Source organism: Vicia villosa, unplaced genomic scaffold (assembly GCF_029867415.1).
Source record: "Vicia villosa cultivar HV-30 ecotype Madison, WI unplaced genomic scaffold, Vvil1.0 ctg.001884F_1_1, whole genome shotgun sequence".
In the NCBI taxonomy this organism is placed as follows: domain Eukaryota; kingdom Viridiplantae; phylum Streptophyta; class Magnoliopsida; order Fabales; family Fabaceae; genus Vicia; species Vicia villosa.
Window position 1 is genome coordinate 172,761 of NW_026705763.1, and position 72,089 is coordinate 244,849.

Here is a 72,089-nt window from a genome sequence, read left to right on the forward strand (position 1 = left end):
GAACAATTGGGAATTTTTCACCAAATTATGGATGCGGTCACTGAGTAGAAAGGAGGTGTGTTTTTTTGTATAGTTACGGTGGTACGGGAAAAACATTTATGTGGAACACACTTTCAGCCGCTTTACGTTCTAATCGTGATATTGTGTTGAATATTACATCAAGTGGAATAGCAAGTCTACTTCTACCAGGAGGAAGAACTGCACATTCAAGATTCAAAATTCCCGTTCCATGTATTGATACATCTATTTGTAACATTGAGAAAAAATCTGACCTTGCTGGATTGTTGCGAAATGACTCAGTTGATCATATGGGATGAGGCTCCAATGGCTAACAAGTGGTGTTTCGAGGCTCTTGACAAATCATTGAAAGATATAATGGGTACAGCCGAGAAACCGTGTGAAAAGATTTTTGGAGGGAAGGTTGTTGTCTTTGGTGGTGATTTTAGACAAATTCTACCAGTTGTACATAGAGGTACAAGGTCTGATATAATGCATTCAACAATAAATGCCTCATATATCTGGGAACATTGCAAGGTTCTAACACTCACCAAAAACATGTGCTTGATATCTGGGTCAAATTCAAACAATGTTGAAGAGATAGAGAGTTTCTCAAAATGGATTTTACAAGTTGGAGATGGTAAGGTATCTGAACCAAATGATGGATATGCTGAAATTACTATTCCAAATGACTTTCTTTTAGCAGATTTCTTCGACCCAATTGAGACTATTGTTAAAAGTACCTACCCAAACCTCATTGAAAATCTCACCAATCCTGAATTTCTCCAAAGTAGAGCTATTTTAGCGTCTACATTAGAGGTTGTGGACGAAATCAACGATTACATTACTAATCTACTTCCAGGTAAACAATTCTCTTTCATATTAACCAACTTAATGGTTTATCACTGCATTTACTTTTACATTTTATTCATTTTTCATATAATGTTCTTATTAGGTGATGAAAAGGAGTATTTAAGTAGTGATTCTATTGATAGATCTGAAGCTAATGACAATGAGGCTTTTGAGCATTTGACTCCATAATTCTTAAGCTGTTTGAAAACTTCAGGATTACCTAATCATTCCATGAAATTAAAGATTGGCACAACAGTAATGTTGATTCGGAATTTGGACCAATGTGAGGGACTATGCAATGGTACCAGATTAATTGTAACAAGGTTAGCAAACCATGTTATCGAGGCTAAGATTATTTCAGGTACACATGTTGGAAACACTATTTACATACCTAGAATGTCTTTGTCCCCTTCTCAATCACCTTGGCCATTCAAGCTAATAAGAAGACAATTCCCCATTATTGTTTCTTTTGCAATGACAATAAATAAATCACAAGGGCAATCATTAGACTATGTTGGATTATATTTGCCAAATGACGTTTTCAGCCATGGCCAACTATATGTTGCAATGTCAAGAGTCAAAAGTAAAGCAGGTTTGAAAATCCTAATTCACGACAAAGACAAAGTTGCATTACAGCATACCACTAATGTCGTTTTCAAAGAAGTTTTTCACAATGTTGTTTAGGTATTCTCCTTCTTATAGTTGCAATTAATTATTTCCGTTAATGAATAATTTAAATGTATCAATTTTTACCCTTCATAATGGGGTTTTTAATACGTACTTTTTATTTTATTTTTTGCAAGGAAAACAATTATAACATCAACGAAGATGTTCGGCAATCTCACTTCTAACAATTCAGCATGGCAATTATTCAGGTATTACACTTATACAACCATATATATTGTCATTGTTATTACCAATTGCATACATATTTTTGAATTTATCATTTTTGATTTACTGATAATTCTTTTATTTCTATTCTTTTCAGATTCTTTTAATTTGTTACACTACAATATCCACTTTCATCTATAGTCGAAGTACACATGTAGACAAATTTATTAATATTGCATATCTATCTATATTTTTTATTTAAACAATCATTCAGTATATTTATAAAACATTGTTTTGAGGTTATTTCAATTATAATATATATACTCTATGATATTGTGGATGAAACTATACATTTCTCTACCGTGCTTTTAAACTTTGTTTTACATTTTTCGTTCTTTTTACATCTTAAGTTTTGCGATACCCGTGCCGACGCACGGGTCTTCTACTAATTTAGTCAAAAGTATTATGATTATTCTCGAACAAAGAAACGAAGGTGGAATATTACAATCTGATAAAAAAAGCATTATTCTTCGAAATTTCCAACTCAGAGCTTCAATGTAAGATCAATGCCATCACTATCTGTACCAGTCAGCTCTTCTTCTTCCTTCACTGCTAAGAAGTTAAAGTAAGGTCTACCACCATGTCCATCAAAATGAACACTAGGAGACGAAGGCATCGGAGGTGGAGGAATTTCAGAAACAACATATTGTAGAAAGTTCGCATCACCGGAGACATCATATTCAGAATGGAACTGTTGGTTATTGAGCTCCAAATTGCTGCCCCATTGTGCATCACTGGATAATACATGAAGAGAATTTAGTATGAAAGAAAAAGTTAGTGATAAAAAAATTCAGTAATTTATAATTAAGACATTATTACCTGTAATACTCATCTGTATGATTATTGCTGCTAACACCATCATTTTCAATGAACTGTGGAATCAGAGATTTGTCCAAGGTGAAGTGTTAGTTTGCGTTATTTCAATTATTTTTATAAGATCGAGATGGGTAAAAAAATTGTAAAAAACAAGAGAATAACAAAAATCATAAAATACTACTAAAATGAAAAATAATACAAATTATTTGAAGTATTTTTACATAATAATTTGGTAGGAAAGTATGCTCGCAGGAAAATGATCCATTTTCATATTCCTTGAACACAAGTGATTAGTACCACGTATGATTCTATTTAATATCTGGACCGTTGGACAGTAAGATCGTGAAATCATAAGATTTTACGATCTAGATCAAGATCTTGATAATTTTACCCGCATCCGTTAAATATTTATAGAATACCATGTAACCATCATCAGTTAAATTTTGGGTTGTGTAAGACGAAAGATAAACTACCAACATATATTGCTTATGCTCAATAGAAACATCAAATAGGAGAAGCATGTGTACCTCCTGTGGCATGAAATTCCCTTGAAACTGATTAATCTGCATATATAAAATTACGTGGATTTACCATTAAAACTTCAGGTACACACACATTAATTAAAACCCTAGGTCAAAATAATAATAATAATGATATAGCAACACAAAATAAAATAAAAAATCCACAGTAAATTAAGTGTATAGATTTAATTTTTTAAATTTTCTAATGTAAAATATGTTTAACATCTAAAGTGTTAAAAACATTAAATTAACCGACAATTTTTATTTTTTAAATTTTCTAATTTAAAATATGTTAAAAACATCTAAAGTGTTAAAAACATGTAGCAAGCTCTTTAGTAAAACCTCACCATAGCAGTAGACAGATTCATAGAAGAACTTCCAGAATCATCAGCTTGGATTCCATTAGACTCCCATGCAGCATGATTCATAGGAAACAGTTCTCTTTCACTAGATTCTCCACCACCATACATAGATCCAACACCCAGGGACAACGATGGTACATGAGAATGCAAAACATTAGAATCCGGACACGGCCACGACAATGAAATCGAAAACCCTCCATTGCTTCCTCTTTGTGGTGGTGGTAAATCACTTGGCGTCTCTGTTTCTCTCAAGATCTTCTCAAGTTCAGCAACGCCGGGACCCCTTTTCAGAATCTTAGGTTGTTTTAGTTTTTGCTGTTTCTTCAAACCAGCACTCCCCATGGTAACACCATTACTGTTACCTTCACCACAGTCACAAACCCTAGAATCACCACATTTGCTACAAACATTCATATTTACTATTAGATTGTTTCTGATGATATTGATAAAATCCAATCTTCAAGCATATATATATATATACATGTATATGATTTTCGTAATTTAAGAAAGGACTGAAAATAAATGGAGAATCGTAGAATATAATCTAAAACAGGTATAAGAAAATACTCACTAAAAATAAAAGATTTTGTGGTACATACAAGGAAAATTGGTATAATATTATAGTATGTAGTATAATATAGTATATAGTATAATATAGTAGAAAATCATGAGAATATTACGTTGGTGTGTACTGAAGAAAAATATCTAAACTTTATCTATTTTCCTTTATTTTCACATATCCATTCGATGTTTGAAATATAACAAAATGAGAAAGAGTCTTTCAAAGGTAAGAAAATCCAGTCATTCATCAAAATGAGATTTTATTCAGACTCCATAGACACCCTAACTTGACATGGCACTGACACGCCACTTTGACCTGGCACCCTCACACGAGGGTTGCAATTACCGTTATGTTCTTTTTGAAAAAATTGGACCTTTGAAATGTTTATGACATTTCTTTATCTACTATATTGGGAAAGTACCGTATGTTATCATAACAATCCTTTATCAATGTAGGAAACGTTCTGTAATACGGTTGGTAAAACAATGAGGTTCAGGGCGAACCCTTTTGGATGGTGTCATACCCCAAAATTTGCCAATTATATTTATCCATATTTCAGTCCATCTGACTTTCAAATGCTCAAAGATACACAAGAAGGAAGCATGTAGTCTCTCTCCTAAACAACAGCCTCTAAATTAGGGTTTCGGATTTAATCAAGGAATTTGAACTTCTGATACCTCAAGTGGAATCCATAATCTCTCATATGATTCAAAGTACCCTCATGCCAAGTTTCAAACCCTGATTCAAAAGATTGCTCACTCAATGACCCAAACAATCAACAATCGACTGGTTGACCTAAAAGTCAAACTATGGTCAAATCACAGTCAAAGTTCCTGATTTTTTGTCAACATTCTCATTTTGAAGTTTCATTTATCATTTGATCAATGGTTGATCATAATTTATCAAGGAAAGCTCCAAAATCATCAAATGTCCAAGTTACTAATTTAGGGTTTTGAACTAAAAGTCAACCCGAATTTGATTGATCGTATCTCTCTCATACTTTATCAGAAATTCCTCAACCAAAGCTTATTCTCAAGGAAATTTGATTCTCTACAACTTTGATGTTGGGCCCAAGGTCAATAAATGCTTCCGCATAAGAGATATGAGCCAGTACATTACAGGTCCTTCTAAAGGATCGCAAAAAGTCATTTTTTCTCGCAGATCATAACATGAACATGGAAGACTCAATTGAGATGAAACAAATAGGAGGGTTTAAAGGACATCTTCGGCTTTCCAAAAAGTCCTAGAACATGGTCATATGACAAAAATTGAGGGAGATATGCACTCTTAAACTTGGCCAAAAATTGAAAAAATGCATGATAACCTAAGTGAGGGATTTTGGTATTTTTAAGTATTGGGCCATAACTATTGGGCTATCCACGAAATATTAAGCCCAAAGGGAGTCCATCGACCATATATTATTATTTTCATGATATTATTTTGTTTATATTTGATTTTAATCATTTAATTTCAAATAAAATTGAATAAGTCATCAAAAATAATATGAGTAATAAATCAATTTTTTCCTTGATTAAATTTGATCTAAAGGCCATGATTTAAGGAAGATATGTGCAAAATAATAGGAGAGTCAAAAATAGAAATGATTGGTGCAATATGGAATCAAATAATTTCTCAATATTTTTTCACCAATTAAGGGATCTTTCTATTCAAGTTCTAAACCTAATTCAAGGCCTATATATATTTTGAGTATTCTCACAGCCAAGGGGACGAAAAAATTGGAGAGAGGCACTAGGGTTCTCAAAAAACTTCCAAAATTCAAAGAAAGCTAGGGCAAGAGTAACAAACTAATTCCAGAAAGATTCAAGGCCAACCAATTATCTCAACCAACCTCTGAGGTATCACAAGGTAAGGTGGGATCATAAAATAAGCTTGGTCATGTTCCTAACATGAAGATCACATTCTTTATATGTATTCATGTGGTAACTTTCATATATCGCGTTTCATCATGTTTTTACGTGAACTAACAATCCTAACAAGTTTATGAGGTTAATTAGAGCAGGTACGACATATTATATTTGAGCTTTTAGCCCTAAACCGTAATCCACCATTGTTGAAGGTCTAAACTTGCAAAGCTTCGAACCCCATGTCCTGGGGCATTTTATGAAAAAAGGACGCCATATTCGAGTTCCTGGACTGATTTTATGTAGATCTGGTCTCTTTATTTTAATGCTTGACGTGTTTTCTGATAATTGATGAATCGCAGGTATTTGCTACGAAATCGGCATGGCAAAACCGTAGAGAAATCCAAGCCATTTGGTAGCTAATTTTCGGTGCAGGTTAAATGAAGAAGATGAAGTACAGCAGCCACACGCGGCGTGTTCCTATAGGCTGGTGTACCAGGATAATTCTCTCTCCATCCTCATTGGGCAGTCAATGAGTCTGACCACTTCTCCCTCTTGCTGATTGGTGTACACAGCTTGTGTGAGGCCCAAGCAAAATGGTCCTTTGACTTGTCCCCAGTTTCCTTGTTTTTAATATTTGTTTAATTTCAATTGACTCTTTAACAAATTAAATCTGCAGCGTAATTGGCAAGTGTGTGAAAGCTATCACCATGGGGTAACAAGTTCAAGTCCCTCCTCGTGCATATTGTTTTTTCAGGATTATTCTTGAAGGATCCAGCGTGCGTACCTCTTGGATGCTTATGATGCATCCTCGTTTCTGACCATCGTATATTTGCAAATTCAATTCTGAAAGACATGGAGATGCTAGTCTATCATGGACCATCAAGGGCCAACCTACATCTGATCCAAAGCTAAGCTTTTCTAACTTTTTTCATTACATAATTTCTTTTAATTTCCTTTAGTTTATTTGTTTTTTTTTATACTTATTCTAAAAATCATGTTTGTTTTATATATAATTACAAAAAATGTTTTATAATTATTTAATCGAAACTCGATTTTTCCACAATTTTTCTTTTAATTGTCTTTTTAAAAAAAAACAATAAAAACTGTTATTTTTGTATATGCTTTTAAAGTTTTGTTAACTTCGATCCATTTATAAACCCTGGTAGCCTTAGGTTTACTGGTAGGTGTTGCCCATTAACCCTATTTAACTTTTGGCTCATTCAGGGCTTGCCTTTTGCCATGCCCTTTTTTGTTCGCCTAAATTATTATTATCTGCCACGTTATAATTGTTGAGATCACTCATGCACTAACATTTTTCCTTCTTCGTGGCTAATTTTCAGGATTAACCAGGATCTTTCAGCCACGCGCCATACCAATCAGAAAAGCTAAGTTTCTGATTCTTTTTCTAATTCTTCTAGTTTAAATATCATTTTGATTTTTATTTTGCCTTTTTGCCTAAAAAAGAGTTTGCCTCAGAATAGTCAATGAATCACACTTACACTCTTCCCTATTATTATCCGTTTAATTCTCAGATGATCGGAGTCAATCGAAGGTTCGAGGAAGATCAAGGCTAAAGATGTGTAAATTAATTTTCTGCCTTTATTTTACCATATAAGGGTTTTATTTTCCCCCCATCTCCGCAGGTGTTAATTGTAATAGCGTAAGACATTTAAACTGCATTACTTTTCTGCCGTGGTTAGTAATCCTAGGGAGAACAAGCCTTGAACAGAATTAGGATAACTAATTATAAGATAAATAATCGAACTTAATCACGTGATTGTTGCACCCACACACCTTTAGGGTAATTCCTCTTGTTGCCTGTTTCCTTATTAATTGGTTGCCTTAATTTTGTTGCCTAAAAATAGTCAAGTCCCTCGATTCCGAGGATACCTAAAGCAATGTTGCCTTCAAAGATATTGAAACTCCCTCGAAGCTGCCTCGGTAAAATGTGATGATTGTCCCAATTGCTAAGGTATCCTCGCATGATGCCTAAAAAATTAATGACTATTTTATCCTTCCCCGAGACTACCTGCCCTCTTTATGGTAGGGACAGTCTTGTGGGGAACGATTATTCTCGATGACCTTTTGATGACCCTTACATCCAATGAAAAGACTACCTACCCTCCTTATGGTATGGATAGCCCTTTCAAACGAAAGACTTAAAGAACATAAAGACATTTAACTTAGGGTAGGTACTCTTAACTGCTTGCTCACAACAAACTTTCAAAATACTTTTCACAGTTCCTTTTCAAAACGATTTCCAAAAGGCTACGCTTATTTACAAGCTAAAGTCCTTATTCAAATCTTTTTCTAAACACACGACACGTCTTTTCAAACAATTCAAACAAACAAGTGAGCTAAGCAATTAAGAGCCCATGGAAAACCATGGATGCAAAGGGTGCTTTACACCTTCCCTTTGTATAACTTACCCCCTGAACTCAATCTATTTAAAAGGTCTTTTCCTGTTCTTTTAGCCTTTCCAAATTGGATAAAATAAAAGTCGGTGGCGACTCTTGCTTACCGCGACATTTCGAATAAAGTCAGTTCACCGTATTACAGAACTGGCGACTCTGCAGGGGATGTTTTCGAATAAAAGAGGGGTTACCTTAAAGGTTAGGATCACTTTAATTGTTTGATTTGTCCGCTTTATATTTCAAAGGTTGTTTTGGGTATTTACTTATGTGAAAGATCCTAACCCGGATCTGAGTACCTTAGGTAAATGGCATGAGACCAAGGAGACTGCACAACGTATACTGATGTGGTTGATATGTTGGCCATCGTTAGTGTGACACAATGGTTTGTCCTGGTGTTCCTTGGGATCCGACTTGAGGAAACACTTGGCTGCTGTGGGGTGTCATTAAGCACTAATTTGCCCCTAGAACCTTAGTTGAACTTGACTTTGGCCTATTAGAAAGTAGCGAGATGGCTGGCTTTGGTTCCGACTGAAGTTGGTTGATACTCGAAGCTACACTCATATGGACTGGACTTTCAGGACCTTCTCGGTTGGTGATTCGATTGCCGAACTGAGATAAGCGCCTTTGAGAAAGGTCAATGATATGAGCTCCCTAGAACCCGATCTTTATATAGGACAGGTTGAACCAACTAAACTTCAGTAGAGTGGGTACTTACCTACGAACTTCATGCAAGCCTCTAAACCTAAGGGCACTTGTGTGACTTGTTTGTGTTTGCTACTAACCTTTGTTTCCTTGCAGGTTTTGTTAAAGGACTTGTTTGCCATTACTATCTCACACTGTGCCTAATGAACTGCATTCGCATAACATTCATGACATCATGACATCATAAGCATAACATGATTTAACTAACCCTTTCAAGGATCTTAGGGATTTAGGGTGCACAATTTCAGGTTCTCTTATCAAGGACCGAACTCCTAATCAAGGGGCAAGAGGATTTATTTTCCTCTGGCCACATACCTTCCAATTCAGAGACTCAGTACCTATCAAGGGGCAAGAGGATTTATTTTCCTCTAGCCATATACCTTCAAATTCAGAAGTATCCCGAATCAAAGGCTATGACCCACTGGATATGGTGAGCTTGATTCCCATGGAAGAACATCCAAGAATCAGAGTTCTTCAAACAAAGATGCGACCAAATCATTTTCCAATGATGCTAACTAAATTTCCTAAAGATCCTTGAAAATATTACATCTGCATTCATAACATCGCATCACAGGTTTCCACCACAGGTTTCTCACCTCCTCGCTGTTTATTTCAGCATCATGAATCTCGAGCAATCAGTCAAAGACCTTCAAGCTCAGAATGCCCAGTTTCAAGATCTGATCGTGAACTTATCCAAGGCGCAAGATGAACTGAAAGCACTCCTGACCAAGAAAGAGAAAAGGCCTAGAAGATCCGTGGGTGTCCTTAACATGGGAAGAAGATTCCGAGGTCCACTCAAAAAGGCTGAAGAAGTCAAGGTTTCTAAAGAGGACGACGATGAACAAGAGGACGATGCTAGTGTCAAAACTGATGTGAAAAGCAACCATGATTCCGTCAAGCCCTCTGAGGAAGAAGAGGACTATTACTATGAGGACGAACATCCTCATGACCAGTACAAACTGCTGGAGGAACGTATGAAAGCTATGGAAATTCAGAAAGTACCCGGTCTAGATTTTGAAGAGCTAGTACTCATCTCAAGGGTTGTCATTCCTCCGAAATTCAAGACTCCGACCTTTGCTAAGTATGATGGAGTCTCGTGTCCTAAACTGCACCTGAAAATCCTATGAGAGGATGATTCGGCCTCATACCGCTGACAAGATGCTATGGATCCACTTTTTCCAAGAGAGCTTATCTAGAACCCAACTCGAATGGTACTATCAAGTGCCAACATTCATACATGGGAAGACTTGGCCGGTGCTTTCTACAAGCAATACCAATACAATACTGATCTCGCGCCAACTCGCATGCAACTACAAAGCATGTCCATGGGACCTAATGAAAGCTTCAAAGAATATGCTCAGAAATGGAGAGACTTGGTTGGCAGAGTCCAACCTCCCATGGCTTACCGAGAATTAGTTGACATGTTCATGAATACACTGACTGGTCCTTTCTATAGCCATTTACTTGGTAGCTCCTTGTCTTGTTTCACCGACCTCATACTGACTAGAGAACGTGTTGAAATTGGTATCTGGAACGGAAAAATTCAGGTGGCTACTTCTTCTGGTACTGTAAAAAAGCCATACAATCAGAAGAATGAATCCAACACTGTTGGGGCAGTCCTGGTCTCTAGTCAGGCCCCAACACATCCGCAACAGAAAGATCAACGTAAGCAACAAGGTGACCAACGTACTTTGAAATCCGAACCCGAAAGGTCATTTACCCCACTACACATGCCATTGGCTCAAGATTTGTAACACTTGCTTGATCGGAGTCTGATAACTCTACCGCCTCCATACTCAACTTCTGCTAATCCCGTCCCTGGGTACAAGCATCATGCAAGATGTGCTTACCATTCAAATAGTCCTGGTCACGATATAGAAGATTGTGGGCCATTGAAACATAAAATTCAAGACTTGATCGAAGAAGGGATCGTCGAATTTGGCCAACCAGAGGAGCCTCGCAAAGTCTAAAGGATGGCTATTTAGATCATTAATTTACACACATTCGCAATTTCTTTCCTGTTTGTTTAAACATTCGTCTTATGTCAGACTCTATTTATTTTATCATAATCATTAATGCATTGCATATGTTTGTTTTGATTTATTTCTCCTCCTATTGCTATATTTAACTTTGTTTTTACTTGGTTTTCTTTATGATATTTAACTCTCGCAAAAGCTGTGAACCTTTTAGGGGAGGATGACGAAAACGATACCGCAACCTCATACAGTATGCTTTTGAACGGACTATGCTGACGATGTACATGCATTGTTTCAATTCCTAAACAGTGGAGATATAAGGATGTTAATCCCTCGTCAACCCCTTTGAGCCTAAGAAGAAGAAGTTTTCTTTATCATACAATTTAAAACCTTTAATCATAACCTAGGGCACGGTAGTTACTCAGTTAACTCAATTATCTTAGCTGTTGTCAACACAAGTGATGGATTCCCCTAATTCTAAAGTCAAGCAGTCAATATCTATAAAAGAAAAAAGAAGAAAAATGGTTAAGTCAAAACCTATGAAGGAGACTTATTGAAAATAGAAATATCCTGCTGAATTTAATCTCAAAATAAACAGTTCAGGAAAAAGTTAGGGATAATAAATCCAAAAAAGGGAGGTCACTACAAATCCTCGACAAAAGAAAAATAATTACAAAAAAGGATGACTGCCTTTTCAAATAAACTTTCGGTGCTTCAACCATCATCCAATGTCAATATTACGACTTCAAGACCTACTAGAACTTAAATGCAAAGTTAACTGAGCGTAGGATCGAAGAACATCATGAAGATTGGGATGGGTATAAATAAATTTTTGAGCCATTATCCTTTGTTTCTTAAACCGTGAACCAAGCCATGTTACAACCCTTTAAATTCCTAACTGAAGCATGGTTAGTTCGAAAGCATACTGTCACAAAAAAGGTATCCCGACTCCTTAAAGATTACCAAAAATCCTGAGTTGATATCATGTTTTTACAAACATCACTTTCTTACGTCTTTTGTTTTACTAAAAATGTTTTTAAACTCCAAGACAGACATATGCATTGCATTTTTATGAGTTTCATTGTAAAACAATTTTGTCTACGTAATTTCAAATGTTTGACATCAGGAAGAATCTGCATGGGGCATAATTACTGACTAAAAGTCCTCCCAACAGATAAATTTGCAGAGACGTCTCGCAGGCATGACTCGATCAGCTAAAAGCTCGTTTATACAAGGGGCATGACATATTATTATCCCATCTACTGGGGGAAAGATGGGCACGATTCATAGAATCTCTCAGAAGCACTAAACAACCAGAGAAGTTAGTCCATCACTAGGGGCATGTCACATCAATCATAAATCTCAACAAATGATATTTAGCTACTAGCATCAGATGATGTCAGTATCTGTCTCTTCTTTGAAGTTCTAATTCCAAATTCAAGTATCGAGCATACCAAGCTATTGATTCCAGGGGCAGGTATACTCTCGCAAGTGTTTTTCAACAGCAAGTACTCAAAGACAAGGGGCAATGAAAAATTGAAAATCTCTGGGAACCTTCCCCACAGAGCAGCTGTAACACCCTTCTAAAACCCCGCGGAATATCAATTAAAAATTCAGAGTAAAACATAAAAAGGGTATTACAACTTCAAAATATTTAAAACATTAAGTTATGCCATGCCTTATGAGGAACTTCAAATCACATTATTCAGTAATTATGTTAACACAGCGGAATTTATCTCAAACTGAATAAACATAAAACGTCGGGATTTATATCCAAATTCACCGATCCAAACAAATAAAACATTATTCCACGTAAGAAATAATCCATCAATCAAATACTAAAACAGACGTTCCCCCAGTGTTACAAGACCAGAGCATGACACCGACACGACCCAACATAACTGGATAAACTCTACGAGTCATCCTCACCGATCGCTTAAGCCGCTACTTCAATTTGAAATCATCAAAGTAAGGGTGAGTTTCATTCGCATTAACAAATGTTATAGGAATATAAACAATACAACTTCATCCATACATTATTCACCTAAATCAATCATATTCAGATAGTATAGCAACATTCATCAAATAAAATCATCCATATCGAATACACACAAATTGTAACATTGGACAACTTCCATTCATGTTACAATTATACACAACAACCTAATGCAATGCAACTAAATGCATGTGGTACCAAACATGGGATAACCCATCTCACCGATCCACCACCATAAAGATTCGGCTACTTCTCTCACTAATTCCACACAGTGGGAATTAGCTACCGCTGTCCCACCACCATAAGGGATACAGCCCACAACATGATTATGAAATGCATGCATCACATACAGCATGCTAATCATCAACACCAATCAACTGAATAATCATAATCATCAACCAATGCAACAACAATAGCCACACATATGTATGCTATTTTTCAACCATCTCAAACATACATTTTACATCAACAATACATGTATATTAATCATCAATCACAACCACTACGATTTATAATCATTCATTCACAACACAAAAAGCATAGTAATATCATAACCATTTGATATTCACCACAACATAATACATTTAACACAACAATATATTATCACCTCAGCAATCATACTAGATAAAACACCGCATAGCATGTTTGTATCGTTACTCAATATACCACCAAATACAAATTCTCAAAACCAACCAAAATTGATTTTAAGTTATAACTCCCTAATATACTTCATAAAATAGGGGATTAATTCATCTAACGGGTCCTCGAAACGGCGTACAAAAAGGATTAACGGTTTAAAAGTTACGGATAATTAAAATAAGTATTTTTCCAAAAAGCTTCAGTGGTAACCGGTTACTCCAATTCAAGTAACCGGTTACTACCTTACGGAGTAACCAACAAGTCTATTCGTAACAGCGGTAACCGGTTACTTCAAAACCAGTAACCGGTTACTGCCTCCCAGCAGAACCACTGAATACAAATTCCAACAGTGGTAACCGGTTACCCCAACTCAAGTAACCGGTTACTTCACAACGAATAGGCCATCTCAGTGAGGTAACCTCAGGTAATCGGTTACCACTCCCCAGGTAACCGGTTACCTCGTACCAGAAACCCCAAAACTCCATCTTTCAGCACCTGCAACAATTCCAATCCATACCAGAACGTACCACAATGTATTGCAACATCAAATAGCACCAACAAACACGAAAATACACATTTACACATACTTCTAATCATGCTTTAACATCATTATTCAACACCAATCATCATTCACAACATAAATTGAACCAAAGTTCTATAAACCCCAAAACCCCAAACACCGACACATAATCCAATTCAGAATCCTAACATACGAATTCAATCGAATCATTCATAATACCCATAATAGAGGTTAATGATAAGAATCCCCCCTTACCTCGATGTCGAATTCTTGGATGCTCTTGCTCTTCGCACTTGCACTTCTCCCAATTTCACGTTCAATCTTCTCTTCTCCTTTTTGGCTCCCCTTTTCACAAAATCTTCCTCTTTTCTATTTTATGAAAGATATAACCTTAGTTTAGTAAAAGGCTTTGCAACTGACACACCCCCCAATTGCTACTTGCGACACTGGCCCATTAGCCTCATTTTCCATAATTCTCTAATAAATCCAATAAAATGCCAAATAAATCCAATAAATAATTTAATTTCAATTTAAATTAATTAAGGGAAAACATGGGGTGTCACAACTCTCCCCCACTAAAAGAGTTTTCGTCCTCGAAAACATACCTCAAGCAACCAGCTCGTATAAGAATCCTTCATATGATTCTCCAGCTCCCAATTAACATTGCCACTTGATGGTCCTCCCCAAGCTACCCTGACCAATGCTATCTATTTACCGCACAATTACTTCAACTTCCTATTTTTGATCCTCAAAATTCATCTGATATCGCCAATAGAAAGCATGTCCCATGCATTCAAATTTCAACTCTTACGTCATATTTGACCATCCAAAGATGTACCACTCGTTATACCTTCAAAATTTAACAACAATGGGATGAATGGTCACCCAACGCATAATCACAGTTGTAAACTATTCTTCATCGTACTACCTTAGAATCAAATTCATCCTCAAACTGAAAGAGAATTCCACTCACGTCAGCAAGATGTATAACATTGCTCTAACCTCTCCATCTTAGAAGGTTATACATACGCACTAGGATCCCATCCTAGAAAGCGAGATCAAAACCTCATATAGGACAAGGATCTTTCCACAATCCTATCCGTCCTTCTCAATATTCCACTACTTAATAGCAGTGTCATCATGACATTAACTTATCTGCATCTGTCAATAAGGTCGTCACTCAACACTAATATAGATTTCCGCTACCCACATCTGTGCACAATAATTCCTTACCCATAGCATGATCACACCTGATCAACACTGCAGTAATACATTCCATCTAACGAACGTGCCAACCTTAAACATAATTTTCCATTTGAGCGATAACATAATACTATCACTCTTCACCAACTACTTTCTTCAAGAAAACTCAATAATCGTATTCCTCATATCATTAAATCTCAACTATCTGACTCCTCTCAAGTCAGACCAACAATCATCCAACACATTACATTTCATTCCCGTTGCACTGCTCTGATTACTCATTACAATCATCATTACCAATTAGATTTTCGAGTTTTTACCCAATTCTGGCCCTCTTTACTTATTCGTTCAAGAATCATTCTTTACCATACATGGTACCAATCTACCACTGAACAATACTTACTCGTACTAAAAAACAAATCCCTGCTTTACTTTATCTATATAAAAAAAATTCTAACCATCAGAACGAGTACACACAAGTAGTTATAATCACACTCATCAGCCTCAATACACCATTTCTTACAAAATAGCTCAAATTGAGTTCCGCTCTTCTCTAAGAATTAAATCAACCTCATCCTTCTTAGAGTATAATCCCTTATTCTATCTGGAATCTACAACAACATCTTACAACAGCACAAAATTATTATAGCATCATATGGTATCAACTCATCGTCTTAACTTCGCCGAATACATACTCGTTAACTACGTACAACCACAATAACATATTCATCATCTTGGCAATTATTCAAAAGGGTTCTGATTCTCCGGCACAACATCCTTACATCTACTAGATCCTAATCATATAGATCAATACATGTTCTCTATGTAGGCTTCCGACATATTAATTCCACACTGCCCACAAGTAGTACTCATAACACTACTCCACATCACACTTTCGCTGCGCGACTCTGATTACCCGTCTCAAGTCACCGTCAATTATGTTGCACTCTTTCATTTTCATCTCTTCACAAGTTCACACAACATGGTGAGTGATTATTCTCACGGCTTAGTATTCATCACAACTTATACCATTAAGGTAACAAAACAAGCTCATCCCATTTATATGATTCCGTCCACTATCAACAAGAGATTAAGGGTGATCAAGTCCTCAATTTGTCAATAGATAGCCACAATCATATGTAAGCATAAACCGTCGTTACTACCTAATAGTGTCCTTTCCGAGTTTGCACTCAAACTCATTAACATCGTCATAGTCCAATAATTCACTTTGAGTATTTACAACTCGCACACTTCCCTCTTATTGGATCTTGTCGGTGAGACACCAACGTCCAAACATTTCACAAAATCCGCTTCATAGTCACTTAGCATTACACACTTGTTAAGTACTTCCCAACTTCATAATCACTAATATACTCGTACATTACTATTCATCTCGTTCCAAATTAAAATCCTCATCTTAGCAAAAGACCGCGACAACATTCCTAACTCGTGGTTTTACTCCCAATCTTGTGACGTCTTTCATATCCCAATATCATTCCACTCGAAATCTCAACAAGTCTTCCTCGCATCAATAGGGGTTAGAAATTCTCTACAATTCTTCTTTTATACCTATCGTTACTTTGTCATTACAAATACAACTCCAAGAGTTCTAAAGTTTATTCCATCTTTACTATTAATTCACTTCTCACTAAAATCCATCGGTACTCAAATCATCTTCATAACCGAACATCTCATCAACTTATTCATCAACAACATATTCTACTCAATTTTGTTTCAAACAATCGCGGTAGTAGGCATTCTTATTCAACGAGTTTCACGCTTCCATAAGCGACTTCATAACCTCTCCTCATAGGATCACTATACTATATTTATAAACCTCCCATAAGGTAGAACATAATATCTCTTCTTCGTAGGTTCAAACGGCACATAATTCCGACACTCGAAACTCAAGATATGAATTTTCCAATCTTTATCCGAAAATGCAACACGGACGCCATACAGCGACACTTTAAAAGATATTTCCAAAACTCCTCAAATGGTACACTCAATTTATAAAATTACTTCTCAACAAGCCTTTAATTATTCCTTCAATCCGTTCAACTCTGACACTGACATCCTGTGCAATACCGCTAACAAGTCTAGTTCTAAGGACAAGTGTAACCGTAACTTCACCTCTTTCTAACGTCATCCTGTCACAATTAAATATGTTACAACTGCTTCAACCATTTTTATAACAAAGTTCATCTCGTTAGCTTTCCGACACTTCAAACGGAACTCAAATCGGATGTCCAGAACTCCAGTTATGAATTTTCGAAGTTTCATAACGATTCGGCAACTTTCCTGCGTTTTACTTGCGGAAATTCCACTTCGAAACTCATTCTCTTCAAATCAATCACATTCTATGCAGCTCCTTATCATATCTCTTCGCTTCCAAACATTCTTATAACTTGAGCAACACATTCCATCGCCGAAGTTCATTTTCTGAAACATTACGACCGTAATCCTCTTTGCAACTTGCAACTGAACCTCTTCTGAGATGCAAGGCTACTCAACTGACAACTTCGCAGTCCACCAGCAGAGATGATACATTGCAACTTTCTAATTTCCATCTCCTACAAATAATCATCAAATACCCCTAATCATCTTCCTTTAAGATGTCCCAACTTAATTACCAGTCAAGTCTTAATTTCAAGTCACCTTCGATTCAGGAAACAACCAACTCCAACAACACTTGCACGGTTGCCAACAACAGCCTACTGAATCAATCGTCTTACAACTGAAACACAACCGAGAAGCGAAGCTTCTCCCCCACTTGTTTCAATCCAACACCTGCAACAAAACAAACAAGTACCGACAGTGATTCACTCACCTGTCGTGTACCAAGGGATAAAATGCCGAAGATATACAACTGTCGTGCAACTCAACTAACTCGACAATTGGCCGGACGGACCGACCTGCTCTGATACCACTATTGTAACACCCTTCTAAAACCCCACGGAATATCAATTAAAAATTCAGAGTAAAACATAAAAAGGGTATTACAACTTCAAAATATTTAAAACATTAAGTTATGCCATGCCTTATGAGGAACTTCAAATCACATTATTCAGTAATTATGTTAACACAGCAGAATTTATCTCAAACTGATTAAACATAAAACATCGGGATTTATATCCAAATTCACCGATCCAAACAAATAAAACATTATTCCACGTAAGAAATAATCCATCAATCAAATACTAAAACAGACGTTCCCCCAGTGTTACAAGACCAGAGCATGACACCGACACGACCCAACATAACTGGATAAACTCTACGAGTCATCCTCACCGATCGCTTAAGCCGCTACTTCAATCTGAAATCATCAAAGTAAGGGTGAGTTTCATTCGCATTAACAAATGTTATAGGAATATAAACAATACAACTTCATCCATACATTATTCACCTAAATCAATCATATTCAGATAGTATAGCAACATTCATCAAATAAAATCATCCCTATCGAATACACACAAATTGTAACATTGGACAACTTCCATTCATGTTACAATTATACACAACAACCTAATGCAATGCAACTAAAGGCATGTGGTACCAAACATGGGATAACCCATCTCACCGATCCACCACCAAAAAGATTCGGCTACTTCTCTCACTAATTCCACACAGTGGGAATTAGCTACCGCTGTCCCACCACCATAAGGGATACAACCCACAACATGATTATGAAATGCATGCATTACATACAGCATGCTAATCATCAACACCAATCAACTGAATAATCATAATCATCAACCAATGCAACAACAATAGCCACACATAGGTATGCTATTTTTCAACCATCTCAAACATACATTTTACATCAACAATACATGTATATTAATCATCAATCACAACCGCTACGATTTATAATCATTCATCCACAACATAAAAAGCATAGTAATATCACAACCATTTGATATTCACCACAACATAATACATTTAACACAACAATATATTATCACCTCAGCAATCATACTAGCTAAAACACCGCATAGCATGTTTGTATCGTTACTCAATATACCACCAAATACAAATTCTCAAAACCAACCAAAATTGATTTTAAGTTATAACTCCCTAATATACTTCATAAAATAGGGGATTAATTCATCTAACGGGTCCTCGAAACGGCGTACAAAAAGGATTAACGGTTTAAAAGTTACGGATAATTAAAATAAGTATTTTTCCAAAAAGCTTCAGTGGTAACCGGTTACTCCAATTCAAGTAACCAGTTACTACCTTACGGAGTAACCAACAAGTCTATTCGTAACAGCGGTAACCGGTTACTTCAAAACCAGTAACCGGTTACTGCCTCCCAGCAGAACCACAGAACACAAATTCCAACAGTGGTAACCGGTTACCCCAACTCAAGTAACCGGTTACTTCACAACGAATAGGCCATCTCAGTGACGTAACCTCAGGTAATACGTTACCACTCCCCAGGTAACCGGTTACCTCGTACCAGAAACCCCAAAACTCCATCTTTCAGCACCTGCAACAATTCCAATCCATACCAGAACGTACCACAATGTATTGCAACATCAAATAGCACCAACAAACACGAAAATACACATTTACACATACTTCTAATCATGCTTTAACATCATTATTCAACACCAATCATCATTCACAACATAAATTGAACCAAAGTTCTATAAATCCCAAAACCCCAAACACCGACACATAATCCAATTCAGAATCCTAACATACGAATTCAATCGAATCATTCATAATACCCATAATTGAGGTTAATGAGAAGAATCCCCCCTTACCTCGATGTCGAATTCTTGGATGCTCTTGCTCTTCGCACTTGCACTTCTCCCAATTTCACGTTCAATCTTCTCTTCTCCTTTTTGGTTCCCCTTTTCACAAAATCTTCCTCTTTTCTATTTTATGGAAGATATAACCTTAGTTTAGTAAAAGGCTTTGCAACTGACACCCCCCCCAATTGTTACTTGCGACACTGGCCCATTAGCCTCATTTTCCATAATTCTCTAATAAATCAAATAAAATGCCAAATAAATCCAATAAATAATTTAATTTCAATTTAAATTAATTAAGGGAAAACATGGGGTGTCACAGGAGCTTTCTTAATATTTCCCCACATAGCATCCCTTAAGAAGTTATCTTCAAGCAATCTCTTTCTAATAGAGACTTGGTTCCCCAACAGATTTTATACCTCCGACATTGTCGGTTTTCCGACACAATCTTCTTCTCTAGCATGGTTTATTCAAACTCGTTATTTCCATTAAGGTTTCCACTCAAAAATCTGGTTGGATAGTATACTTATCTCTCTTGTCCCCAGGATACATCAGGATCAGATCACTCAAGTCACTCTCATCCCCAGGCGAAGATCAAAAATCCCCAGCTGGATATCATCGAACGAAAGACAGGAATTCTCTTGTCATTATCTCCAACGGCATACAGGGATTTATTTTCTCAATCAACAGTTGCGATACAAGAGTTATCAATATGCTTCGACTATATAGTCCATCCCTGCATCATTCATAAATACATACATAACATATAGTACTCTCGTTTATTTCGAGAATCTCAATACATGCATCATGACATTGCATAAAACTAATCTTTCCTTTTCAGGTCATTTCATAATCAAAAGAATATTATCATCCAAGTGCGGTGCAAATACAATCGTATCAACGATTCAATCTCAACACTCAAGACAAATACAACTCTGACACTTAACTTCGGGTTATTCTTCGTAGATAATTCAGAAACAATCAAAGAACTTCATATCCTTTCTATGAGCCTTTCTCGGTCGGTCTTGTTTAAGGCATATCACAACCTTTCTAGGTAGTCTTTTCTAAGACATTTATCCTCCTTTCTAGGAACCTTTCTAGGTAATCTTTTCTAAGATGATTCATATCCTTTCCAGGAGCCTTTCTAGGTAGTATTCTCTAAGACCTTTCTTAACCTTTCTAGGTAGTCTTTTCTAAGACATTTTTTATCCTTTCTAGGTAGTCTTTTTTAAGACGTATCATATTCTTTCTAGGAGCCTTTCTAGGTCAGTCTTGTTTAAGACATATCATACCTTTCTAGGTTAATCTTGTTTAAGACATATCTCAACCTTTCTAGGTAATCTTCTTCAACAGAGTTATCCAACATGTTTTAAGACATCTACTACCCTTTCAAGGAGTTTCTCAGTTAATCTTCTACAAGACACTTCTTCCCGAGCTTTGTTTAGAGCCTAATCTCTTTTACATCAGCCAATGATCTATCTATTCAGGAACCTCTCCAGGTAGTCTTCTATAAAACATTACTTCATTTTTATGAATCTCTCCTTCAAATACAATCAATGTATGTGATCCAGTCTGAAAAAGCATTTGCTTCAGACAGATATCTTGTCCACATCTGGACGGATGGCATCTTTAAGCCCATCTCCTACAAAAAGTCCCTATCTCAGCAAGGGCAAATTTTTTGGGTATTCTAGTGTTCAATCCTTTTCTACCATCAGACTCCGGCAAGCACACAGGCTAATCTACATCTTCGGGTTTAACAAAATTAAATAGGGGCAGCTGTCATACCCCAAAATTTTCCCAACATATTTATCCATATTTCAGTCCATCTGACTTTCAAATGCTCAAAGATACACAAGAAGGAAGCATGCAGTCTCTCTCCTAAACAACAGCCTCTAAATTAGGGTTTCGGATTTAATCAAGGAATTTGAACTTCTGATACCTCAAGTGGATTCCATAATCTCTTATATGATTCAAACTACCCTCATGCCAAGTTTCAAACCCTGATTCAAAAGATTGCTCACTCAATGACCCAAATAATCAACAATCGACTGGTTGACCTAAAAGTCAAACTATGGTCAAATCACAGTCAAAGTTCCTGATTTTTTGTCAACATTCTCATTTTGAAGTTTCATTTATCATTTGATCAAGTGTTTATCATGATTTATCAAGGAAAGCTCCAAAATCATCAAATGTCCAAGTTACTAATTTAGGGTTTTGAACTAAAAGTCAACCCAACTTTGACTGCTCGTATCTCTCTCATACTTTATCAGAATTTCCTTAACCAAAGCTCATTCGCAAGGAAATTTGATTCTCTACAACTTTGATGTTGAGCCCAAGGTCAATAAATGCTTCCGCATAAGAGATATGAGCCAGTACATTACAGGTCCTTCTAAAGGATCGCCAAAAGTCATTTTTTCTCAAAGATCATAACATGAACATGGAAGACTCAATTGAGATGAAACTAAAAGGAGGGTTTAAAGGACATCTTCGGCTTTCCAAAAAGTCCTAGAACATGGTCATATGACAAAAATTGAGGGAGATATGCACTCTTAAACTTGGCCAAAAATTGAGAAAATGCATGAAAAGCTAAGTGAGGGATTTTGGTATTTTTAAGTATTGGGCTATCCACGAAATCTTAAGCCCAAAGGGATTCCATTGACCATATATTATTATTTTCATGATATTATTTTTTTTATATTTGATTTTAATCATTTAATTTCAAATAAAATTGAATAAGTCATCAAAAATAATATGAGTAATAAATCAATTTTTTCCTTGATTAAATTTGATCTAAAGGCCATGATTTAAGGAAGATATGTGCAAAATAATAAGAGAGTCCAAAATATAAATGATTGGTGCAATATGGAATCAAATAATTTCTCAATATTTTTTCACCAATTAAGGGATCTTTCTATTCAAGTTCTAAACCTAATTCAAGGCCTATATATATTTTAAGTATTCTCACAGCCAAGGGGACGAAAAAATTGGAGAGAGGCACTAGGGTTTTCAAAAAACTTCCAAAATTCAAAGAAAGTTAGGGCAAGAGTAACAAACGAATTCCAGAGAGATTCAAGGCCAACCAATTATCTCAATCAACCTCTGAGGTATCACAAGGTAAGGTGGGATCATAAAATAAGCTTGGTCACATTACTAACATGGAGATCACATTCTTCATACGTATTCATGTGGTAACTTTCATATATTGCGTTTCATCATGTTTTTACGTGAACTAACAATCCTAACAAGTTTATGAGGTTAACTAGAGCAGGTACGACGTATTATATTGGAGCTTTTAGCCATAAACCGTAATCCACCATTATTGAAGGTCTAAACTTGCAAAGCTTCGAACCCCATGTTCTGGGGCATTTTATGAAAAAAGGACGCAATATTCGAGTTCCTGGACTGATTTTATGTAGATCTGGTCTCTTTGTTTTAATGCTTGACTTGTTTTCTGATAATTGATGAATCGCAGGTATTTGCTACGAAATCGGCATGGCAAAACCGTAGAGAAATCCAAGCCATTTGGTAGCTAATTTTCGGTGCAGGTTAAATGAAGAAGATGAAATATAGCAGCCACACGCGGCGTCTTCCTATAGGCTGGTCAACCATGATAATTCTCTCTCCATCCTCATTGGCCAGTCAATGAGTCTGACCACTTCTCCCTCTTGCTGATTGGTGTACACAGCTTGTGTGGGGCCCAGGCAGAATGGTCCTTTGACTTGTCCCCAGTTTCCTTGTTTTTAATATTTGTTTAATTTCAATTGTTTCTTTAACAAATTGAATCTGCAGCGTAATTGGCAAGTGTGTGAAAGCTATCACCATGGGGTAACGAGTTCGAGTCCCTCCTCGTGCATATTGTTTTTTCAGGATTATTCTTGAAGGATCCAGCGCGCGTACCTCTAGGATGCTTATGATGCATCCTCGTTTCTGACCATCGGATCTTTGCAAATTCAAATCTGAAGGACATGGAGATGATGGTCTATCATGGACCATCAAGGGCCAACCTACATCTGATCCAAAGCTAAGCTTTTCTAACTTTTTTTTATTACATAATTTCCTTTAATTTCCTTTAGTTTATTTGTATTTTTTATACTTATTCTAAAAATATTGTTTGTTTTATATATAATTACAAAAAATGTTTTATAATTATTTAATCGAAACTTGATTTTTCCATAATTTTTCTTTTAATTGTCTTTTTTTAAAAAAACACTAAAAATTGTTATTTTTGTATATGCTTTTAAAATTTTGTTAACTTCGATCCATTTATAAACCCTGGTAACCTTAGGTTTACTGGTAGGTGTTGCCCATTAACCCTATTTAAGTTTTGGCTCATTCAGGGCTTGCCTTTTGCCATGCCCTTTTTTGTTCGCCTAAATTATTATTATCTGCCACGTTATAATTGTTGAGATCACTCATGCACTAACATTTTTCCTTCTTCGTGGCTAATTTTCAGGATTAACCAGGATCTTTCAGCCACGCGCCATACCAATCGGAAAAGCTAAGTTTCTAATTCTTCTTGTTTAAATATCATTTTGATTTTGATTTTGCCTTTGTGCCTAAAAAAGAGTTTGCCTCAAAATATTCAATGAATCACACTTACACTCTTCCCAATTATTATCCGTTTAATTCTCAGATGATCAGAGTCAATCGAAGGTTCGAGGAAGATCAAGGCTAAAGATGTGTAAATTAATTTTCTGCCTTTATTTTACCCTATAAGGGTTTTATTGTAATAGGTTAGGTTTTATTTTTTCCCCATCCACGCAGGTGTTTATTGTAATAGCGTAGGACATTTAAATTGCTTTACTTTTCTGCTGTGGTTAGTAATCCTAGGGAGTGAAAGCCTTGAACAGAATTAGGATAACTAATTATAAGATAAATAATCGAACTTAATCACGTGATTGTTGCACCCACACACCTTTAGGGTAATTCCTCTTGTTGCCTGTTGCCTTATTAATTGGTTGCCTTAATTTTGTTGCCTAAAAATAGTCAAGTCCCTCGATTCCGAGGATACCTAAAGCAATGTTGCCTTCAAAGTTATTGAAACTCCCTCGAAGCTTCCTCGGTAAAATGTGATGATTGTCCCAATTGCTAAGGTATCCTCGCATGATGCCTAAAAAATTAATGACTATTTTATCCTTCCCCGAGACTATCTGCCCTCTTTATGGTAGGGACAATCTTGTGGCGAACGATTATTCTCGATGACCTTTCGATGACCCTTACATCCATTGAAAAGACTACCTACCCTCCTTACGGTATGGATAGCCCTTTCAAACGAAAGACTTAAAGAACAGAAAGACATTTAACTTAGGGTAGATACTCTTAACTGCTTGCTCACAACAAACTTTCAAAATACTTTTCACAGTTCCTTTTCAAAACGATTTTTAAAAGGCTACGCTTATTTACAAGCTAAAGTCCTTATTCAAATCTTTTTCTAAACACACTACATGTCTTTTCAAACAATTCAAACAAACAAGTGAGCTAATCAATTAAGAGCCCATGGAAAACCATGGATGCAAAGGGTGCTTTACACCTTCCCTTTGTATAACTTACCCCCCGAACTCAATCTTTTTAAAAGGTCTTTTCATGTTCTTTTAGCCTTTCTAAATTGGATAAAATAAAAGTCGATGGGGACTCTTGCTTACCGTGACATTTCGAATAAAGTCAATTCACCGTATTACAGATGGTATTATGAGATGTATCCAACATGGAACAAAACCAACCAAACTCTAGGAGACCCTTTTTAATGCAACTGCTCTGGAAAATGTTCAACCCCGACAACAAAGTAAGCGTGGTAATTTTACTTAATGTTTTTGACACTTTAAATTATTTCCTGCTTCTCAGACCTACACTTACTGTCAAACTGTAGGTATAAAATAGAGATTGAGGTAGAGTTTGAAAAGAAGTCCGCTAACTTTGTATTCTGGGACAAGGAGTGTATTCCTTATGTCGGAATGTCTGCGCATGCTCTTAGACAGCTTATGAAGAAGGTACTGCAAATATATTTTCACTACATTAGTCAACAATAGCAAAAAATTGTATTCCAATTATTATGATAATCCTCATTCTATGAACAAGAACTGTTGTTGTTAAATTAACTCCTTTATTCCATATGTTGAAATAAAATGTATTCCTTTATAAGACCTGCTAAGATTAACTAAGCCATCTCAGAGTTTATACTACAAACATTTCATACTGTCTACAATATCATGAAACCATCATAATTGTCTTCTCTTTTTTTAAATAAATTGAATTATAATTATTCTTTATTCCAATTGACAATATTATAATACTCATAGACAAACGAGGATCATCCACTTATTTACCCCGAACATCTTGACAATCTTTTGGGCAAGGATTTTGCATTTCGCGCCAAATATCAGCCTTACTACAAGCAAGCATCGGTCGTGAAACATACTCAGGATCCTGAAGTTCTCAAGATGATAGAGGATACCATCACACCAATTATGGTTTTGCATAAATCTTTTTCATTTACTAAGTGGTTCATTATTCATACACCTTACTAATTCTTATGTCATGAAAGATGAGAATGTTAAGGGGAAGACCAAGATGTACCTTGAAGATATGAGTGCAAATATCACAGTCACTCAACCAATTGTTCCAACAGTAAGTTTCAATACAATACATACTTTTGATCCTTTGGCATTTAAACAGTAAAGTATAACAACATTGTGTGACTACAAATCTTTAATTTCTCAAACCACAACTTCTGCTGCACAAAATTGGAGCCCTGAACCAAGCTATAACAAAACACCTTCCAAGAGGTTGTCTCCATCTGATGAAACCCAAGATGTTGAGGACCCTGATAGGTTAACACCGAAACTGTCTGCAACTAAGACTGTGAAATTCTGGTAAGACATACCCCAGATGTCATATACGATGTTGTGACATCTGGTCTGTCATCAGCTTGGCTGAGGCAGTACATACAGATCCCTCAATTATTTATTACATCTAACATCCAGAAGTCTGGAAGTGTCGGGATCCCATATCAGTTCAGTTAACATTAACAAATCTGCTTAGCAGAGATTCTGTGTTAGCACAGTCATTAAATCACACACTGATGTCATGCACGATGTTATGACATCCAAACTGAACTTACAAATAAACACTGCAGAAACATAAACAACACAACAGAATTGTTCACCCAGTTCGGTTCAATCAACCTACTCTGGGGGCATACCAAGCCAGGGATGAAGTCCACTATTAGCAGTATCAATTCAGAGCTAAACTCCCAGTTTACAACTCCTCACTTAATCACTACCCAATGACCCCTCTACCTAGGTTCTCCCTAGATATGGAATATCTCCATTCCACTCCCAATCATAGCAATGATGTCTAGCAGTCAGCAATTCAGCCACTGCATCGACAGCTTAAACACCAACAATTTAAATATACATAATGGAGTAGTTCCAAGAACACAATCTTCACTCATTGCTTCACAGCTTCTGAGTGAATGGAGTAAACCTCTTACCTACAGGGTTCGAGGCACAAATCAGTGACCATCCCACAACCTGGGTGGTTCACTTAAACAACAAACCCTAATGACTACATCATGATCGTTAGGTTTACAAGGCTACAAAGATTCCTATATATAACCTGATCCTAGTTGGACTTGGGCTTAAAATCGCAGCACTCCATGCTGTTACAAATCAGCAGATTTCTTCTGCTACACACAAGGCCTTTTGATCATAAGTTACCTAATTTATCTCCTAAATTAGTAACTGCTGAAACTTCAATCTTAGATTTGATTCTTCAATATTCTGACTTGATTCTTTGACCTTTAAGACTGCGTCACATAGGATTACATAATATCCACATAGAATATTCTGTATCTTTTAAAACCAAAACTGAATCTTCCTTCCTCAGTTCTGCAGGCGCGATGTCATGGTTAATGTCATGACATTCCTTGTAACATCTTGTTTTAGTACCTGTTTTTGTTCTTTTAATATTCGCAAGAGTACATTATGTTATATTCAGCTGCTATTATGTTTTAGCCAAGCATGGATGCCAATAAGACAATAATACAGAATAGAGCATACTAACAATCTCCCCCTTTGGCTTATTTTGGCTAAAACTAAACATAAATAATAAATACACATTAACTCCAAGAGCAGCTGCTTCAACTTTCAGGATACCTAGGCTGAACCACATCATAACATCTTCAGTCTGCTTCTACTTTTGTCTTCAAATCTTCCTTTGTTTCTTTTGACAGTAGCAAAATCAGCGTCAGCCTCTCTCCCCCTTTTTAGCCATAATATGACAAAGATGTATACAATGTCATAATATGCAATGGAAGAACCTGTAACTCCCCCTGCACATGAGGAAGAAGATACGAAAACCAATTCTTGCCACTGTAGTTCTCCAAGAACTAGCCCTTGTAACTCAGAACACAAATCACAATTGTGTTCATAACTCAGATCACAAATCACAACTAAAACGTCTCCCTTCTCGAAGACTGAACAAGAAGATGCATGCTCATTGTTATTGCTGTAACACCATTGGTAGAGATCCATGATTTCCCCACCCTGTGTTATTCTGAGCAGATTTTGGTAGAGGAACCCATCGCAATACCAAATCTGGACGCACCCAACACAAACACACACGAAACACATCTTTGAGAGATTTGATATCTGAAGCCTGCTGCGAAGATGCTAATTTATAGCCATTGGAGAATCAGAGGAAGTAACGATAGTCTTTGGTCTTGTTCAACGGTCAAACTATTAATTAGGGAACAGTTCTATAAGCAATTACTCTTTCCAAAGCAGTTTTTCCTTGCAGCATCAATGTCTTTAACTATGTCATGATATCTTGTCAGACATTGTCCCTCTTTCACCCCTCAAGCACATAGCTTAAGATTCTTTAAGAGACTTTGACAAAGCATCCTATGAACCACGTAATAGACCTCCTACTCCTTTACTGACTCACTAGTCATAGACTTCTGTTGTTCTGATCACCTTCATTATGATGATAGAGTATAAAGACCAAGATAAGTTTCTAGAATTATATCTTGAACTAAGAAGACACTCCCCCTATTTGAGATAATTTGTGCTTCATACAGGAAAACTTGTAATGATGAATGGAAAATATAAGACGCATCTTCATATCTTCAAGAGCGCACCCTCTGCCCAACTAACTAGCTGACACACCTCACTATTACAAAGTAACTCCTTTACAAAAGATACTCACATCAGAATTTAGATGTTATAACATCTTGTATAACATTAAGATACAGTTGAACAGTTCAGTACACTCAACTAACTCCACTTCTCTTTCTTCAACAGATTCAAGTCTACCACCTTATCTCCACCTGAAATAATCAACAAATAACCCTTTGACACTTGATGCTTCCATAGAAAGGTTGCCACAAACTCAACATAAAGAGCTGCCACTTCTTCCACTAGTTGATCATAACCCTACCAAGTTGCACTCTGATCATGGTCTGCCAAGATAATTAGAAATCCTCCTTGATATGATGTTTCTTATAATGATTAACATACTCTCCAATTAGAATTAGAAGAATCCTTTTTATCCACAACTATGTTGATCATCTCACCAAACTTCTGTCTTCATAGTCATACTCACTACTGAAGTCTTCATCATGAAAGTAAACACGAATTGCCAGAACATGTTACCATCACCAAAATCAGAATCTGCTCATTCTAATCCACATTAAGTTAGAACGGTCACTTCAGACTTAATGTTGCTTCTTCATCCTTCACATGCTAGATTCTAGATAATTTTCCAAACCAACAAGATATAGTGATGTTGTGACATCACGCAAGAAATTAGTTTATCTGACTTGAAATCTCATCAATATCTCTGAGTGTTCCACCACCTACACTGATTGATGTCTTGTCATACTTCATACTCCCCCTGAGAATTACAACATAAGGATGTTTTGAATAATTGTCCTTAACCTGAAGTATTCTTCATTTGGAACTGCCACACTTTCCAAATTTGGAATCCTTAGTTTGCTTGCTTCACAAGATCCAGACTGCCACTTCATGTACCTTGAAATAGAAGAAACTTCTAAATAGCTCTTGAACATCTCTTCAACAGATAGGTCTGAACCTAATCTTTACTGGTGTCTTCAAGTGTTGTGATGTAACATACAAAACAAAGCATCACATACATCTTCTTCTTCTTCTTCCACATAGTTGATGTAAATATCCAGCTCCCATCAAGATACTCACCATCTCCTATATGTTTCTTCTTCTTGAATCAACTCACCAGTCAACCATTGCCTTTCTTAATGCTTAATTGAAGATAACACAGAACTATAATTGATGCATAGATCAAATCAGACCATGGACACTTCATACACATACTTAGCTCCCGACAGAGTATATGAATCTGTATTCAGGCTGTACATCCAATAAGTACTAAGTCTCCCATCAGAGCACCTATTAGTCACTCAGATAGAATTTGCTGCTCACACCAGGTCCTTCTAAATGATCTCTTCTTCATACATGAAAGCATTCTTCTTGAAAATGATGTTACAACATCAGTTATGACATCATTCATTTAGACTCTTTGGATTTCTCATTCAACATCTCCTGTATGACACTTGGGGAAAGGCAAAGAAAGCACGACCAACATCATCACCTCAGCTACACATCAGTTATGATTAAGGGATAATATATGCCATATCTCAATAAACTTTTCTTCAGACTTCTCTTCTGACTTTGAGATAATGGATTCCACAATCTATACCCCATGAGGAGATTTCCTCAACAAGGTTTCTGGAACAGATTCACTTATGACATAACTCCTGAAAATACCTCAGATTCCACACAGTAATCTGACTCCCTTGAATCATCACACAATATTCAAAGCCATATTTCACTATGCACGATACCCAATATTCAGTTTTCACCACTAACTGTTCTATGATTAAGAAAACAATTCACACATCTGGTTCCTTTGACCAAAAGAACATACCAGATATAAGCTCATCTTGAATTTTCATAGAGGTCTTGAAAAGAAAACCTGAATGAATCCTTTCACTTGCACTGAGCTCTACTTCCAACTCCCATAAGCTTATGCCTGAAATAAACTGACATTTGGGATGGAAGGTACAGTTGATTGTATTCTGACCAATCAACACAAAAAGCAGATGTCTCCTCTTCCAGATCAGGAGTAGGTTCCAAACAAATGTACTCACACTACATAAGTTTAGCACCAGAACATCTGTTCTTCAACTGGTAGCTGCATACCAGTATGCCATCAGTTCCTTCTTCTTGGAACACACAATTCTTGACAATCTTGGAGATCATCAAACAACTTTGCACATGAATATGAGGAATACTGATCATTTGAACCTCTTCAACCTCAATAACCATGCCTTTATGAGTGGACTTGAGAAAAGATTTCAAGTATCTTTGACACTTGTACTAAAGTTGGGAACAATCTGCTACAAATTCTGTTGAAAACCATGTAACCCTAGAGATCTTCTTTTCAAAGATAGGATTATGCATCAGATGCTATGCAGCAGAAAATAGCCATATATCAACAGAGATTACACAATGCTTACTCCCAGAACCAGTTGTAAGCATGACATCCAAGAATTGCAGCTGAACAATCCAACAATATGCTTGCTTCTTCTTCAAGCAACACAACAAGACCTAACCAATATTCTGACCAGAAGGAAACAACTAGGCACAAAGAATACCTTATCATTAACTTCACTCCCGCATGAAGGTTTTGACAATCTTCTTCTCTGTACCTTGCTATATGCTAAATAAAACACCCCAAATTCTTCACTCCTGCATGAATCATTTGGATATCCTTGAAACCAGTACCACCATCTTCCCTTGCCAAGAGAATACACCTGTTTTGGTCAGTTTGGTCCAGTCTTCCACACATAGGTCCATCCTCCACTTCTAGGGACCATTCAATATGAACATGAATGTTCAAATAATCATCTACCTCCAACAACCAGAAAGTATCTCCCATGGATCTCATCCAGAAATAGACTGGATGCCTGCTCTGATACCAATTGAAATTCTGGTAAGACAGACCCCAGATGTCATATACGATGTTGTGACATCTGGTCTGTCATCAGCTTGGCTGAGGCAGTACATACAGATCCCTCAATTATTTATTACATCTAACATCCAGAAGTCTGGAAGTGTCGGGATCCCATATCAGTTCAGTTAACATTAACAAATCTGCTTAGCAGATATTCTGTGTTAGCACAGTCATTAAATCACACACTGATGTCATGCACGATGTTATGACATCCAAACTGAACTTACAAATAAACACTGCAGAAACATAAACAACACAACAGAATTGTTCACCCAGTTCGGTTCAATCAACCTACTCTGGGGGCATACCAAGCCAGGGATGAAGTCCACTATTAGCAGTATCAATTCAGAGCTAAACTCCCAGTTTACAACTCCTCACTTAATCACTACCCAATGACCCCTCTACCTAGGTTCTCCCTAGATATGGAATATCTCCATTCCACTCCCAATCATAGCAATGATGTCTAGCAGTCAGCAATTCAGCCACTGCATCGACAGCTTAAACACCAACAATTTAAATATACATAATGGAGTAGTTCCAAGAACACAATCTTCACTCATTGCTTCACAGCTTCTGAGTGAATGGAGTAAACCTCTTACCTACAGGGTTCGAGGCACAAATCAGTGACCATCCCACAACCTGGGTGGTTCACTTAAACAACAAACCCTAATGACTACATCATGATCGTTAGGTTTACAAGGCTACAAAGATTCCTATATATAACCTGATCCTAGTTGGACTTGGGCTTAAAATCGCAGCACTCCATGCTGTTACAAATCAGCATATTTCTTCTGCTACACACAAGGCCTTTTGATCATAAGTTACCTAATTTATCTCCTAAATTAGTAACTGCTGAAACTTCAATCTTAGATTTGATTCTTCAATATTCTGACTTGATTCTTTGACCTTTAAGACTGCGTCACATAGGATTACATAATATCCACATAGAATATTCTGTATCTTTTAAAACCAAAACTAAATCTTCCTTCCTCAGTTCTGCAGGCGCGATGTCATGGTTAATGTCATGACATTCCTTGTAACATCTTGTTTTAGTACCTGTTTTTGTTCTTTTAATATTCGCAAGAGTACATTATGTTATATTCAGCTGCTATTATGTTTTAGCCAAGCATGGATGCCAATAAGACAATAATACAGAACAGAGCACACTAACAGACTGCAAGGGCCAAGATCGGAAGGCATAAGGGACACAAATGATGATCACCAAAACTTCCTTCATATTTTAAGATTGTTGGATCTACATCTTCACTCAGCATATTAAAACAATCTGTTATGTCTTTATGTTCTTATTCTAAACAAATTTGACTATATGTTGTAATGAATTTTAATCTCACTGAAACTATTTAGTTTTTTGTAATGTTTGACACAATCTATGCTATCAGTGCTACCAGTTTGCTTTGAACCAATATCATGTCTATTTATTAATCAAACTGCATATCATAAAGCATTGTGGGTTGTTAGTTATCTCCTTTTATACGTTATGCACCTTAGTTTAAGTGTTATAAGTCAAACAATAAAATTATTCTTTATCTATGCACCTTTATATTTCAAGCCTAAGGCATCTTATTTTTCAGGGTATTATCATTTGTTATGTGTATCACTTTTTGGTTTAAATTTTGATCTTATAGTTCTTCCAAGGCAATAACAAATACCACTACCAATTTATTTATACATGTTAAACAAAGCTTCATTCTATCATATTTGCTTATTTTACATAGTATGAATTAGCATTAACGCATTAAGATCTTCGGCTTAAATTCCTAACCTTAGGGTTAGGGGCCTTGGTTTTGGTGTGGTTTTTCTAGTTTTTCTGTGTTTTTCTTGAAACAACCTTTGTGTTTTAACATGGATATGAACAATGGAGGATGGTCTGCTGTCCGAAATAATAACCTAAGGAGAACAAACAAAAGGGGCTCTTATTAGAACTCAGGGAGAGGTAAGGAAGTACTAAGTAATGAAGAAGTGTCGAACATATTCATCACTAACTTCCATGAAGACCTAAACGTAAAGGACCTTTTCGAGATATTCAAAGGTTATGGTCTGGTCTTGGAGGTGGCAATCCCACCAAAAAGAGATAAGCAAGGTAAGAGATACGGCTTTGTGAGATTTAGAAAGGTAGACAGCGTAAGAGATTTAGCAATTAAGTTGGATAACATCTTTATCAGAGGAAGGAAATTGTATGCAAACATCCCTAGGTTAAACAGAGAAAATAGGGAATTCGCAAAAGAGTACAAGGTTGGGTTGGACAAGAAGAGATCTGAAGCAGGAATAGCTAGAGATAGAGATGATCGTAAAGATTTGTACGTGAACAAATTAAGAAGAGCAGATAATACATATGGAAATGTGGTGAAAGGTAGATGTAATACGATGAACTGCCTTTAAAGAATTGTCGCGGTAAGCAAGAGTCACCACCGACTTTTATTTTATCCAATTTTTAGGAAAGGCTAAAAGAACATAAAAAGACCTTTTTAAAGATTTTGAGTTCGGGGGGTAAGTTATACAAAGGGAAGGTGTAAAGCACCCTTTGCATCCATGGTTATCCATGGGCTCTTAATTGCTTAGCTCACTTGTTTGTTTGAATTTGTTTGAAATGTTTGAAGTGTGAATAAGAAAAGATTTTGAAGAAGAACTTTAGCTTGTAAATAAGCGTAGTCTTTTTGAAAAGTTTCTTTGAAAAGAAGTGGGAAAATATTTTGAACTTGAATTTGAATTTGAAAAAGAGCAAGCAATTAATAGCAACTACCCTAAGTTTAGAAATTTGTTCTTTTAGCTTTTCAGGGCGAAAGGGTCTATCCATACCATGAGAGGGCAGGAAGTCTTTCAATTGGATGTTTAAGGGTCATCGAGAATAATCGTTCGCCACAAGACTGTCAATTGGATGTTTAAGGGCGAAAGGGTCTATCCATGCCATAAAGAGGGCAGGTAGTCTAAGGGAAGGATATAATAGTCATTTAACCTTTAGGCAACAAGCGAGGATACCTTAGCAATTAGGACAATCATTATATTTTTATAAGGCAACCTCGAGGGAGTTTCAATAACTTTAAAGGCAACATTGCTTTAGGTATCCTCGGAATCGAGGGACTTTGACTATTTAGTATACTTAGAGGCAACATAATTATAAGGCAACAGGCAACAAAGGCAACAAGAGGGATTACCCTAAAGGTGTGTGGGTGCAACAATCACGTGGTTAACTTTGATGATATTTATCTTATAAGTTAATGATCTATATTCAGTTAATAGTCTCGCACTCCCTAGGGTTACTAACCACGCAGTTTAAAATTGCAGAAATTAAAGGCAGAAAAATAAAAGTTCCTACGCTATTACAATAAACACCTGCGGGCGGGAAAATTAAATGCAGGAAATAATAAATATGAATAATTAATTCAATTATCTTTATCTTGAGCCTTGATCTTCCTGGAACATTCGATTGACTCTGAACATCTGAGAATTAAACAGAAAATAATAGGGGGAGTGCATTACAAATTCATTGGTAATTGGAACAAACCCTATTTTAATCAAAAGGCAAAAATAAAAACTAAAAATGATATTTAAACAAAAGATAGTTAGAAACTTAGCTTTTTGACTTGAACGCGCGTGGCTGAAAGATCTTTGATTAACCCTCAAAAGTTGCACAAAGAAAAGAAGTTTTTAGTGTATGCGTGATCTCAACAATTATAACGTGGCAGATCAAAAATTAAAATAGTAACAATTTAGGCAAACAAATGAACAGGCAATCCCATAAATGGGGAGCAAGTTAACCAGCGTTAATGGGCAACACCTACCAGTAAACCTAAGGCTATTATGGTTTACAAATGACTCGAGGTTAACAAACCTAAAAATTAATTATTGGTTTTCAACCTAATTAATTTTTAAAAAAACATAACAAAGCTTACGCTGGTCATATGCGCCGGATCTAGAAAAAAAACATAACAAAGCATGGTATAAAAAAGAGAAGAAATTATTTGAAATACCTGGGGATCGAACCCAGGTTCTCATACTAGCACCTCTGTTCCATTGCCAACTGTACCAAGTTTTCCAATTGTTAAATCATCAATCAAAAAAGAATAAGTAAGTAAACATAGGGTGAATGGAATAAGTTAAACGTGGGCCCCCTTTATCTGCACGTGACCAATGAGGATCGGGATGGGTGCGTTGAAATGCTGACCATCCAATAAGACCGGTACATGTGTCACAGGCAGGTCTACAAAACGTCTTCATCTTCTTCGTCATGCAGCCTAAAATTCGTTGCGATTTTTGATTCAATTTAGCTACGACTAAACCGTAGCAAAACCTGCAAATATGGAAAACTGCAAAAAACGAACAAAACGGAGAAACTAACGGCCCAGATCACAATTTGAATGGGATTTGCACCAAATCTTGCTATTTTGAGCTCCAACCTATTTCATGAATATTTCTCATGTTATATTGGCCCTTGAATTGATTGGAAATTTGATCAAGATATTTGGACATTAACTATATGATCTTTTTATTTATTTGTAATTTTATTTGATTTTATATTGAATTTAGATGACTAAAAACAAATATAAATGAAATAAAATTATAAAATAAATAATATATGACCTATGGGGGCCTCTTTTGACCTTAAAATCACGTGGGAAACCCAAAAATAAAAGCCCAATACTCAAAACTTGGATTTGCTCATTTAAGGTTTCATGTATTTTTCCATTTTTGCCCAACTTTTGTCAATTATAACTCATTCAATTTTGATCGTATGAGGATGATCTAAGACTTTTTGGAAAGCCCAAGATGTCCTCTATAAGCCCCTTTGGAACACTTTTTGCATTTGATGATTTTATCTTGAAGATATGGCTCCTGACAAAAATAGCTTTTCGCGATCTTCTAGAAGGACCTGTAATGTATTGGCTCATATCTCTTATGCGGAAGCATTTCTTGACCTTGAGCCCAACATCAAAGTTGTAGAGAATCAAATTTCCTTGAGAATGAGCTTCGGTTGAGGAAATTCTGAGAAAATATGAGAAAGATATGGCTGGTCAAAGTTCCGTTGACTTTCACCTAAAAACCTTAATTTAGCAACTTAGGTTTTTGATGATTTTGGAGTCTTTCTTAATGAATCATGATTAACCCTTGATCAAATGATGAATCTAACATTAAAATGTTGATGTTGACCAACAATCAGGAGTTTTGACTGTACTTTGACCATAGTTAACTTTTAGGTCATCCAGTCGATTGTTGATTATTTGGGTCATTGAGTGAGCAATCTTTTGAATCAGGGCTTGAAACCTGGCATGAGGGAACTTTGAATCATATGAGAGATCATGGAATCCACTTGGGATATCAGAAGTTCAAATTCCTTGATTAAATCAGAAACCCCAATTTAGAGGTTGTTGTTTAGGAGAGAGACTGCATGCTTTCTTCTTGTATATCTTTGAGCATTTGAAGGTCCGATGGACTGAAATATGAATAAATATGTTGGGCAAGTTTTGGGGTATGACAGTAGAGATATGGAAGCGCAAGGAAAGAGTTACACCTTTCGTGAGAAGGACAAGGTAAAAAACAATATAGGCTGGTGTGATACAGTAAAGTTGCCGAGATTTGCACATCTACAGATTAACATGGAAGAAGATGAATTAAAAAGATTTGAAAAGGCTTTCGTTGGGGTGGTGGAAAAGCCAGGAATGACGTATAATTTCCAAAATGCACTCCACACTGAAGGGTATTTTAAGATCAAAGCCACACCTTTGGGGGCTAACCTTTGCTTGTTAGAGGAACAGGAGGAGGGTAAAATTAAAGCAATGGTAGAGGAAGACAAGGAATGGTTAGAACAATGGTTCTCTGAAATTCATCCATGGTCTCCACAGGATGTTGATAATGAAAGAGTAACGTGGATGAGATACTATGGTTTACCTTGCCACACATGGAACCCGATAGTTTACGAATTCATCTCAAGCACAGTGGGTGTCTATGTTTGTGCAGATGAAGAAACAAGGGTACACAGAAGAATGGATATTGCAAGATTATTGGTTCGGACCAAATACTCCCTCGTGCTAAACGAAACTATAAACATGGATATTAATGATCATGTTTATCGAATCAAGCTGGTGGAGGACATGCACGGTCCTTAACGTATAATTATACCTGATGGCAACATTAATGGTACTCAATCTGGAGATTCAAACTCAGAGGGGGAAAGTGAAGAGGAAAGCGCGTGGAGTGAGGAAGAGGAGGGTGAGAGTGGGGAAGGGGAAGGAGAAAATCATGGGGAAAAGGAAGTTGCTCTCTCAGAACTATCTAAATCAAAAAGTGGTAACAAGGAAATAGGTTCGATAGAAGCGGCGGATGTAAGTTTGGTTGCAGACAGTTTTGATGGAAAGGCAAAATATGGGAGTTCCCAGAAACTGGTGGCAGAAAAAGTACAAAGTAAATCTAATGGAAAGCATAGAATTAATGGTGATGTGAATGGAAGGTACATAGATATGGATAAAGAGTCAACGACAGATGCAAATAAGGAGGTTAGGTGTATTGACGTGGGAAAAGAGTGTCTGGGGCTGCAAGACAAGGACGTTGTGGGCAAAGACAACTCAGATGCAATAGCATGTACACAAGTGGGCCTCCTTGGCCCAACACAAACAACAAAATCCAACAGAAAAAAGGCCTTGGTGGATATATATGAAAATCAGAAAATCCCATAAGGGTGATTTCAATTCTGTCAAAAATAGGGAGGAAAGGAGGGTTATTGATAATCATAGTAAGGGTGTTAAGATGGAAGAATTTAACTATTTTATTGATAACATGGATTTGGTGGATCTACAAGTTACGGGGAGCTTGTTTAGTTGGATTAAACCAAACGGCAAGGCAGCCAGCAGACTTGACTGTATCCTATTAACAGAAGGATTGATTTCTAAATGGGAGATAGTGGCTCAAGAGGTTGGGAAAAGGGATGTCTCAGATTATAAGCCAATTTGGACAAAATCAAACAAAGAAGATTGGGGGCCAAAAAGTTTTAAAGTCTTAAGGTGTTGGTATGATCATGAGGAATTCCATAGCTTTATTCAGAAGGAGTGGAACGCTAAGGTAATCAAAGGCAGTCCAGCTTTCATTATCAAAGAGAAATTCATACTCCTGCGTGGCGGTTTAAGAAGTTGGAACCTTAACGTATCTGGCAAGGTGGACTTGAAGATAGAAGAGATTGTGGAAGATTTGAATCTGTTGGAAGAAAAGCTGCTTATCCCTAATGGAAGGTTAGAAGAATCTAATTATGCAAGTAGAAGGATGTATCAGGAGAATTTCTGGCAGAAGCTACACATCAAAGAGAGCATCATTAAACAGAAATCAAGTCATAAATGGGAAAAAGAAAGTGACAAAAATACTAGGCTATTCCATGCGACATTGAAGGCTAGGAATAGGAGCAACTATATTGGTTCAGTAAAGAACTCTGCCGGATTGATTGTGGACTCGGTGAAAGAAGTAAAAGCAGCTATCAAAGATTATTTTGAAGAAAAATTCAGCAGTCCAAACTGTCCAAGACCTTGTTTACAAACCCCAATCAATTATAAGTTAACCGAACAATGGAGTTTGGAAGAACCATTCACAAGGGAAGAAATTAGACAAGCAGTATTTGAAGGCAATGGTGACAAATGCCCAGGGCCGGACGGGTTTAACCTGGATTTCATGAGGAATTGCTGGGATATCGTGGGAGAGGAGATAGTGGTATTCATCCAGGAATTTCATAAAGGTGGTAAGCTTCCAAAAGCTATAACGGCGTCATTTCTAGCCTTGGTCCCGAAATGTGAAAACCCCCTAAGCCTAGCAGACTATCGTCCAATTTGTCTGATTACTGGCCTGCTCAAACTTCTTTCTCGAATATTGGCAGCAAGAATAAGGAAGGTTATAGGCAAATTAATATAATTCAACCAAACGACATTTGTACTGGGAAGACAGATTCTTGATGGTGTTTTGGTTACAAATAAAATACTAGATTATGCAAAAAGAAACAAGAAGGAGTGTTTGGTTTTTAAAGCTGACTTTGCACAAGCATACGATTGCGTAGATTGGAATTACTAAAGGTGTATGCTAAGAGGCATGTGGTTTGGTGTGAGATGGATGTGTTGGATGGAAGCTGTCTTCTTCTCAAGCTCGATGTCAGTTGTAGTTAATAGGAGTCCAACGGCGGACTTTCTAGTGTCGAAAGATTTACGGCAGGGAGATCCATTATCTCTGTTCCTGTTTACAATCATGGCAGAACGCTTGGCAAGCTTGATGAGACAAGCAATTCAAAGAGGACTGTACAAGGGGTTTAAGATAAATGAATCAGCAGAGTATAGTCTCTTGCAATTTGCTGATGATACGATAATATATGGCGATGGCTCGTGGCATAACTTGTGGACTCTTAAGGCCATATTAAGAGGTTTTGAAATAGTATCTGGGCTGTCACTAAACCTGAAAAAACGTAAGTTATATGGAGTAGGAATTGAGGACTATAGAATGGAGGCTTCTGCATCATTCCTGGGATGCAAAATTGACAGAATCCCTTTTAAATTCTTGGGCTTCACTGTGGGTGGGAATCATAGACGGATAGATTTTTGGAAACCGGTTGTGAAGTAACTGAGAGAGAAACTATCTTCTTGGAAGGGTAAGTTATTATCAATTGGTGGCAGAGTAACTATGCTTAATAGCATTATCACGAATATGTCGTGCTACCAATTCTCATTCTATAAAATCCCAAAGAAGGTGGCAAAAGAAATAATTGCCATACAAAGAAATTTTTTGTGGAATGGAGTTGGAGAAAAAAATTTGATTGCGTGGATAGCTTAGAAAGAGGTGTGCAAATCAAAGGAAGAAGGCGGCTTGGGCATTAAACATGTCGTAAGTTTCAACAAGGCTTTATTGTCAAAATGGATTTGGAGAATACTAAAGGAAGAAAATTCTATATGGTGTGGTGTGTTGGAAGGAAAGTATTGATGTGTGAGCAATAGAATATGGGGATGCGATGAACCCAAGTCAACAGCAAAGAAATCACTATGGTGGAGAGATATCATGGAGTTGTGTGGTGAGGAAGAAGGAGCAATGAAGAAAATCACCTCTAGAATAGGTGATGGACATTCCATTCTGTTTTGGAAAAGTAAATGGATTGGGGCAGATGCTTTGTATCTTCAGTTCCCTGCGTTATTCAATGAAATTAATTTCAAAAATATCTCTGTTTTCAATGTTGGTTTTTGGAATGGTGATATATGGGAATGGAAGCTTATTCATGGTGAAGAGGTGCTGGGGAGAGATACTTCGAGGGAGTACATGAAATTGAAACTATGCATGGTCGGGATTGGCCCTACTGCCAGTGCCAAGGACCGTCTCATCTGGCCGTATGAGAGCTCGAATTGTTTCAGCGTAAAGTCATGTTACATGATACTCATCCAAAATTCTGTTATGTTACCTATGATTGGTCTAATGGAGAGTCTCAGTCTCAATTGGGGAGCAGCCTTGCCTTCAAAGGTCTAGATTTTCGATTGGAGGTTTCTAAGAGATAGGATCCCAACAAGGCGACAATTTCTAAATAGGAAAATTATAACGCACCAACAAGAAGCTAAGTGTGTTTTTTTGTGATATGCAGATTGAAGACACTGTGCATATATTTTTGCAGTGTACTATGCTAGTGTCATTGAAGAGGAGAGTATTTTCGTGGATAGAAATTCAAATGCCTGCTATAGAAGATTGCGGCGAATTTTTGTTGTATTGGACTGAGAAATTACAGGGTACCATGAAGAACAATATAGCTGCAGCCATATGGTTAACATTTTGTTGGTGCATTTGAAAGGTAAGAAATGACATTATCTTCAACAATGCAAAGCTGGACCTAGATGAATTATATTACATGATTTTATGGTATTCTTGGTGGTGGTTAGCATCAACTTCAAACCTTAAGTGTAATTTCTATGAGTGGTTTAAAAACACTCTTTTAAGTGCCCGTTGTTAGATTCCTTGTAGAATAGATTTACTTCCTTTCTTGTATAAGGGTTGGTGTACCCCTAGTACTCCTAATCATAATACAAGAGTTGTTTATGAAAAAAAAATCTATTTTTTAGGGTTATAAGTCAAACAATAAACATATCCTATTATCAAGGATAAAAAATATTGTACTTTTATTTTGCAGCATCCCCACATATGGTCCACATCTTTCATGGTTCAAATAATATCCTATTATGAAGTACCATTACATATAATAATATATACATGGAGTCCAAATATGAACTTTACATGTTATTAGTACGACTTGCTTTTCCAAATAATATACTATAGGCTTGTGCTATGGTTTTATTTCTTCTCTTGTAGCAGAAATGATGTACTGGTAGCATTGTAATATAGCATGTCTCATGCTAGAGTTTATTTATTTAATAATATATATCACCTTTGCTTTTCCAAAAAAATAAATAAATTAGTAAAACGAATGTTGTCTCCATATTGGTTTTTGTCCAAATTCATTGTTAAATAATAGGGAAATGATAGTTATACACTAAAACTTACACTTTACACCGTATTTTTATACTATTTGATTATTTTATTATATTTAATCATTATTTTTCACTTTTTTTAATACCAAGAAATAAATTCCATTGTTGTAATTTATTAAGTGTAAGGATACGGTGTAAGTTTTTAGATGTAAGAATAGCATCCCTCTAAATAATAATAATTTATTGAATTGGTTGTACCTGTTGGATAAATTTAAATGCAGTCTTGGAAAGCCAAAAGACAGATTCTCTAGGGCAGACAAACTTTCATAGGAAATAGTTAATCATTAAATGTTATGTCTATTTATGTTCCCCTGGTCTCTATATAAAGACCCTCTCTTTGTAACCTAATTTTCACTTTTGCAACAAATCCTTTGCAAGTCAATATATATTGGAAGAGAGTAGTTTGATCTGTTACCTTCAAATTGGTATCAGAGCGCATGGCAAACATGATGAACCAGATGCCATTGCCGCAACTGTCAAAATCAAACTATGAGAAATGGAGCATTCAGATGAAGGCGCGGCTTGGATCGTTAGATGTGTGGGAGGTTGTAGAAGAAGGGTTCGAAGAACCAGAAACCACGACGGGAAATACAGCAGCCCAGAACAAGGCGTTGAAAGAGACGCGGTCGAAAGACAAAACAGAATTATACATGTTGTTTAGAGCAGTAGACGAATCTGGTTTTGAGAAGATTGCTGGTTCAACTACTTCGAAGCAAGCGTGGGATACACTAGAGACGGTGTTCAGAGGAGCAAATAGAGTCAAGCAAGTTCATTTGCAAACTCTTCGAGGAGAATTAGAAAGTATGAAGATGAAGGAGACGGAGTCCGTGTCGGACTACATCACGCGTGTGCAAACAGTTGTAAATCAACTGAAACGAAATGGAGAAGCAATGACTGATGCTCGAGTTGTCGAAAAGATTTTAAGATCTTTGACTGAAAAATTCGAAAATATAGTATGTGCAATAGAGGAGTCGAAGGACCTTGCGACAATCACTGTCGAAGAAGTAGCTGGTTCACTTGAGGCACACGAACAACGCAAAATACAAAAGAAGGAGGAGACACTTGATAATGCAGAACAGACAAAGGAATCCACTAGAGATGAAAGGGCACTTTTATCTCAAAACTGGCGTTGTCGAGGACGTGGCCGTGGAGGTCGAGATGGTGGTCGAAGCTATCAGAACAACAATTTCGAAAGAGGACAGGCAAGTCAACAAAATTGGCGTGGTCGAGGACGTGGTCATAGAGGTGGCAGGTCGAACTCCAACATCGAATGCTACCAATGCAATAAACATGGACATTTTGCGAAGGATTGCAACTCATACAATTGCTACAATTGTGGAAAAGGGGGACACCTTGCAAAAGACTGTCGATTCAGGAGGAAAGTCGAAGAGACAACAAATTTCGCACTAGAAACAGAATCAAACGAAGGATTCCTATTAATGACCCAAAAGGAGACAAACACAGAAGATGACACTATATGGTACCTTGACTCAGGAGCAAGTAATCATATGTGTGGTCACAAACATCTATTCAAAGAAATAAAGAAAATTGAAGATGGTCATGTATCTTTTGGAGATGCGTCGAAGGTAAAGGTCGAAGGCAAAGGAACAATTTGTTATTTGCAGAAAGACAACGTACCTGGAAAAATACAAGATGTTTATTATGTACCAAATTTAAAAGCAAATATTCTAAGTCTGGGGCAACTTACAGAGAAGGGATATTCGATATTTATGAAGGATCGAATACTGCATTTGAAGGATAAATCAGGGCACCAAATTGCTCAAGTTGAGATGGGAAGGAATCGAATGTACAAGCTGAATCTGAGAAGCGTTCGAGAAAAATGTTTGAAAATCGACACTGAAGACCAAGCAACTCTGTGGCATCTACGTTTTGGTCACTTACATCATGCTGGGTTAAAGAGATTAGCGGGAAGAAACATGGTACATGGATTGCCTAACATGGAGTTTGAAGGAAAATTTTGTGAAAATTGTGTTTTTGGCAAGCAAACGAGAACTTCTTTTCAAAAGAAGGCAGAATATCATGCTAAGCACATCCTTGAATTAATTCACACTGATATCTGTGGACCAATGACTCCAGAATCCTTTAGTGGCAAGAAGTATTTCATTTCCTTCATCGATGATTTCTCAAGAAAGACTTGGGTCTACTTCCTGAGAGAAAAATCTGAAGCATTTGAAGCATTCAAAAGGTTCAAGGTAATGGTTGAAAAATCGACTGATCGACACATCAAAGCACTTCGTTCTGACAGAGGAGGAGAATATACTTCGACAGCTTTCATGAAGTATTGTGAGGAGCAGGGTATAAGGAGATTTCTAACTGCAGCATACTCACCTCAACAAAATGGGGTTGCTGAAAGGAAAAATTGAACAGTCCTTGACATGGTTCGTTCAATGCTCAAAAGTAAGAACATGTCGAAGGAATTTTGGGCAGAAGCTGTGCAATGTTCAATCTATGTTCAAAATAGATGTCCGCATTCAAAGTTGGGAGATCGAACACCGCAAGAAGCATGGAGTGGACAGAAACTGACTGTATCTCATTTTAAAGTATTTGGTAGTGTTGCTTATGCACATGTACCAGATCAACGAAGAACGAAGCTTGAAGACAAGAGTCAGAAATATATATTAATTGGGTATGATGAGAAAACAAAAGGATACAGGTTATTCGACCCCATAAACAAAAAGGTGGTAGTAAGTAGAGATGTTTGAGTGAATGAAGCAAGTAGGTGGGACTGGAACAATTCGATAGAAGACATAGTCGAAACTGAAGAACCCTCAGTCGGTATACCAACAACCCAAAATCAATTACCAAGGTTTGAATACTCTGACAGTGAAGACGAATCCTCACAGCCCAGAATGAGAAGCTTGCAAGAGTTGTATGATAATACAGAAGAAGTACATCTTGTGTGTCTACTGGCAGATTCTGAAAACATTAGTTTCGAAGAAGCATGGAGAGATGAGAAGTGGAAGAATGCCATGGACGGAGAAATTAAAGCTATCGAACACAACAAAACTTGGGAACTAGCAGAGTTACCAAAAGGAAGTCGAACCATTAGTGTGAAGTGGGTGTTTAAGAAAAAGATGAATGCTCAAGGAAAAGTCGAAAGGTACAAGGCACGACTTGTGGCAAAAGGATACAGGCAGAAGGAAGGAATAGATTATGACGAAGTATTCGCACCAGTTGCAAGAATGGAGACAATTCGACTGCTGATTTCTCAAGCTGCTCAGCTCAAATGGCCAATATTTCAAATGGATGTCAAATCAGCATTTTTGAATGGTGTGCTCAAAGAAGAAGTCTATGTCGAACAACCACCAGGATACATGAAAGACGGAAGCGAAGGAAAAGTGCTAAGACTCAAGAAAGCACTTTATGGATTAAAGCAGGCACCTCGTGCATGGAATACACGTATTGATACTTACTTCAAAAAGAATGGTTTCCAACAATGTCCTTATGAACATGCTCTATATGTAAAGAAGTATAAAGAAGATATACTGCTCGTTGCACTCTATGTCGACGACTTGATTTTCCTGGGCAACAGTGATCAAATGATCGAAGAATTCAAAGGTTGAATGACACGAGAATTTGAAATGACGGACTTAGGTCGAATGAGCTTCTTTCTTGGTCTGGAAGTTCGACAAGAAGAAACTGGAATTTTTGTCTCACAAGAAAAATATGCAAAGGACATTCTGAAGAGGTTCAAAATGGAAGGTTGCAATCCAATCTCGACACCAATGGAGCCAGGAGCCAATCTTTCAAAATTTGATGGGGGGGAACGTGTCGAAGCAAACAAATTTCGAAGCTTGGTCGGAAGTCTTCGATATCTCACATGTACTAGACCAGATCTTTCTCTAAGTGTCGGAATCTTGAGTCGATTTATGGAAGAACCAGTTCACTCACACTGGAAAGCTTTGAAGAGAACTCTTCGTTATATCCAAGGAACTGTGTCACTTGGAATGTTTTACTCAAAATCAGAAGATTACAAGCTAACAGGTTACTCCGACAGCGATTGCTGTGGAGATATAGACGATCGAAAAAGTACATCAGGATATGTATTCTTTATGGGAAACACTGCTTTCACATGGCTCTCAAGGAAGCAACCAATTGTAACACTGTCAACATGCAAAGCAGAATACGTGGCTGTATCATGGTGTGTATGCCATGCTATATGGCTTAGAAGATTGTTATGTGAGTTAGAGCAGAAGTAGGAAAATGCAACCATAGTACAAGTCGACAACAAATCAGCAATCGAACTGGCAAAGAATCCAGTGAATCATGAAAGAAGTAAACACATCAACGTACGTTTTCATTTCATTCGAGAACATGTGAAAAATGGAAGCGTCGAACGGAAGCATGTGGCAAGCAAGGATCAAGCTGCAGATATTTTCACAAAACCATTGTCGAAGGAGATATTCGACAGAGGCAAGATAATGCTGGGATTAATTGACCGAAGGAGCATTTAATTTATGGGGGAGTTTTGTTGGATAAATTTGAATGCAGTCTTGGAAAGCCAAAAGACAGATTCTCTAGGGAAGACAAACTTTCATAGGAAATAGTTAATCATTAAATGTTATGTCTATTTATGTTCCCCTGGTCTCTATATAAAGACCCTCTCTTTGTAACCTAATTTTCACTTTTGCAACAAATCCTTTGCAAGTCAATATATATCGGAAGAGAGTAGTTTGATATGTTACCTTCAGTACCTTTGTACACATATGGTACACTTGCTTTCTGGCTTTGTTATTCGTGAAAGTTTTTTAAACCTATCAGCTGCATGTACTATTACCACTTTCCAATCCTAACATTAATAAAGATATGCAGAAATCCTTACCAAAGGATTTTCAGAACCACTATTCATCATTACCTGCCGCAGAAGCAACAGTGCAATGACAATCACTTTCCAGGTATGCAGATTAGTTCCTTTTTAACTTTGATACGTACAAATCTTAGTTACTATTCAATTGGACACATTTGCCTTTTTGGAGCATTTCCAACGTGCATTTTCAACCCTTAACAAAATAAAGAAATACAATATTTTGGGGTTGACTCAGCAACTTTCAAAACAAAAACTCAACAACTTTCATTTACACCAGCTGGTTCCCTCCAAAACACCCAGGAACTACTTCTTGCGAGAAACTCGGGAATCCTTTCCAACTTCATCAAGTAAGTTTGTGAATTTTGAGACACCATGTTATTGCTTCCACCATATGCACTCTGTTGTACAATATCATTCATAAAAATCTTTGGAAAGTGATAAAAGTCTTTCATGTATATATATATATATATATATATATATATATATATATATCATTCAGATTGGTATGGTTGTAAACCTTACCTTAATATATACAATAGAATGATATGTTTTCTGAATCCACTGGGAGTTCATTATGTGAATATTGATTATATGTATTACAGTTCTTTTTTGATGTTTTATTGGTTGGCTGTAACAACACTTCTTATTCATGTTTTTGTGTTGTAGAATAATACCAGACAGTTTGAAAAAAATGAACCAGTCCACCAACCAAAACACCAGTCCAAGGTTTGAACAAACTCAATATATACATTCAAATGCAAGTGTGCGAAAATTTGATTGGTCTTGTGCATTTTTTTGTAGATTAATTGACGACAATACAGCCATTATGAATGATCCTATTATGTGGAGGAAATCTGTCTCAAAAAGAGCCCGATTTCGTAGGTTTTACATTCTGAAACATAAAAAATTCAAGCGAATAAAGGATTATCATCCAACTACACCATTCACCGTTAGACAACCACTTTTAGAACTTACCTTAGACCATTCAAATGTCAGCAATGATAATGTTATCACTCATACCGGCCCCTCTCAATATAAACATGCGGAACCGAAAATGCAGTGTAATATGGGTACAAATCTACTCTCAAAGTTCTCAACTGTTGCAACGGCTCAAGATATTGAAAACCAAGCCCCATCTTTGCCCCAAGATAATGTCTTTGATTCACGTGATCCAACAAATATGCTTTCCCCTACACTGTGAGTATTAGAGTTAACTTCTTTATATATGTTGTTATTCATACACTGTAGTTAAAGGACCCCATACATTTACAGGCTTGACACAACACAAGCATATTTAACCCCAACTCAATCACTCAAACATGGAAGGGGTCGCCCTAAAAAGGTTCTTGGATTCCCAGATAGAGCCTACAACCTATTGCGAAACGATCAAGCTCAATTCACCACACCAAAGTTGTCAATGGAGAATCAACTTTCCATTTCTCCTAGGTAACAGTTTTTAGCTGACTCCGATTAATATATACATTAATTTGCATACTTTGTTTATTAATTTTTCATGATCTTCAGAATGGTAGAACACCATTATCCATCCTATCATTCTGGATCAACTTCACAAATTACAACAACCCCCGAGGCAACCAATGTATTTAAACCAACCGTTAACTTGGATTACGAAAGTGGTGACGATGATGATTCTGACTATGATCCTTGTAACACCCCATATTTTACATTTATTAATTTAATGGGAGTTTAAATTAATTTCTTGGATTATTGGTATTTTTAATTGGAATTAAGTTGGAAATTGTGTAAAATAAGCTATTGGGCCAAGTTGTGGTTAGTAATGGAGGGGGTGTAATTGATAGGCCTTATTACTAAATTTATTTTGCTTTATTTTTCATAAAATAAGAAAAAGAAGAAAATTGGAAAATAGAGAAGGAAAACCTAGGAGGGAGAGAAGGAGAATTCATGGAGAAAAGAGATTTTCGTATTCATGGTGCAGCCCTCACAAAATGGGTCATAACTCTCTGCTCGTAACTCCAAATCAGGTAATTCTCGAAGATTCGGATTCTACACGAAATTTCCATCGATTTGATATATTAAATCGTATCAGGGACGTTCTCGATGAGGAAGATAAGCGAGTTTGAAGATTGGGAATTCTTGCTGAAAGTGAAGAAAAGAGGCTTACGGGTTTGATGGAGAAGAAGAGGAAAAGTCCAGATTCTTGGCTAAGGTAAGGGAGGACTCTTCCGATTAACATCTATTATCGGGTTATGGATAATAGGACTGATATAGATATATTATTTCATGTCAACTGAGTCGTATGATAGAGTTGGGATTTTGGGGATGTTTGTTGATAATTATCCGTTTTGATGAATTCCATGAATTTGGTGTTGTATGATGTTTGATGATGCATAATATATGTTATATGTGTGTATGATATATGTTGTGTGGCTGTTTTGTGGTGTTTGATCAACTTGAATCGATTTGGTCGAGGTTGAGGAATTTGGGATTCAGGTTCGTATGCTGTCAATTGCGATTGAGATCTCTGATTTTTGCCAGTTCGCGCCGCGAAGGTAGGTGTGCACCGCGAAGGCGTAGTTCTTTTCTCGTTTCGCACCACGAACCTTTGTTTGCGCCGCGAAGGCGTGTTTTCTATTCGTTGCGCGTTGCAGACTCTGTGTGGCGCCGCGTGCTGTAGCGATAATTGTTTTCTTTGAAAAATGTAAAGATGCATAACTTTCAAACCGTTGGCCTGTTTTAAGTGCCATTTCGAGCAGGACGAAGCTTATGAAGTATTATTTATGTTAGGATGATGAAATGATTAGTAGCTTGAGATTATTTTTAAAATCACGACTTTGCTTGTTTTGATGAATGTTGTGTTGTGGACATATATGATGAGATGTAACGACACAAGCTATGTTTAAGACATTATTATGTGATGATTTGTTTGTTGGTATGATGAAGCTTATGAGATAGTTTCGTGATGATGAGAATATCTTGTCTGTTGGATGGATGATGTATTATTGACATATATGATGAAATGTGATAATATAAGATGTCGTTTTGAAAAACATTATGATGTGATGATTTGTTGAGAATTGTATGATGATGATTGCTTTGTTTTGGAATGATGTGGATACATGTATGTTCTTTCTTATTGATGATGATGATTGATATGGACACATGTATGTTCTTTAATGAGGATGATGATGATGATTGTATTTGAATGATGCTAATGTATATAAACATACTTTGATGATGATGTTGATGATGATGATGATGAAATGAGTATTTGAAGATGTTACTCATTAGACTTGACGATGGTATAAGTATGTTCATGTATGTTTGCATTCATTCATATTCATTGAAGATGCTGTATCCATGATGATGTGTTGGATCAGTGAAGGGCATGATTCCCATTGTGTGGAATCTGTGCTGGCAGGGCCGTATCTTGATGATGTTGGATCGGTCATGGGTTATTCCCATTTGATGATGTTGGTACCACATGCATAGTGTCAGTTGCATTCATATGCATGACTTTTATAACATGATTGGATATATTCCAGTGTTATAAATCTCGATGATGTGTTGGTTGATTGTTTTGTGATGATGAAACTTGTCTGAATGTCTGTTTATGAAACAATCGGGTGAATGATGTAACTATGAGGTGTTATTATTTATGATTCAATAACATTTGTTAATTTGAATGAGACTCACCCTTACTGTTGATATTTTCAGATTGAGGATAGCGGCTTTTGGCTCGGTGAGGATTAGCTCATGAGTCAGTTTGTTTAGTACAGCGTCAGTGTCATGCTCTGATATTGTAACACTGGTGGAACGCTAGTTTAGAGTTTATGATGATACTCTATTTTGTTGTTATCGGATTAATTTTGTGAGATATTGCATAGATGATATTATGCTTATCTGTTAATTAATGTTCCGCTGTGTAGAAACATGATTTTGTTAAATTGATGGTTTTGTCCCTAAGTGAAGCATGACAATTGATTTATGATAATTTGTTTTAAATTGAACTGTGGCACCCTTGTTTTCATGTTTTACACTGAATTATTTTATTAATTTCTGCAGGGTTTAGAAGGGTGTTACAATCCTTTCTTAGGTATTTATGGCTACTTATACCTTTCATCCCTACTCATTGCTTCTTAGTTATATATGTTACGTTTAATTTCGATGATGGCGGTATAAAAATGCGTTTTGAATCATGTTTCATGCCCTTTTCAGTTCTTAATATTGTGGTCATACAATGACGTTCTTTGTCTGGTAACATACGTGATCCGACATTGAGTTTATTAAACGTAAATTTTTTAATAACAGTGCCAGATTCATCAGACGACGAAAGCCTCAAAGACGACTACTTTTGTCCACCATTTTCAACTGCTAACCAACCTGAATGCAACACTGAAGGTATAACAATAAACATAACTTCCAACATGACATCTTTCCTTACAACTACTTTTGTACAACAATTTATTATGATCATGATTTCAATGCTGTTTTGGTCATAGAGTATGACGATTTGGGTGATGCATTAATTGAGTGTAGACATTGCAATGCTTTAATGTGGTACCAAGAAAGGAAGGACAAACACAAACATTCTGCAAACCCCAAATACACCTTGTGTTATGGAAATGGCAAGATAGAACTTCCATTCTTAAAACAACCTCCACTACTTTTAGCACACCTACTCTTTGATAAACATTCCAAAGATGCTAGAAGTTTTCAGTCACAATTGCGAACATACAACATGATGTTTGCATTTACTTCTGGTGCCAAGATAGACAACAAATTCAACAATGGTCGTGGCCCACCAACGATACGCATCCAAGGTCAATTTTGCCACCAAATAGGGAGTTTATTGCCACCCGAAGGACAATGGCCAAAATTTGCTCAGCTCTATATTTATGACACGAAGAATGAAGTTACAAATAGAATGGAAGGCCTACGGTAAGCAATAAATATTGTCCACACCTATTATATTGTTCTTATTTCTTAATAAAAACAACTCTAATGAGTTTCTTTGTTTGCTGGTAGTAACAAAGACAAGATTGATGAAGATATTGTAAAAAGACTTTGTGACATGTTGTATACACATAACGTACATGCCAAAAGTTTCTTAATGGAAAGACAGAGACTTAATCAGGGAAATGTTCACAATTTGAAACTCCGATTAATAGAAAATAGAACAACAGATGGAAGAGTGTACAACCAACCAACGGTTTCTGAGGTGGCTGCTTTAATCGTTGGGGACATTGACACAGCTGAAGAAAGAGACATCATTATGCAAAAACAGGGTGGGAAACTTAAACGCATTGATGAGTTTCATGCAAGCTATCTTGCTTTCCATTATCCATTGATCTTTCCATATGGAGAAGATGGTTATAGACCAAATGTTGCCCACAGAGATCTTGACATATTTGATGATAATCCAAGATATAGATTGACAATTCGAGAATGGCTTGCATTTCGGATTCAAACTCGGTTAGCAGAGGGTAAAACTCTTTTGGCGTCACGGAGATTGTTCCAGCAATTTTGGGTTGATGGGTACACGATGCTTGAAGGGGAGAGGTTGAAATGGCTCAGAAACAACCAATCTAAACTTAGAGTGTCAAAGTATAACAATCTCAATCCAGAAGGAGATGAAACTCAAACACCAGGGTCAAGTACCGGTAAAAGAGTTATCTTACCCTCAACATATGTAGGTAGTCAAAGATTTATGGATCAGCTGTACTATGACGGAATGGCTATTTGCAGTAAGGTGGGATTTCCTGACCTATTTATTACATTCACATGCAACCCTAATTGGCCAGAAATTCAAAGAGCTTTGAATCCACTCAACTTGAAACCACATGATAGACTTGACATCATTTCTAGGCTTTTCAAAATGAAGTTTGATAGCCTTTTGTCTGACGTCACAAAGAAAGGGTTCTTAGGCAAAGTCCTTGCTTGTAAGTCATTAATACTTGTAGTCTTTTCATACTTACTAATTACAATGCAAAACTTTATTTTGAAAATATTTTTATTTCAGATATGTACACAATAGAATTTCAAAAGCGAGTATTGCCACATGCACACATTCTTATTTTCTTGCATCCATCAAATAAATATCCGACACTAGACGATATAGATAAAATTATTTCAGCCGAGGTTCCAGACCCATTGAAACAACCAAGGTTATAAAATTTGATGAAGAACCACATGATACACGAACCTTGTGGGAATGCAAACCCAAAATGTCCATGCATGAAAAATGACAAGTGTTCCAAGTTTTTTCCAAAGAAGTTTCAAGATGTGACCATTGTTGATAAAGATGGATATCCTGTTTATAGAAGGAGAGATAATGGTTATACAATTTAAAAGAATGGAATAAAATTTCATAGCGGCCATGTTGTTCCACACAATCCAAGTTTACTAATGAAGTATGAGGCACACATAAATATGGAATGGTGCAATCAGAGTACTTCAATCAAATATCTCTTCAAGTACATCAACAAGGGTTTTGACCAAATATCTGCTTTCATTGCTCCAACTGATAGCATAATGTCGCCCTCGGTTTTTTACCATACCTCTCGTGGAGAGATATACGAACTGACACTCTTCTTTTTTTTGCTTTTGTGTTTTTGAAAATCAGAGAGTCGCCACCGACTTTTATTTTATCCAATTAAGGAAAGGTTTATAAAAGAAATAGAAAAAGACCTTTAAGAGATTTTGGGTAAGGGGGTAGGTTATACAAAGGGAAGGTGTTAGCACCCTTTGTATCCATGGTTATCCATGGGCTCTTAATTGCTTAGCTCACTTGTTTAAATCATTTGTCTTGCCTTAAAATGCTTGTATGTGGTCTTAAAATTCATTTTGTGAATTGACTTTGTAATGATCCTTGTGCGGATGTATACAAAGTGTTTTATCTTTCGAAAGATATTTTGAAAAAAAGAACGTTAACTTCGTAATGATCCTTGTTTGGATATATACCAAGTATTGTCTTTTTTGAAAGTTTTATAAAACAACAGTATATGAGACATTTGTTTGTTTGATTTGAGCAAGCAATTAGGAGGTCTACCCTAAGTTTATCAGGTCTTTTCCTATTTCCTTTAGAAAATTCTCCTTTTACCGGATGTAAACAAAAGTTCGATTTTGCATTTGAAACAGTAGAATTTGATTTTGTTTTTGAAAAGAGTAAAAGAGGGATTACCCTAAGAGGTGCAGGTGTGATTGTGTTTTGATTCAGATATTTTATCTTTGAAGTTAGTGACCTAACGCTTCAATTTTTTTATCTTTGACATACACGCAGTTTTATATGTACAGAAATTAAAATGCGGGAATGTAAAATGCGGAAAGTAAATCTACGCTATTACATCGATTGTGCGAGAAATGTAAACTACGCTATTTACATGAATTTGACAACCTATACACTTATCTAGGAATTTAAATTGCAATAAGATAAAAGAAATATTTTTGGATTTTTGTATGATTGATTTTAATTATAATTAATGCATGATTAATTTAATTAAAATGAGAAAAAGGTGGAAATAAAATTTAAACCTAAAAATTAAGTCTAAAATATATTCAAAATGCTTATTAATTAATTTTAAAATAAAGCTATTTTTTTTGGAATTTTTGAAAGTTGTTTTGAAATTATTAAGTTAAATAATCATATAATTATGCAAATAATTACACAAATAATTAAAACTTAAAGAAAAAAATATTCTAAATATGTACAAAATTAGTCTAAAATATATAAACTAAATTTAATATAAAGAACAAATTTTTTATGATTTTTTTGATTGGTTGAAATAATTAAAAAGCAAATATATAAATATATACTAATTAATTAAACAAAATATTTTAATTATTAAGAAAAATAAAATATTTTTATGTCAAAAAAATAATAGATTATTTTATAAGCCTAAAAATATTTTTATTATATTTTTCTGATTTTTGAAACTATTTAAATTAATTTTGGAAGTTAAATTAAATAAAAATAGAAAATGAAATAAAGCTGTGATCCTATGTGGTTAATTTGAAGGTCTATGATATGGTGGTGCATTTTGATGCATTGGATATATTGCCAGATTAATCTAGTGGTTCAGATTGTAAGACACATGGTGTACATAGATGAAAGTGTATCATTGGATTGGTCAGCCTTTAAAAGTTTCAGATGGGGCCCACGTGAAGTTGACCAGCGAATAGGATGGAGAGAAATTGCCACGTGTGCAAGTCAAACTTTCCACATGCACTATTCATCATCCCTAACCTATTTCCTGCGGATTTTGCTTCAGAAACAGCTACGACTTTACCTGCGGATTTTGCTTCTTTTTTCCATGCTTTTTAAAACCTGCAAAAGACAACCTGAGACAAGCAACTAAGCACCCAGATTAACTAATTAGCATGTTTTGAGTTCATTGGTGGTATTAGTTCTTCATGAGAACGCGTGCAAGTACCAAAACGAAGAGATTGAAGCTTAGAGCTTCAAAAATGGCACGTGATGTTACAAGGCTTAAAGCTCACATGTATCACGTTGGATCTTCTTTATTTCATGTTAGGAACTCATAGAACTCGTTATATTACATTGAAATGGATTATAGCATGAGATACCACAAATCAAAAATTCAATGGAATATGGAGATATTATTATGCACGTTCTAAGTACAAATAATAGAGGCCATTGGTATGAACCTACTCTATATTAGCCCAGGAGGAGATTGAAGTGATTATTTTGGATTGATATGAGCTTATACAAAGAAAACGAAAAAAGTTGAAAATATGTGATATTTTTGGAGTTTTTTGTGAGTTTCTTGGCTATATCTTTGGTGGATTTTCGTGTCTCCCTTGTTGCTGAAGCATTCCTCTTCATTTATGGGCCATGGAGGGACTTAAAAATTAAGCTAACATGCATTGATGATTTTGTTGAATTTTTGAATTTTATAATATATCAAGCTTTGAATTCAAGCAACCATGGCTTGATTTTTCCACTCTCTTGCTCTAGGCCTGCTGTACCAGCTCCTTGTGGCAGAGTTGAATCCATTTTGGTGGCCTTAGCTTAAGATCAAAGCAAAATAACATTATCCTTTATCATTTCTTTTTCAATTTAATTTTAAATGTAATAAAATTAAATCAAAAAAGAAATAAAAATGTTATGGGCCTTGGGTTGGTCGTGGGAGGCCCTTAGCATTGTTAGAAGCATGTTTGAATCATGGAAACTTGGTCCCTTTTGGAAAAAAAACACTTTTGATCAATGTTGATTTCATGCATTTTCCCAAAAAATAGCCAACTTTAACAAGGCATAAATCCCTCAATTTTTATCATATGAAGGAGTTCTTGTACTTTTTAGAAACCTCAAGATGTCCTCTACAAGCCACTTTGGAAACTTTTTTTCATTTGGAGAAGTTATCTTGATGTTATGGCCTTTGACAAAAAACCACTTTTTGTTGACTTTGAAAATGACCTGTAATGTCTAAGCTCATATTTTTCAAATGGTGAATCCAATGACCATGGGACCAATTTCATTTGAAAGATAATTGAATTTCCTTCAAAACAAGCTTTGGTTGGAATTTTTTGAATGAACGAGGAGAGAGTTATGGCCGGTCAAAGTTTAGTTGACTTTTTAGGAGAAAACCCTAATTTTGAAACTTAGGGTTTTGCTGATTTTTGATCTTTCCTTGATGAATTATGATCAACCAATGATCAAATGATGAATCTTTTGACAAAATATGGATGTTGACAAAAAATTTCATTTTTTTACTGTCTGTTGACTTTTCGGTCAAACTGGTCGTTTGTTGACTGTTTGAGCTGCTGACTGTGCGTCTGAGCGAATTGAAGTTTGAAAATTTGTATGGTGGTACTTTGAGATATATGGAAGTCCATGAAATCCATTTGAGGTCTCAAAAAACTTGTTCTCCTGAAAAAAACAAAAACCCTAGTTAGGGACTGTTCGTGTAGGAGACAGTTAAGCGTACCTGATTTTTGTGCAGTGCTGAGTCTCTGCTAATCATGTGATATTCAGAAGACTTCTAGAACAAAAATCTTGGAATTTTGAAATGCAAAAGATTGATTTGATTGATGGTACAAAACACAGAGAATTGCACTGTCAGCGGGTTTGACTGTCAACTGACTGTTCAGGCATTAACGTAGCAGTTAAAGTGAAAATTCAACAGTCAAATTTAATTTTTTCTTTGTTTTTTTTTGTTATGTTAATGGTGAAAATTTATTTACATGAGTTGTTAGAAAAATACAGACATGATAAATAAGTAAAATATACTGTATGCGAACGAAATTACCGATAATAACCCTGAAAAACATTTAATGCACAGAAAAATAAATATTTAACTGGCAGAAAACACACAAAATATTATCTTAATAATTAAACTACAGTACGGCAAATAGTACGACATTTAATACTGACAGTATAAATATTACATAATATAATGAACAGTACGACGAGTAAACGGTACATTATTTGAAAACAAAAGATACGACAAACTTTAAGAATGACGATTAATAACCCATGCTATAAATAATAACATATATATGATTGGGAGTGCAAACAACCCTGGTCTGCATTTTTCAGGACTATGCAGACAGAAGAAGGACATGATTACCACCACGACGGTGATGACCATAAGAAAACACGTATCCATCCGCTTCGCCATTCTTGCCGGGGAAGAAGAGAGAATGAATATGAAGTAGAAATTTGAGAGATGAGTTAGAATTTGATGTGAGATTTTATGGAAAAAATGAGATGTATTTATAGAGTGAAAAGAAGGATAGAGACGTTGGGGAATGAAGTGATTCCGTACAAAAAAGGAAAATTTTAGTGGTAGTAGGATTTGAAAGAAAGTGTATGGTAGGGTTTGAAAAGGGAGATGTATAGAATAAAGTTAGGATTTGATTTTGAAAGAAAGAGATTTGAAAAGAAAGGAAAAGATTTTTTTGAAAATAATAGAATACAGTACAAAAATTAGTGGGAAACAAAAACTAATAATAATTTACTTGTTACCAGTACAGTCTGAATCCCCGGACTCTGCGCCTGCAAATAGATTTAATTCTGTACCAATTGCGTCAGTACTATTTATCTGCAAATAAATCTCAAATAAACAGCGTGTGTGAAATGATAAACAGTAATTGGCGTTTGCGTAAGAATAAATTCAACAGCGAACCAAAATACCGTATAAGAAAAATTCTGAAAACCGAGTATTCATAAAATCAGGATATTTATGAAATAAAATCCAAGATTATATGAAACTCTCAATTTTTAGACACAAGTCTGTTGCCTACTTTCTGAAAAAAGATGCGGGCAAATTTTGGGGTATAAACACAAAAGAGGGTCATGTCGATGAAATCAAACAATACCTTGATTTTAGATACGTGTCTCCAAGTGAAGCATGTTGGAGGATATTTTCTTATTCTATTCATGGAAGGAAGCCAGCTGTTGAAAGATTATTTTTTCACTTGGAAGGAGAAAATCCAGTGTACTACAAAGATTTCGAACAAATTGTAAATGTCTTACTTAAAGCAAATGTGACTGAATCAATGTTTACTTCATGGTTTGTTGCCAATAATGAATATGAGGAAGCAAAGTCTTTGACACATGGCCAATTTGTATCCAAATTTGTTTATATTAATAAAACAAGAACTTGGGAACCGAGGAAGAGAGGTTAAACAATTGGTTGGTTAATTTGGGTTCCTCCGACAACTGGTGAATTGTATTATATGAGGATTTTGTTAACTGTTAAGGGGATTAAGCATAAAAGTTTCCGAGAGGCATGCTTTGCAATGGGGTTTCTACAAGAGGACAAAGAGTTCATTGAAGCTATTAAAGAGGCGTATAATTGGGGTTTTGGAATATTTTTGTGAAAGCTTTTTGTTACTATGTTGTTATCAGCTTCGATGAATAGACCAGATCACGTTTGGCGAAACACTTGGATCTACTTATCTGATGGAATTCTTTATGAACAGTGTCATACCCCAAAATTTGCCCACCGTATTTTGATGCAAGCATCAAAAGCTCAAGACTCAATTGAGTACACATTCTCCTAATCAAAGGCTTCACAACTAGGGTTTTGCTTCTCTCCAAGGAAAATCAACTTCTAATACCTCAAGTGAACTTCAAGGCCTCCCATATGCCTCACAATATCCTCTTGCCAAGTTTCAAACTCTGATTCATAAGATTGCTCGGTCAACAGTTCAAAAGATCAACAGTCGACCAGTTTGACCTAAAAGTCAACTACGGTCAAATCACAGTCAAAACTTCTGATTTTTGGTCAAACATCAATATTTTGAAGTCACATTCGTCAAGTATTGATCATGATTCGTCAAGAAAAGCTCCAAAATCATCAAAAACCTAAGTTTCTAATTTAGGGTTTCTAGGAGAAAGTCAACCCAACTTTGACTGATCGTATCTCTCTCATACTTTCTCAGAAATTCTCCAACCAAAGCTCATTCTCAAGGAAATTCGATTCTCTACAACTTTGATGTTGGGCCCAAGGTCAAGAAATGCTTCCGCATATGAGATATAAGTCAAAACATTACTGGTCCTTCTAGAAAATCGCAAAAAGCTATTTTTCGTCAGGAGCAATATCATCAAGATAAAACCTCCAAATGAAAAATATGTTCCAAAGTGGCTTGTAGAGGACATCTTGGGCTTTCCAAAAAGTACTAGATCATATTCATGTGATAAATATTGAATGAGTTATGACTTGCACAAGTTGGGTGCTTTTTGAGAAAATGCATAAAGTGAATATTGATCAAAATTGATTTTCTTCTAAATGGGCCTATATTTTTATGCTTGGAATGTGTTTCTAATCTGGTCCACGACCTCTAGGCCCATCCATACTTTTTTCAATATTTATTTTATTTATTTTGAATTTTTATCCACTTAAGTTCAAGTTAAATCAAAATAAATCAACTAAAAATCAAATAATTGGAAGGAGGTGCAATAAGCTTGATTTCTCAGTCACAATCAATCAGAGATTGAGTATTGGTGAACTAAGCAAATAATTGAAGAAGATTGAGAAAATTTAGAGATTTATGAATGATTGAAAATCAAATCTCAATCATTCCATTCACCTTGATTCTGAAGCATAGGTTGCGCCGCGAACAGATGGGCAGAATGCCTGGAAGTTGTGATACGCACTAGTCGCGCCGCGTACCCGTGTTGGCGCCGCGAAGGCGTAACTTTTTCTCGCTTCGCGCCACGTGCAGATGTTGCGCCGCGAATAGCTTGGCAGAGAGCTAAGGATGTTTTAGACGCTCAGTTCGCGCCGCGAACCAAGATGGCGCCGCGTGCTGTTGATGTTTAGGACATCTTAAAAAGTTTAACAGTGCATAACTTTTTAACTGTTGGTCCGTTTGATGTGTCGTTTCAAGCTAAACGAACCTTATAAAATAATCTATATGATGATGATTGACTGGTTTTAGTATGATGAAAGTACATGTATGCTATATCTTATTGATGATGATGATTGGTGCAAATACGTGTATGTTTTCTATATGATGATGGAATTGTAATTGAATGATGCTAATATATATGAACATACTCGATGATGATGATGATGATATTGATGATGTTGATGATGATGGTATAAGTATGTTGTATATGTTGCATTCATTCATGTCCATTGATGATACTGTATCCATGATGATGTGTTGGATCAGTGAAGGGCATGATTCCCATTGTGTGGAATCTGTGCTGGCAGGGCAGTATCTTGATGATGTTGGATCTGTCATGGGTTATTCCCATTTGATGATGTTGGTACCACATGCATAATGTTAGTTCATACATATGCATAATTTTATAACATGATTGGATGTATTCTAGTGTTGTAAATGTTGATGATGTGTTGGTTGTTATTTGTGGTGGTGTGACTTGTTTTGAATGTCTGTTTATGAAACAATTGGGTGAACGATGCAACTGTGATGTGTTATTGCTTTATAACCTTATAACATTTGTTAATTATGATGAGACTCACCCTTACATGTTGTCATTTTCAGATTGAGGATAGCGGCTGTTCGACTCGGTGAGGACTAGCTCATGAGTCAGTGTCTTAGTTAGCGTCAGGTGTCATGCTCTGATAGTTGTAACACTGGGGACGCGATGTTTAGAGTTTATGTTTTATGACTCTAGTTATGTTTTGATGTTTTGAAGGATAAGTTTTAAAAATGTTAAACTTAGTCCGCTTGATTTAATTTCCGCTGTGTTAACATGAACCGTTTTTAATTAATGATGATTACCTCAGTGAACGCATGACATGACGAAATGATGTTTATTTATTATCAATTGTGGCACCCTTATTTCATGTACTCTGAATACTTGTTTAAATTGCCGCGGGGTTAGTAAGTGGTGTTACAATAGTGGTATCAGAGCATAGTCGGTCGTTATGACCAGAGTCTTAGTGTTAGTTTTGTTTTCTTGTGTATGCGACTAGTAAGAGTTAACTGTTGATAAATCTGTTCTGATTAAATTGGTTGTGATTTAAGCAGAACAATGGCTGAAAGAGGAGGAAGAAACGACGATGCTATCGCTGAGGCTCTGGGCATGATTGCTGGTGTGCTGGGAGGAAATGCCAATGGAGCTGCGATTGGTGCTGACAGGCAGCTGAACAGTTTTCAGAGGAATAATCCTCCATTGTTCAAGGGCACGCATGATCCTGAAGGTGCTCAAAAATGGCTTAAGGAGATCGAGAGAATCTTCAGAGTCATCAATTGTGCTGAGGATCTGAAGGTGAGATATGGTACTCATATGTTGTCTAAAGAGGCTGACGACTGGTGGATGACTACCAGGACTGAACTGGAAGCTGATGGTGTGGCTATTTCTTGGGCTGTGTTCAAGAGAGAGTTTTTGAGAAGGTACTTTCCTGAAGACGTACGAGGTCGAAAGGAAATTGAATTTCTGGAACTAGTTCAAGGTAACATGACAGTACCAGAGTATGCTTCGAAGTTCGTTGAGTTGGCGAAGTACTACGTTCACTACAACAACGATGAAGCTAGTGAATTCTCGAAATGCGTCAAGTTCGAGAACGGTCTCCGTGATGAGATTAAGCAAGGTATCAGATATCAGAGGATCCGGAGATTTATAGACTTGGTGGACTGTAGTAGGATCTTCGAGGAAGATAATCTCAAGCTGAAGTCATCTCACTCTCACGAGTTAGTTGACAGAAAAGGGAAGAAGCCTATGGATAAGGGTAAGCCATATGGTAGAGGTAATCCCAAGACTGGAGGTTGGAAGAAGCCTAGTGGGGGAGACTCCAATGCTTTTGTCAGGTGCTATAACTGTGGTGAGGTCGGGCACCGTAGGAATGAGTGCAAACTGAACCAGAAGAAGTGCTTCAAGTGTGAAGAAGTGGGTCATGTTGCCACTGATTGTAAGAAGAAGGTTGTGACTTGTTACAATTGTGGTGAAGAGGGTCACATTAGCCCACAGTGTCCTAAACCGAAGAAGAACCAAGCAGGAGGAAAGGTTTTTGCTTTGTCTGGATCAGAGACCACTCCGGAGGATAGACTAATTAAAGGTACGTGTTTTATTCATGGCACACCTTTAGTTGCGATTATTGATACTGGAGCAACTCATTCTTTTATTTCTTTGGATTATGCTAAAAGGTTGAATTTGGAAATATCCAAAATAAATGGAAGTATGGTTATTGATACTCCACCGTCGGGTTCAGTAACTACTTCGTCTGCATGCTTGAATTGTCCGGTTGACATTTTTGGTAGAGAATTCGGGATGGACTTAGTGTGCCTTCCGTTGAAACAACTCGATGTAATCCTGGGGATGAACTGGTTAGAACTTAACCGTGTTCACATCAACTGTCTTTCGAAGACAGTAATCTTTCCTGAAGAAGTTAATTCTGATGATCTGGAGATGACAGCTAGACAGGTGGATGAAGCTATCAAGAATGGTGCAACGGTGTTCATGTTGTTTGCATTGGCGAATTCGAAGGAAAGAGTAGTGAGTAGCGAACTACCAGTGGTATGTGATTTTCCAGAAGTTTTTCCGAAAGAAGTGAATGAATTACCACCAGAAAGAGAAGTAGAGTTTTCCATTGAATTGATTCCGGGAGCTAGTCCAGTGTCGATGGCACCGTATCGTATGTCGCCATCTGAGTTGACTGAACTGAAGAAGCAGTTAGAAGAGTTACTTGAGAAGAAATTCATCCGTCCTAGTGTTTCTCCATGGGGTGCGCCTGTGTTGCTAGTGAAGAAGAAAGAGGGTTCAATGAGGTTGTGTGTGGATTACAGACAATTGAACAAGGTTACTATCAAGAATCGGTATCCTTTGCCGATAATTGATGATTTGATGGATCAACTGGTTGGAGCATGTGTGTTTAATAAGATTGATCTGAGGTCTGGGTATCACCCGATTCGTGTGAAAGACGATGATATTCAGAAGACTGCTTTCAGAATAAGGTATGGGCATTATGAGTATTCGGTAATGCCGTTTGGGGTTACTAATGCACCTAGTGTATTTATGGAGTATATGAATAGGATATTTCATCCTTATCTCGATAAGTTCATAGTGGTGTTTATAGATGATATCCTAATATATTCTAAGAGTGAGGAAGAACGTGCGGAACATCTCAGAATCGTGTTGAAGCTGTTAAAAGAGAAGCAACTTTTTGCCAAATTGTCGAAGTGTGAATTTTGGTTAGAGGAAGTCAGTTTTCTAGGACACGTAATTTCTAAGAATGGTATTGTTGTTGATCCTACGAAGGTAGAAGCTGTGTCTCAGTTGGAAGCTCCAAAGTCAGTTTCCGAAATCCGTAGTTTTCTTGGTCTTGCAGGTTATTACAGGAAGTTCATTGAAGGATTTTCAAAGTTAGCATTGCCGTTAACTAAACTAACCAGGAAGGGCCAGACTTTTATTTGGGATGTAAAGTGTGAGGAAGGATTCCAAGAGCTGAAGAAGAGGTTGACTAGTGCTCCTATTTTGATTTTGCCGAATCTGACAGAATCATTTGTGGTTTATTCTGATGCTTCGTTGATGGGTCTGGGTGGTGTATTGATGCAAAATCAATAAGTGGTTGCGTATGCATTGAGACAACTCAAAGTGCATGAAAGGAATTATCCGACTCATGATTTAGAATTGGCAGCGGTGGTTTTTTTCTTGAAGTTGTGGCGACATTATTTGTATGGGTCGAGATTTGAGGTGTTCAGTGATCATAAGAGTCTGATATATCTCCTTGACCAGAAAGAACTGAATATGAGGCAAAGAAGGTGGTTGGAATTCCTTAAAGACTATGATTTTAGTTTGAATTACCATCTGGGTAAGGCGAACGTGGTTGCTGATGCTTTAAGTAGGAAGACTTTGCATATGTCTATGCTAATGGTGAAGGAATTGGATTTGATTGAACAATTCAGAGACTTGAGTTTGGCATGTGAAGGTACTCCTACTAGTGTTAAGTTGGGTATGCTGAAGCTGACTAGTGGTATTCTTGAAGAGATCAGAGAGGGTCAGAAGGCTGATGTCGAATTAGTCGACAAGTTGACTTTGATTAACCAAGGCAAGAGTGGTGAATTCAGAGTTGACGAGAATGGTATACTGAGGTTTGGTGACAGAGTTTGTGTTCCTGATGTTGCTGAACTTCGAAGAAGTATTTTAGAAGAAGGACACTGATCGGTAAAATAGCAAGTGTACTATTTTGCCTCTGTAGTAATAAAAGGTTGAAAACCAAGTATCGATCACGAGGACTGCGTTGGAATATAAGTTTTATAATTATTCAATTAAACAAAAAGGCAACTGGTGTTTTTGATTGATTTATAAATTCTAAATTTAAAATAAAAATAGCGGAAAGTAAATTTAAGCTTTTTCACTAATATGAGTGAATGCCAAGGCAAGGTGTATAATTTGCTCTGTAATAACTCTGAATCCTTATTTGAGATCTTTTCAACAAGTTCATGGTATTCAATTACTACCTCTTTAGAGTGTTTGCCCCTAAATCCTTATTGGGCAAACCTTTGGTTTTTCATCTACAAACCTAAGTCCTTAGAGAGAACAGATAAAACCAAGCTTGTTTTCCATCAAGAATTCATAGTGACCATAGGGTATCCCTAGTCCTAGGTGATATCTACTATGGTTCAATTTAATACAAACCTTAACAATTGCGAGCCAGCAACTTGTTAATCACAGAACAATCTTTATTGGTCCGATAAAGAAGGCATTAAGAACAGTATAAAATTGAATTGAATAACATAAACATGAAGTTGATCAGATCAGAATATCAAAAGTCATTACAAACCAAATCAGGGACACCCCCCTAGCATTGGGGGGTTTAGCTTCTCATATTGTTCAAAAGAAATTCAAAAATATCAAAGTTAAACATTACAGATAATCGGGGAATTTGTGATCTTCAATTGCTCTTGCTCATGAATGATCTCTTTTCTCCAATAATCTCATACGTTGCTCTGCTTCAGATTCAATTCCTTTGGTTGTGTCAAGATACCCCTTCTCTTCTCAATTCCTCACTATATATTGCAAACCCTTTTTTTAAGTCGTAAAGTCCAAAACGCCCTTCTGGATCACTTTTTGAGTGAAAATCATAAAAACATGAAAATCTGCGTAACCAGCCAACACGGGTCGTGTTAAGCAACACGGGTGCCCGTGTTGGTCCTCTGGATCCATCAAAGAAACAACTTGCGCTCAGTAACAGCAACACGGGTCGTGTTAAGCAACACGGGTGCCCGTGTTGCACCACTGCTTTCTCCACTTCTTCTTTCTTGACTGCCCAGCAACACGGGTCGTGTTCCCCAACACGGGCGCCCGTGTTGCACTGCTGATCTTCTCTTTTCTTCTTTCTTTTGCTCTTTACGTCCGACACTTCTTGCACAGGTTCGCGTAACGAATTTCCTAGATCTGAAGTACCATTGAACAACCAAACCAACGCATAAAATGGGAAAATAAACTCGAAAACTAACAAACAGATAAAACTTGCAAAAACAAACAAACTTGCTTAAACAGATTAAAAAGACTATACTATGACATTAAACAGTGCAGAATACCTGGATTATCATCAGGAAAGTGACAAAGACATAGTGAGAATCGTGACCGATCACAACCCCAAACTTACTTCATTGCTTGTCCTCAAGTGATGCTCGAGAAACTAGCAGGGATCCCCCAATTTATCCGCAGATATCGTACCACAGTACTGCTGAGATCTTTCGCAACTTTCTTTTTGTTGGCCTTTCAATTGATTCCTTCTTCCCTGAATTTAGCGATTCAGCCCTACTTCCACAATGAGATGTTTCTTTACCTGTAAGCTTATTCACACTCTCACCAAAACTCTCGGGTTAAAGTGTTTTCACTCAAAGATCAAGGCATGCCAAGTCAGCTCATAGGTTTGTATAACATTTATCTTCATCTCCTACGCACAAGAAACACACTTTTTGAGGTCTTTTACGGTTGTAACGGGGCTAAGGGACAAGGTGGGATCAATAAAAAAATGGGAGAACTAGTGGCTTTTGGCTTAGAATCAGAGTTATTATCTCGCTCACTGTGTTAGTATGGAGTTCACAATTACCAATGTCGGGCACCGTTTCTTAAGATCCTTCACTGACTACTCATGTATTTCTTTGAGCATCTCTTTTCCTTCGCATTTTTATTATCAGTTCAAATTCTCCTATAGGTAAGTGCCCCTTTTTGTATTTATCATTTCTTTTTCTCTTTTTTTTTTCTTTTTTGGTTCTTTTGCACTTACCTACTTTTCTGCTTTCGGTGTACCGACCCCAAACTTAAATTATTTCACAGCTTGCAACCATAACAACTCTTATCTAAGCAGGGTGAGGAAGTGTTTGGGTTATTGGTTAATTCATGCATGTAATCAAACAAACAAAAGGATGTATGGCTCAAACGGGGTGAACAAGGGATAACGTGAAAAGGTTAGCTTGAAAGGAGCAAGTGTAAAACAAACAAGTGCCTCAGTGTGTAGACATGTGCATAGGAAGTTCCAACAAATACTTACACAAACCAAAAGTGACGATGACATACCTGACAACTCTCATGATGATTTTTGTATTTGGCCTTTTATAATCCTCACCGTGTTTGGTCATGCTTACAGGATCCAGGAACACTTCTTGTGTGGTACAACCTTATCGCCTCATCAGTTCTACAGGTCTATCGTCCGGTCCAAAGCTTAAAAGTGCGTCCGATCATTAAGCTCAACAGTACCAACTCTTTGGGGTTCCTTTCATCACTGTGAGGTGCAATTCGGTTCACTATCTCAGGTTCTCATCACTTGTCCTGCTAACAATATCAACATCCTGCACTGACATGTCATAGCTCACACACAAACTAACATAAAGTACAGAAAACAATAAATAACAAAAAAAAACGAAATAATAATGAAAATGAAAAGAAAATACTGAAAAACAATAAAAGGCTCCCCCCACACCTAAACGAAACATTGTCCGCAATGTTTTCGCACAAGCATGAGAGGCACATACCGGACCTACTGAGGAGGGGGTGGAAATTGCAACATCAGGCGTTGCATCATCTCGTGCATATCAGTGATCATTATTCCTTGACGGGTCTGCTCTTCTCCCTGCCGGGTTTGCTCAGTTCGCAAATGCCCAATTTCAGATTGGACCCATTCCCATTGATTCGGAGCCATAGAAGAGGGTCCTGAACCATAAGTATCAAAATGAGAGGGCTCATGTGGAAACTGATGGTGAGTCGGGTCGTCGCCGTCTCCTTGATTACCTGCATCAAAATCAACATCTTGGTCGTCTCCTTCCGGAGCGACATTAGAGTAAAGCCAGTTAGCACGATTAAACGGGATGGCTTTTGCCGGGTCAGGTAATTCAAACAAGAATCCACTTCTGCTTGTCAACCAATAGCCACCATTGGAAATAGTAATCATGGATTGATGAATAAGAGACTCCATATCAATCTTAGTTTTACCTGCAATAGGAGTGTCAGTGTCCAATAATTCTTTGTACCCAAAATGAACCGCAATTTGGGTGATAAGACCACCCACAGAAATTCCACCCGACGAGGCCCGACCTACCTTGCCCAGAAAATCAGCCACGAACGCGGCGGCATTAAGCACATCCTGGTGAAGCATTGCATAGAGGAAAAAGAGTTCCCTCATGGTCGCAACGCCATGACTATCACCCCGGCCAAATACAGTGTATGCAAGGCCTTTCTGGGCATAGCGAATACATGGATTCTGAATCCATGAGGACTTAGCACTCGCGGCGACATACGCCTCCAATCCTGTGATATCGCCCCAAAATTGTTGTCCTGGGAATTCATCCGGAACAGCCCCTGGTCCATAGATGGGCAATTTGAGGATACCCCCTAATTCCTCTACTGTTAACTCATGGGTTTGGTTAAACAAGCGGAATTTAAGAGTACCAAAGAAATACTTAATAGCCCCGTTCCACTTTCTTTCTAAATGAAACTCTATGGTGCTTAGAAACTCAAGAGTGAGGCGTTCATAGGATGGTGCCTCCATATACATAAATTCCAGCATGCCCACAGAATGAAATAGCCTATCAATATCAGTTTTAATGCCAAGAGTATTCATGGTGTTTTCACAGATATACCTGGTGGGAATGAGCTTCCGTTTGACATGGTTCAAATATCTTTGGTGATGCTTAGGGTCTTCAAAGAGAATGTCATGCGGGTTGGATTGGCGGACCGGCCTTTTGCGAGTGCCTGCAGCCTCGGCGACTTGCTTACCCGTGTTGGTTCTTTTCTTTGGTGGCATTATGTGTACCTACAAAAAACAAAAATTTGCAAAACGAAAAATTTAAGAATTAGGATAAAAAGCTACCGTAGGGTTGGAGAGGATGAGGAGTGGAACGATTTTGTGAAGGTTGATAGGGGTTTAGAGTGGTGTAGAGGAAGAAGGTGGGAGCTTTATGGAAGGGTTGTAATGGAGGTTTAGGTTTTTTGGTGGAAGAGAGAGGTTGAAGAAGGAGGTTTATGAGAGAAAGAGAAAGAAAATAAATTGAAAATAGGGGTAAATGAGGGAAATTCGTTGCTGATTGGATGGAAAAGAGGTGGGATGGGTGGGGTCCATGGGCCCATATAAAAATTTTTGAAAAATTTTTCACGCACAGGCAACACGGCCCGTGTTGCGCAACACGGCCACCCGTGTTGCCACACTGATTTTGTTGATTTTTTTTTTCTGAAAACAGCTCGCTCCCAGTGGACGCAACACGGCCCGTGTTGTGCAACACGGCCACCCGTGTTGCTCCACTGTTTTCACCCTTTCTCTCTTCTTTTTTTCCATTTTTCGCCTGGGGCAACACGGCCCGTGTTCCACAACACGGCCACCCGTGTTGCACCCCTGGTTCCACTTTTCCAACAAATTTCTTCTTCAGTTTTTTTTCTTGTTTTTCCTCCCCTTGTGACCACCACTAGGATCAGCTTTTCCTGAAACATTAAAAAGAAACAAAACACACATAAAATAACACAAAGAGAATACGTTAGAAATATCCGTGGGTTGCCTCCCACGAAGCGCTTCGTTTAACGTCGCTTGGCTCGACGATCGTTCATCTTATCCTGTAAGACGAACACTGTGAATCAGACCACTTTCTTGTCCTTGATAATACGGCTTCACACGCTGTCCATTCACTTTAAATGTATCCCCGTTGGTTTGATTTTTTAATTCTATTGCTCCATGAGGGAATACTTTGTGAATTAGGAATGGTCCTGACCATCGTGACTTTAACTTTCCAGGGAAAAGTTTCAACCTGGAATTAAACAGCAATACCAATTGACCCTCCCGCAGTTCCTTTTTCTGAATCCGCTGATCATGCCATCTTTTTGTTTGTTCCTTGTAGATTTTGGCATTCTCGTATGCTTGATTGCGGAATTCTTCCAGTTCGTGAAGTTGAGTTGTTCGAGCTTCACCGGCTTTCAGAAAATCACAGTTTAGGAATTTAGTGGCCCAAAACGCTTTGTGTTCGAGTTCAAGCGGTAGGTGGCATGCCTTTCCATACACCAATTGATACGGAGACATACCTATCGGGGTCTTGTACGCTGTTCTGTATGCCCAGAGAGCGTCATCTAACTTGGTCGACCAGTCTTTGCGAGAGGCACTAACAGTTTTTTCCAGAATTTGTTTGATTTGCCTGTTAGAAACCTCGACTTGCCCACTTGTTTGGGGATGGTACGGGGTGGCGATCTTGTGTTTCACATTGTATTTTTTTAACAAATTCTCCATTAGTTTATTTAAGAAGTGAGTACCTTCATCACTAATTAGTGCCCTGGGTACTCCAAACCTAGAGAAGATGTTGTGCTTGAGAAAAGTCACCACCACTTTCGCATCATTGGTGGGTAAAGCTACAGCTTCCACCCACTTTGATACGTAGTCAACTGCTACCAAGATGTAATTTTTCCCGAAGGATGGGGGGAACGGTCCCATAAAATCAATCCCCCATAAGTCGAACAGTTCCACTTCCAACATAGCATTCTGAGGCATCTGATTTCGCTTTGAGATGTTACCTGTTCTTTGACATTTGTCACATTCTCGAACAACATGGTGAGCATCCTTAAATAAGGTCGGCCAGTATAACCCAGATTGTAAGACTTTCGCAGCAGTTCTATCTCCACTAAAGTGTCCCCCATAGTCTGAGTCATGGCATGCTTTTAGTACATCCCTTTGTTCCTCCTCTGGTACGCACCGTCTGACCAACCCATCTATCCCTTTCTTGTATAGGAAGGGGTCATCCCATAAGTAGAACCTGCAATCATGAAGAAACTTTTTCTTGCGGTTAGAATCAAAATCTTCTGGAATTACCCCACCTACCAGATAATTTGCATAATCGGCAAACCAAGGTGCACCAACAACAGCAAGGATATGTTCATCTGCGAATTCATCCTTTATTGGGCGTTTTTCCTCTGTCTCCTCGATAGGTGACATTCGAGAAAGATGGTCTGCGACTGTGTTTTCACACCCCTTTTTATCACGAATCTCCACATCGAATTCCTGAAGGAGTAAGATCCATCTCAGAAGCCTTGGCTTAGAATCCTGTTTGGCAAAAAGATACTTCAAAGCAGCATGGTCAGTGTAAACAATAACTTTGGTACCCAACAGATATTGCCTGAATTTATCAAAGGCATAAACAACAGCTAGCAACTCTTTTTCAGTTGTTGCGTAATTTATCTGTGCAGGATTTAAAACATGACTAGCGTAGTAAATAACATGTAACAATTTGTCCCTACGTTGTCCTAGAACCGCCCCTACTGCAATGTCACTTGCATCACACATGATCTAGAAAGGTAGAGACCAATCTGGGGCCACAACAATTGGTGCCGAAACTAGTTTTTTCTTAATTGTTTCAAATGCTGCGGCACACTCTGTATCAAAATTAAAGACCCTGTCCTTAACCAACAAAGTAGTTAAGGGTTTAGCTATTTTAGAAAAATCTCTTATGAACCTGCGGTAGAAACCCGCATGCCCTAAGAAACTTCGAACACCTTTCTCATTCATTGGTGGCGGTAGCTTTGATATGACTTCTATTTTTGCTTGGTCAACTTCTATTCCTTTGTGGGAAATTTTGTGACCCAACACTATACCTTCACGCACCATAAAGTGACACTTCTCCCAGTTGAGGATCAAGTTGGTCTGTTGACATCTTTCTAACACAAGAGCAAGATTAGTTAAACAATTATCAAAAGACTTACCAAAAACTGAGAAGTCGTCCATGAATACTTCCATATGCTT

General features: G+C 37.0%; 3 protein-coding genes across 3 annotated transcripts; all 3 read left to right on the forward strand.

Annotated features, from left to right (window-relative positions):
• Nucleotides 1-291: 291 nt before the first annotated feature.
• On the forward strand, nucleotides 292-1,038 carry LOC131636997 (uncharacterized). The gene is made up of 2 exons (XM_058907567.1): nucleotides 292-859; nucleotides 953-1,038. The coding sequence occupies exons 1-2, from the start codon at nucleotides 292-294 to the stop codon at nucleotides 1,036-1,038; spliced, it is 654 nt and encodes a 217-aa protein (XP_058763550.1).
• Nucleotides 1,039-41,157: 40,119 nt separating this feature from the next.
• Nucleotides 41,158-41,929, forward strand: LOC131636998 (uncharacterized). The gene is made up of 2 exons (XM_058907568.1): nucleotides 41,158-41,610; nucleotides 41,729-41,929. The coding sequence occupies exons 1-2, from the start codon at nucleotides 41,158-41,160 to the stop codon at nucleotides 41,927-41,929; spliced, it is 654 nt and encodes a 217-aa protein (XP_058763551.1).
• A 4,299-nt stretch (nucleotides 41,930-46,228) lies between these two features.
• Nucleotides 46,229-53,607, forward strand: LOC131636999 (uncharacterized). Its single transcript, XM_058907569.1, has 9 exons — nucleotides 46,229-46,842; nucleotides 48,256-48,651; nucleotides 48,727-48,900; nucleotides 48,979-49,121; nucleotides 51,499-51,609; nucleotides 51,745-51,834; nucleotides 51,936-52,374; nucleotides 52,462-53,375; nucleotides 53,456-53,607. Exons 1-9 carry the CDS (start codon nucleotides 46,229-46,231, stop codon nucleotides 53,605-53,607), a joined length of 3,033 nt encoding a protein of 1,010 aa, XP_058763552.1.
• The last annotated feature ends 18,482 nt before the right edge of the window (nucleotides 53,608-72,089 follow it).

Coding starts and splice junctions, on each gene's coding strand:
- LOC131636997 (XM_058907567.1), top strand. CDS start 292: ATGACTCAGTTGATCATATGGGATGAGGCTCCAATGGCTAACAAGTGG. Junction 860..952: donor CATTACTAATCTACTTCCAG/GTAAACAATTCT, acceptor TGTTCTTATTAG/GTGATGAAAAGGAGTATTTA.
- LOC131636998 (XM_058907568.1), top strand. CDS start 41,158: ATGGAGTTGTGTGGTGAGGAAGAAGGAGCAATGAAGAAAATCACCTCT. Junction 41,611..41,728: donor GAGCAGCCTTGCCTTCAAAG/GTCTAGATTTTC, acceptor TGTGATATGCAG/ATTGAAGACACTGTGCATAT.
- LOC131636999 (XM_058907569.1), top strand. CDS start 46,229: ATGACGGACTTAGGTCGAATGAGCTTCTTTCTTGGTCTGGAAGTTCGA. Junction 46,843..48,255: donor TTATGTGAGTTAGAGCAGAA/GTAGGAAAATGC, acceptor ATTTTTTTGTAG/ATTAATTGACGACAATACAG. Junction 48,652..48,726: donor AATATGCTTTCCCCTACACT/GTGAGTATTAGA, acceptor ATACATTTACAG/GCTTGACACAACACAAGCAT.